The sequence below is a fragment of the Pan troglodytes genome, chromosome 1, assembly GCF_028858775.2.
Source record: "Pan troglodytes isolate AG18354 chromosome 1, NHGRI_mPanTro3-v2.0_pri, whole genome shotgun sequence".
Taxonomy (NCBI): Eukaryota; Metazoa; Chordata; class Mammalia; order Primates; family Hominidae; genus Pan; species Pan troglodytes.
In genome coordinates this window covers 42,351,419-42,421,982 of record NC_072398.2, presented here as the reverse complement: position 1 = coordinate 42,421,982, position 70,564 = coordinate 42,351,419, and the positions used below count along the sequence as shown (strand labels likewise).

The 70,564-nt window shown below is 47.7% G+C and overlaps 1 protein-coding gene and 1 pseudogene across 2 annotated transcripts; one reads left to right on the top strand and one right to left on the bottom strand.

Annotated features, from left to right (window-relative positions):
- The first annotated feature begins 19,596 nt into the window (after positions 1 to 19,596).
- Positions 19,597 to 69,092, top strand: MAPKAPK2 (MAPK activated protein kinase 2). 2 transcript variants are annotated; one of them, XM_001164988.8, is made up of 10 exons: positions 19,597 to 20,200; positions 63,534 to 63,673; positions 63,859 to 63,923; positions 64,220 to 64,299; positions 64,796 to 64,922; positions 65,507 to 65,582; positions 65,957 to 66,081; positions 66,453 to 66,538; positions 66,652 to 66,732; positions 67,390 to 69,092. In XM_001164988.8, the coding sequence occupies exons 1-10, from the start codon at positions 19,922 to 19,924 to the stop codon at positions 67,531 to 67,533; spliced, it is 1,203 nt and encodes a 400-aa protein (XP_001164988.1). In that variant the 5' UTR covers positions 19,597 to 19,921; the 3' UTR covers positions 67,534 to 69,092. The 2 variants fall into 2 exon arrangements, with proteins under 2 accessions (XP_001164988.1, XP_016792982.1); XM_016937493.4 differs by having other exon boundaries at positions 19,626 to 20,200; positions 63,859 to 63,932.
- On the bottom strand, positions 30,528 to 30,997 carry LOC107969958 (small ribosomal subunit protein uS11-like; annotated as a pseudogene).
- Positions 69,093 to 70,564: the final 1,472 nt, after the last annotated feature.

Here is a 70,564-nt window from a genome sequence, read left to right as displayed (position 1 = left end):
AAAATGAAGTGAGTTGTCTGAATGGTCTGAAAGGTCAATTCTTTGGGAGCAATGTTGCACTGTGTGTTTAAAAGTTATTTTCAAGAGTTTTGCTAGGTGTACCTCAATTTTTTTATTGTGGCAAAATACAACACGAAAGTTACTATTTTAATGATTTTTACATGTACAATTCATTGGCATTAAGTACATTAACAATGTTGTGCAACTATCACCATCATCTGTCTCTAGAACTTTTTCATCATCTCCAACAGAAGCTGTACTGGGCTGCCACTATTAAAGAACCATAAAGAAACTATTAGCTTCTTTATGACTTAAGCCACTGCTAATTATCTTTTCAACTGCACGCATTCTCTCCTTCTGGTCTCCCTAGACTGGGCACAAGAGTAGTGGCTACTGTGTTCTGGCTCCTTCTCCAGGAGAATTAATCAGATAATACAGCAGAGAAGGGGGCTGGGGCTTCCTCGGTTTCCTATAGTTGCTGAATTCTTTGGCAAGAGGGGTGCCTCCAGGGGTCCTGAATGTCTCTCCCCAAATCAGAACCAGAGCTGACCCATAGCTTAGCTCTGGGCCTGATGTATAATGGGCACTTAATAAAGATTTGTTTGATAAATGAATCTGGACAGATAGATTTGCCATCCCTGGAAAAAGAAACTTTATGGCTGCTCATAGTCACAATGAATTGACAAGGACATGCACTTTGGGGTCAGAAAGATCTGGGTTCACATGCTGGCCCTATTCCTTACTAACTATGTGGCTCATTTGTTGTTGTTGAGCCACAAAATAGGAATAACAATTCTTACCTTATGGTGTGCAGTTTGAATGAGGCACTGTACATGAGGTACTTTACCTTAGAGTAGTAGAAGCTCCATGATGTTAGTTCTGTCTCCCTTCCATCTACTAGAAAATCTCACAGACGCATCTCCAGAAATGACTTTCTCTTCTCAATGCCAGTTCCTTTTCCTATTGCCTCACTTATTGTCAGTTCCTAAGAGTGAGAATCCTCCCTATTTTCTGAACTCTAACCTTAGCCCTTTCAAGTTAGGATTCTAATGCTGTTAAAATGTGAAAGGGAAATGATACTTTCTTTGTATTTTGAAATTGAGCCTCCTCAATTTCTATTTTATTGGATGGATTTGTGTTTTCTTTTCTCTTTTCTCTCTCTCTCTCTCTCTCTTTTTTTTTTTTTTTGACATGGAGTCTCACTCTGTCACCCAGGCTGGAGTACAGTGGTGCCATCTTGGCTCACTGCAACCTCCGCCTCCTGAGTTCAAGCGATTCTCTCACCTCAGCCTCCCAAGTAGCTGGGATTACAGGTGTGCGCCATTACACCCAGCTCATTTTTTTTTTTTTTTTGGGACAGAGTCTCACTCTGTTGCCCAGGCTGGAGTGTAGTGGTGCAATCTCAGCTCACTGCAACCTCTGCCACAGGTTCAAGCAATTCTCTACCTCAGCCTCCCCAGTAGCTAGGACTACAGGTGTGTGCCACTACACCCAGCTAACTCTTGTATATTTAGTAGATACAGGGATTCACTATGTTGGCCAGTCTGGTCTCGAACTCCTGGCCTCAAGTGATCTGCCTGCCTCAGCCTCCCAAAGTGCTGGGATTACAGGTGTGAGCAACTGTGCCCGGCTATTTTTTTGTATTTTTTAGTAGAGATGGGGTTTCGCCATGTTGACCAGGCTGATCTTGAACTCCTGACCTCAGGTCATCCACCTCGGCCCCCCAAAGTGCTGTGATTACAGGTGTGAGCCACTGCGCCTGGCAGGATTTGTGTTTTCTTATGCACATTATATGTTCCCTTTCTCTCTTCCCGTGCCCTCACCCTCACCGCCCACCCCCGCCTCCAATGCATAATCACTGGCACAAGCTGCTTCTCTCACCCACTAAACTGAAACTATCATATCTTTTACTATTTCCAAATCCAAGAACTTGGCCACATTCCCCTGGGACAGAGGGCACAGTGCTTGTCATAGGCACTCAGGTTTTAATAATAGCCAGGATTATCAATCATTCACAATGCCTCTTTCATCCACCCCTTCCTTCCAATTACTTGGCACATTTGTTTTCACCTCCAAATTCTAAGATAAAGGCATGGAGTAAATTATTTGTGGAAATTAAGTGAGCTGGCTAAGGTCTGTGCCCTGTTGGATATATGACTCTGTCTACCATGTGGAGTAGTTGGAAAAGTTAAAACCCAGAGGAAAGGAATGCACTTCAATTTCAAACCAGTAAATATTCATTGGGTGCTATGAATATTCAAGGCTTTGGGGCAATATGAGCTTATGAAATCTGCAAATCTGATGGCAGAGATTTTAAAATAGTATTTTAGAATAGTCTCTTAACTAATATCCCAGTCACCATTTGTCCGCTCCTCAATCTAATCTACACAACACTTACAGTTTATATAAATAGTGCTCATGACTTAGGGGTCAAGACTGTGAAGAGTCCCATGTACTCTAGGGAGTTCGGCCCATTTCTCTAGGCTCTGCAGAGCTATTCAAATATTTTTAAGCCCCCTGGAATCAAATGATCAGATCTGCATTTTAAAAAATTATTGGGGTGATATTGGGAGAAGGGATTGGAAAGGGGAAGACCAGAAGCAATCAGGGGGCTGGTGCCATAATCCAGATGGAAGCTGGTGATTGCCTGAAGCAGGGCAGTGGCATGGGAATGGAGAGAAGGGAACAGTGGGGAGGTGACATTAGCTGGAATTATAATTGATTATTGGGGGTGAGAGACAGTGAGGAGTCAAGGTTGACTACCAGCATCAGCCTTTGGCAACCAGATGGAGAGTGGTACCTTCTCTGAGTGGCAGGATGAAGGAGGGTGCATGTGTGTGTGTACAGTGTAGATAGAGTCAGTTCTGTAGATATTGAACTTAAGCTGTCTGAAAATAGTAGTGAAAGTCCACTATGGGTATGAGTTTAAGAAAAGCATTTGGGTTGAATTTGTAAATTTGGGGGTCACGGGTGTAGATTAGCTGGTAGTTGAAACCTGGGAAATTGTATAAAATGATTAGTAAAGACAGTCAAGGGAGGAGCCCTGGAAAACCTCAACACTTTAGAGGGAGGTCGGGGAGAAGAGCAATTGAAGGAAACTGAGGAGAAGTGGGCAAGGATGGAGAAGTAGAATTCAGAGTGTGAGGTCCTGATAATCAAGGGATCCTGTGCTGCAAAGAGGCCCAGGACAGAGTTTTGAAGGAAGAAGGAAGGGTTGGGGCAAAGTGTGAAATTCAGCAGAGAGATCTAAACTGAGATGGTGAGCTAAGATAAGGAGATAGGAGTGAGTGGCCGAGGCAAAAGCCGAATTTCAGAAGAGTTGAGTGCTCAGGAGTTGAAGAAGTGGAGACAGGAAGTATAGTTAAATTGCTCCTGTAGTTGAGTTTGCTAGGAAAGGAACAAGAGGAAACCAGGCAGGTGTCAGGAAGAGGCAGGACAGCAGGCAAGAAATACTTAAAGATGTTACAGACAGGGGAAAGTGTCACTTGAGTGGAAATGGAGCAAATGCTGTTCCCTACTCAAAACCATCCCCCTCGCTTGTTGGGCCCCATGATGTGTCTGTAATCTCAGCACTTTGGGAGGTTCAGGCCGAAGGATCCCTTGAGCCCAGGAGTTTGAGTCCAGCGTGGACAACCCAGTTGAAGCTTCTTTCTCTAAAAAACAATACCAGAACCAAAAACCCATCCCCCTTTTCCTTCCTTGTGACAGAACCCATACCTGGTTCAGCAGGTGGGTAGCAAAGTGCCAGGGGAAGGTTTGTTCCTCCCCGACCTGGGGAACATTCTGGTTCTTTTGTGCAGCCATTGGTTTAGGAGTGGGCATGTGACCCACTTCTGGCCAATGGGACATTATGGGAAGCCAACTGAAGTTCTCTGGGAAATATTTTTCCCTTGATAAATACCATAATTTTGGAGGAAATTTTATTTATTTATTTATTTATTTATTTATTTATTTAAGACAGGGTCTCACTCTGTTGCCCAGGCTGGAGTGCAATGGTACGATCGCAGCTCAGCGTAGCCTTGATCTCCTGGGCTCAAGCAATCCTCCCACCTCAGCACCCCCGGAGCAGCTGGGACGAGGCACACACTACCACTCCCAGCTAATTGATTTTTATATTTTATAGAGACGAGGTCTCTGTATGTTGTCCAGGTTGGTCTTGGACTCCTGGCCTCAAGCGATCCTCATGCCTCAGCCTCCCAAGGGGCTGAGATTATAGGAGTGAGCCACTGAGCCCAGCCAAGACTTCAATTTTTTTTTAATTTTACTTTTATTTTTTATTTCACCCTTGCCTCTTTTCTTGCTCTGTTGAATCACGCCATGGGAAGATGTGAGACTTAGAGCTGTTGCAGCCGTCTCGCAACAATGAAATGATACGCTGAGCTGGATGGTGGAGAGGTCCTGTCTGCTGAGCATGGCAAAGCAGAGGACGGTCAGACCTGGATCCTTGATGGAGCTTGAGGACTTTGTTGAGCTGCTGAACAACCCGAGATCACCTCCCTTTAGTCTTGTTAAGAAACTATTAGCATCTTTATGATTTAAGCCATTGCCAGTTGTCTTTTCAGCTGCATGTGTCCTAACTGATATAGGATGGTTCTCATATTCTGGATCCAAGGTAATTTAGGCTGGTTTTTAAATGAGATTAGGGTACCAGTAAGACTTTTTGAAATGTTGAGGTAAACCATCTTTGACTGTGGTTTCTTCCCTAAAGTAGCACTCAAGGCCATCATTCTTTAAAACAATCCTGATTGTTTAAACAGACCAATTACTTTGCTATGGGTAGTGAAGATTATGGAAGTCAGGCCTTTCTGCCTTTTTTGGTTGAAGCCAAGTCAAACTAAGCCTTCCAAGCAAGAGACACCCATTTGTCCTCTCCACAGCTTCTCATAATTATTTCCATGCCTTATTGATACATTGAGAAGTAAACCCTCCTAATTATTGCAATTGGCTACATTTTTATTGTAATATGAGATAAGACTTTGGATATCATGCTTTTCTCTAGAATTTAACACAAAGGAACTCTCTAGACTGAGAGTTCAAAAGGCTGAGCTTTTGTCTAGAATGTGAGCCTAATGGAAAAGGCGAGATATTTGCAAGGGAGTCATTGCACGCGTACTCAGCAAGCACAGACTGCTCCTCTTGGGGCTACTGAGGAGGGCACAGGTGACTGGGAATGGAGTATCTGCCCTTGAGAAATTGACAACTTGGGAGAAAAAAAAGTCCTCAAAAGTGACGAATAAAAGCCCAAGTATAACAAGCATCATAAAGGATGGATTGGAAAAGCACGGGGTTGAAGGCAAGGAATCTAGTTAGTGAGCTAGTGGAATATTCTAGGTGAGAGAAATCTAGGGCAGTGGCAGGGGAGATGGAAAAGAGGGCAGGATACAGGAGGCCTCGCTGAGATAGAGTAGGCAAGAATTGCCAGCTGATTAGATGTGGGATGTGAGGAGAGGGGTGAATAAAAGGACAAACCTCCTGAAACAACAGTGGGAGAGATTTTAACAAATCGTCTGTATTGTCTTCTAGGTATGGGGGGAGGATACGAAGACAAGAAAAACATCTAGATCATGGTTCTCAAACTTTCATTTAGCTGAGGAATATCTTCTTCAACAAAGCCATCTACATACAGCCAATATATTTGGGGTAGAATGTGTTTTTTTCCCTCCCCTTTCCTTGTTTAGGAGTTGGGCATGCACCAGGGTAGGATAACAGAAGACAGCACAATTGTTCTGTGCAATGATTCGGGGAGGTTCTATGCAGGGCCAGCTTCATGGGCATGCAAGCCATGCAGTTGCACAGGGACCTGCATTTATAAGGACCCTGTGTGGGTTTAATACTCACTTGGAATTCTCTTCTTTTTTTTCCGAGACGGAGTCTTGCTCTGTCACCCAGGCTGGAGTTCAGCGGCGCGATCTCCGCTCACAACAAGCTCCGCCTCCCGGGTTCATGGCCGTTCTCCTGCCTCAGCCTCCCAAGTAGCTGGGACTATAGGCGCCCGCCACCATGCCCGGCTAATTTTATTTTTTTTGTATTTTTAGTAGAGACGGGGTTTCACCGTGTTAGCCAGGATGGTCTTTATCTCCTGACCTCGTGATCCGCCCTCCTCGGCCTCCCAAAGTGCTGGGATTACAAGCATGAGCCACCGCGCCCAGCCTGGAATTCTTAATAATTTCTGAACAAGGTGCTATGCATGTTTATTTTGCACTGGGTCCGGCAAAGGAGCTAACTGGCCCTGAACAGAGGTAGGGAACTAAAGAAACTCGTCTTTTACAGGCTCGGAGATGCCAAGACAGCCAGGGTGGAAATGCATATGAATGATAATGTCCTAATAGTAGTAGTCTATTTCACAGGGTTGCTGCAAGTGTTGAATGAGAAAATATGTGGAAAGTGCTTAGAACAGTGTCTGGCACATAGGGAATGCTGTGGAAGTGTTTGATATCATTACTGTTCCCTCCTTGTACTGGTTCAACACCTGACAGCCTGAGGTTGATTATTCAAAGGGTCACAGTGGGCTTTTCTCATTTTGCCATTTCTAACCTGTCGCTCACCATCCAGCCCCAGGCTTATGATTGTCCTTTGGGGGAAAAACTCCAACAACAATAATTATCACAATAAATACATAGGTGAGATCACATCCTCTCTTGATCCTTAGTGTAGCTAGCTGGTGCTTCAGGGTGTGTCTGTGTGCTCTGTGTGTCTTTGTTTGTGTCTGAGAGGGAGGTTTTTTTTTTTTCATTTAATTTTAATTCAATTAATTAGAAGCTCTCTCTGGTGGTTTCATTTTGTTTTTCTTTACCTGCCTTTTTGGTTCATATAGAGAGGACCCTGGAACCACCTGCTTCCTCCCTGCCACCGCTTCTCCTCAGGTCCCCAGGGGAAGCCAGGATCTAAAGGATGACTGTGTCACCATTGTCATCAAGATAATGGCTCCCTCCCCCGCTTCCCTCCACTCCTATCTCATTCTCTTGAGCCTGTGGAGTGTTCAACCTTTGTCCCTCGAGTATAACCCTTTACTGACGATAAAAAATTAAAATACTGGCTCAACACCTCTACTCCACGAAGCTGTTGTCTTGACCAAAGTCTGAAAGCTGCCCCTCCTACCCCTATTCTAATCTTAGACATTCCCAGCACATTCTTAGTAAGAGGGAACTCTCTCTCATTGTCCTAGGATTTTAAGTCTGCAAGAGCTACGCATTTTTTTTTTTCCTTAGCAGAAGCAGTTGTACTTTTTCCTGACAACTTTGCAAGTTCCCCATAAAGTTGGAAATTCCCTTCCTCGTTACAGCTCTTGATAGATGCAGAAGAAGCCTAGTCTGGTCCTGTCTTCTCTCCTGACCTGCTGTGTAACCCTGGGAAGTTAGCTTAAATGTTTTTGGGCCTCAGATCACAGAGATTAACTTGACTGGGGACAGACTGAAGGCTGAAAAGTGTTTGGGAATGATTTATTTTTAGAGGACCTTGGGAGAAGGGTTTTACAAATGTCTCTAAGGTAAGAATAGCCATTTGGGGAGTTACCAAGCCACTTAGATTCCCCCTCTTGAAAAAATGAGTTTAATAATTTCCATTGCTAATTTCTATGTCCCCACCCTTTCCTCCAAGCCTGCCTCCACCCTCAGCTGTTGATTGATGGAGTAGATGTGCTCTACTCCCCCTCCCACTGATGCACACACTTCTGGGAGGCCCTATATAAATAGAAGCCAGAGGCAAGGCTGCAGAATTATTATTATCATTATGATGATGATTATGTTTTCAGCATGAGAAACAGGAAGTGAAACTGACTAAAATGCCCAGTGATATGTGGCTGACCCTGTCTCCTCAGCTGGACCTAAAGGCAAAGGAGAAACTGGCCAAAGAAAACTGTAGCCCTGCCACAAGCTTTAACAACTTCTGGTGGTGTGTGTGTGTGTGTGTGTGTGCGTGGGTGTGTGTGTGTTACAAGGAGTGTCTTTAAATAAGCAGCTTCTAGAACTTGTGATCTTTCAACCTTATTTTTATGCCCAAGCTTCCCTCTTCATGTGATATCCTCAGAGTTCTTCCTTACTACTTCCTTCCCCATTTCCTAGAGAGAGCTTCTCACGGCTGTCAGAAGACGTTAAAGGAGAAGTCCAATGATTAATTACTTCCCACTACACATGCCTTATCTACCCAGGCCAGGTCTGAGCTGTGTGCCTTTCTTGATCACCAGGTCTGTCTCCAGGGCAGACATATTCCCTGGGCCCCCGAGGCCTTTCTTCCCTCTCCCTTCAGGGGGCCATGTTTTCTCTTCTGCCTCACTGCTTGAGGCTCCATCTGCTTGGTTGATTATTCATGTCCTTTGTCTTTTTCAGGAATCGATTATGGATAAATGGTAGTTAGAAAACAGGGCTTCAGGGCCGATGTAATTATCCCACTTTGACATTTCCATTTTCAGCACCATGGCCTCTGGAAACACTGACACAGTGAAAATGACCTGATTTTCATACTACCTTGTTAGTTCAACTTCCTAGGGAGAAAAAAGCAGGCAGCTATGTGGGGAGTAAATGAACCAAGTTGGTGTTTCAGAAACGCCTCCTCATTTGGACAATATTCTGAAAAAAAAAATGCATAGGAAACAGAAGAGAAAAAGGCATCTGCGGGGGATAGCAAAGAAAGAGAAAGAAAGAGCATTTCAGCTGTGCAGGGCATTGGGCTCACATTCTGGTCCCTGGGCCCACACCTTTTTTATGGCTTTCATACCAAGATCTCGAGCTAGATTAATAGATTATTGGAATTTTGGGTTGGGAAAAACATAACTGTCTTATTCTCGCTATAATTTTTTCTGAGCCTAGAATAGGGGGTCCAGCGAAGTCCACCCAGGAGCTGGGATGGAGGATGAGGATCATAACAAGGTACCTGATTGAGGAAGAACAACTCTAGTATGGAGCTTTATGCCCCAAATTGCAGCAGTTATGAGTCTTACTCCCTGCATAGGAGAACATGGTGGCCGAGAAGACAGGTGTTAGTTAGGTCCCGGCTTTCTGCATTCAAATCCCCACTCCAGACCTTACTTTAAGTTGCTTAAATTCAATGGGCCTCAGTTTCCTCATCTGGGCCCCTGGAAGGATATTAGTAACACCTATCTTGCAGCGTTGTTATGGGGCATTGATTGAATCAACACCTGGAATCACAGGCATTGTAGGAACATAATAGGTGCTCACTAAAAGAGAGCTATTACCGTGAACTTTTAAATTTGTCTTTGTCTATGTGCCATTCACCATCCTCCATTTCATCCATCCAGCAAAAATACAAATGCCATATTCTGTGACAGGCGCTGGGCAAGTCACCAGGGATAGACACAAAGCAGAATATAAATCTTGTCAGAGGATTTATCCTCCCCAGGTTTCTCTTATTTCTTAATCCAGAGCAGAACACATAACAAGTTTGAACCCAATTTTCACTGTTCCTTGGTCCTGTTCCTCACCCATTCTCTCCATTTGCTTTTTCTGCTTCCTTGCTCTTTCTTTCCCAACTCTGTAGGAAGATAGGCCCCAGGTGTCTCCGCCAAGGAAGGTCCCTGGAATCCTGCCAGGCTCTTCTAGGACTTGTCTTGGTGAGGGAGCCCTGGGAGGGGCAGGTCCCCAGGGAAGCCTGTTACTCCTCTCACTCAGCAATCCCTCTTGGGCCAGGCTCCCCTTCCCAGGCCCTCAGCTCTCCCACAAGATCTCTGGGGAAGCTGGAAGAGGGCCACTAGGCCCTGTAATAACCACACTTCTTCATGGTAAACAAGAACCAGATTCCTGGGGAGTGCCGCAGGCAGGAGCTCTGTGGCTGAGGCAGCTGTGATTATACCAAGACATGAAGAAACACCTCTTGCTCAGCCTTGGCCTGCTTGGGGAAGGCCCAGGAGAGAAGCTGCCCATGTGTCCCTCTTTGCTACCCTTCTAGTCATTCTTGGCCTGAATTACAGGGGCCTTGGCACCAATTGGCTCTGCAGACACAAGTGGGCAACCATCAGCCCCGATCTCCCAACCAGACTAGGTTCCTCCATCACCTCTCCTTTTCTAGGATTTTCCCCACTCTCTCCCCTACTCATGTGTCTGACTCCCACCCTTGGCTGTCATCCTGCACTCCCTGTGCCTTCCTTCTTGAGGGAGAATCATGCATGTCCCTCACCAATGCCAGTCGAAGCCTTAGGCTCCTGTGCAGAGGCCTTGATCCTGGGCACCCAGGAATGAAGCTGCCCTGAAGGGGCACTGGCCCACAGGCTGTCAAAGCTGGTCCAGGGCCTTCATCTTCACAATGTGACTTCTGAGTGTAGGATCAGGTCTCCTGGATGTTTAGGCCAAGCACAGTTCTTGCTAGTTCCTAGATGGAAGGTTGAACTGGCTTAAATACTTCTAGGATACACAAGAAACTGGGGCGGGGAACTGGGTGGCTGAGGGCTTGGGTGGCTGAGGGCTTAGTTGGCCAGGGAGACATTTTACAAGATGCCGTTTAGGGCTTTTGCATTTTGTAGCATGTGAATGTATTAAAAGTTTTCAAAAAAAAGAATTCTGTGATCTTGTAAACCTCTTGTATGTCAGATATAGAGAATTTCTGGCCCCTGTCCTCATGGTGGAAGGGAGAGTGGGATAGTTGTGTGGAAAAGGCCTCATTTGGGTCAGACTTCAGGCTTAGAAGGGGCTGACAAGGGCAGGTGAGCATCTGAATGACTTAGAATCTTGCACGAGGAGGATAGTGTTGTTGAGTGTGATGGTCCTGGAGGGAGGAGGATGGGCCTGAGCTTCCGTCCAGGCCTAGAAGTACATTTGACTTTCTGTGTCTATGAATTTGACTACTTAGGTACCTCAGATAAGTGGAATCATATAATATTTGTCTTTTTGTGTCTGGCTTATTTTATTAGCGCAATATTTGCAAGGTTAGTCCATGTTATGGCGTGTATCAGAATTTCCTTTTTTTTGAGATGGAGTCTTGCTCTGTCGCCTAGGCTGGAGTGGTATATATATATATATCTGTTCCATTCTTTTTGGTGTATCCCCAGAAGTGTAATTGCTAAATCATATGGTAATTCTATGTTTAATTTTTTGAGGACCTGCCATACTATTTCCACAACAGCTGCACCATTTTGCATTCTCACTGGCAGTGCACGAGAGTTCCAATTTCTCCACATTTTAGCTAACACTTATTTTCTGGGTTTGTTTTTATTTTAGTAATAGCCATTCCAATGGGGATAGCCTTGAGAAGGTTTAAGCATGGTGCCCTGGGGCTCATAAATGGGAGAGATATATGCAGGAAGCCCTCATCTAGATGGTGACATTTGACCTGGGCCTCTAAGCATGGGCAAGAATTCTCCAGGTGGAGGAGGAAAACCACATAGGAGAAAGGCTTAACAAAAAAAGGAACGGAGAGAGACAAGAAACTGCATGGCCTGTTTAGAGGCAGCAGGTGGTTAGCACCAGCAAGAAGATAGGGTTTGTAGGGGAGGGTGTCAAGTTGTATGGCTAGAGGCAGATTTAAGGGCTAGAAATTCCTCTCAGGCTTTGGACTCTGGTCAATAGGGAGCTATTGGTAATGTATGTGAAAGTGTTGTGCAAACTTCAATACAGTTTATAAATATAAGAATTTAGAGTACAAAGGAGAGAAATGTTTTTAAAGAAACAAAGTGTGGCTGGGCATGGTGTCTCATGCCTGTAATCCCAGCACTTTGGGAGGCCAAGGCAGGCAGATCATTTGAGGTCAGGGATTTGAGACCAGCCTGGCCAACGTAGTGAAACCCTGTCTGTACTAAAGATACAAAAATTAGCCTGGTGTGGTTGCATGTGCCTGTAATCCCAGTTACTTGGGAGGCTGAGGCACAAGATAGAGAATCGCTTGAACCCGGGAGGCGGAAGTTGCAGTGAGCTGAGATCATGCCACTGCACTCCAGCCTGGGCAACAGAGCAAGACTCAGTCTCAAAAAAAGAAACAAAAGTACTAAGATCAATGCACAATGCCTGCTGTGTATTACACAATATGGAAGTAGTGTCTGGCATTCATCTAGGAGAATCTTGGGTACCCATGGTGCTGGCACTGCCCCATTCCCTCCCTGTCAGCTCCCAAATACAAGGCTAACCAAATAGCACAGAGGGCCTGCCCCTGTTGACCTCCCTGGGTCAGGAGGGCTCCTGTTGTCCATTAAGTGGGACAATCATGAAGCCATCACAATTCCCTGCAGCCTCAACCTTTTAGGCTCAAGCAATCCTCCCACCTCAGCCACCTGAGTAGCTGGGACTACAGGCTCCTGCCACCATCCCCAGCTATTTTTTTTTTTTTTTGTATAAACAAGGTCTTGCTTTTTTGCCCAGACTGGTCTTGAACTCCTGGTCTCAAGTGATCCTCTTGCCTTGGCCTCCCAAAGTGCTGAGATAATAGGCATGAGCCACTGCACCCAGTGTACACTCTCGTGGTACAATAAATGTACACCAGAAGTTCTGAGAGCCTAGTTTGTCTTTTTCTTTTTTTTTTCTTTGAGATGGAGTCTCACTCTGTCGCCAGGGCTGAAGTGCAATGGTGTGATCTCCACTCACTGCAACCTCCGTCTCCTGGGTTCAAGTGATTTCTCCTGCCTCAGCCTCCCTAGTAGTTGAGACTACAGGCACACACCACCACGCCCAGCTAATTTTTGTATGTTTTGTAGAGACAGTTTTTTTGCCATGTTGGCCACGCTGGCCTCAAACTCCTGATCTCAAGTGGTCCACCTGCCTCAGCCTCCCAAAGTGCTGAGATTACAGGCATGAGCCACTGCACCTGGGTTAAGAGCCTAGTTTTTAAAGTCACACACCTACCTGTCTATATGATGGTGTAGAGGTGGTCTTTGGAGGAAAGGGACAGATTGATCTGTACATGTCCCTTTTGTCTCTACAATGTTGTAGTTTTCACCACTTCATAAGCAATGTGGGAGGAAAAATTAGGTCCTACTTCGATCTGTCATGGAATGAACAAAAACAAAACAAAATATAGTGTGTATATATATATAGTGTATATATATAAGTGTATATATAGTGTATATATATAGTGTGTGTATATATAGTGTGTGTGTATATATGTATATACAATACACGTATGCTACATAAATTATCTCACATATACCTCAAATATTTAGGTACTTCCTCAAAAGTTTACAAATGCTAAGATTCCAAACCCATTAATGCTCAAATGACTCTATTCATTGCCTTTAACTGTCTGTCTTAGTGGTAGGGACAGTCTCTGGAAGTTCTGAGTAAGTTGCAGTTGCAGACTGTCTCCTTCTCCTGAGCCATGCACACAGGCTGGGATGGCTTCCCCAGGTCGGCCTGGCAGGTGTCAGCTAGCTGGACCACTTTCAAGAGCATTTAAGAACATAGGCTTTGACACATGTGGAAACAGATCTTCCCCATCTAGTTGTGTGATGACTGGCTGTTATTTAACCTTTCTGAGCCACGTTTTCACTGATCAAAATACCGGAAATACTACTACTTAGAGCATTGTTGAGAAGATTGAATGAGATGGTTAGTATGAAAGTACCTGCTGCATAGTAACTGCTCACATTTATAGAGGCCAAGTACTATGTGCCAGAAACCATTGAAAATGTTACTCCTGTATTTAATCTAGGGAATATTATTCCATCCTTCATTATACAAACAGTACAATGAAGTGCAGTTAAGTATAGTAGTGAATAATGAGGTGGGATTAGAACCCAGGATTTGATTCCACCATGCTCTGCTGCCTCAAAGTTATGTTCTCATGTGAAGCTATGGATCATTATACCCTTAGGAAATCTCTACCCATTCCACATATACATGTGTATATCTCTCCCCTACCTTTTCTACCCTTCCACTTCCATTTACTTATCTTAAGCAAGGGAGAAAAATCCAGGCATCACCAGGTCACCAGGTAAGAACCTGATGATCCTTTTGGTTGACCCACCTTGATTGTGTTCCTAGATAGTTCCCCCTTTCCTCTCCTCCTTTCCCAATCATTGTCCAGGCTGTTACTCATCTAAGTAGCAACTGATATGCCAGATATAAGCTAGGTTGGAGGGCAATGCTTTTAATACAAGGACAACAGCCTTGGAAGCCTTCTTGAATACAGGTGGATATTTGCCTCTCTTCCCTACATTTCCCATTGTAAACTGTGGATTTAGCATTAGACATCCTGGCCAGGTGTGGTGGCTCACGCCTGTAATCCCAGCACTTTAGGAGACCAAGGCGGGCGGATCACCTGAGGTCAGGAGTTCGAGAACAGCCTGATCAACATGGTGAAACCCCGTCTCTACTAAAAATACAAACATTAGCCAGGTGTAGTGGCAGTTGCCTCTAATCCCAGCTACTCGGGAGGCTGAGCCAGGAGAATTGCTTGAACTCGGGAGACGGAGGTTGCAGTGAGCCAAGATCGCGTCATTGCACTCCAGCCTGGGCAACAAAGCAAGACTCCATCTCAAAAAAAAAAAAAAAAAAAAAAGAATTAGGCATACTGTAGTCCTAATTACTCTCATTTGTAGTCCCTTTGGACCATATTATGTCTGTTGATGTGCAGAGGTGAAGTTTCTGTTCCCCTTTGGGTACTTCCTTCTTTCTCTTTCTATTCGCATTCTTTGCCACTGCCCCAGCTGTTCCCTGCCGTGGCATTAAACTATCAAAGGATGAAGTGCAGATGAGGGCACGGAGGGCACCAAGGGCACCGTGGGTGGGGGAAGGATTTTTCCCCTCTGGGATGTCTTAACTAGGGCATTACCAATGGCACTTGCTATGGGTAGAATTCCTTTCTGTGAGGCAGCCGTTAACACCTTCAGAGAGAGCTAAGATAGAAGGGATGATAGAGGCCATCCTGACCAATATTTTGAGGTCATTTTCTGGGTCAGAAATTTTTGTGACTGAGTCTTATGTATATATATCTGTCACTTTTGCTTTGGGGGAATTTCTCATTTTATCACAGAAATACTAGCCTATGACATGAAGACTATTTCTCTCTGGCTCTAAGGCATTTTTCTTTCCAAGAGTGGGTTTTTAGTGGACAGAGCTTCTTCTGTAAATCATGCTCCTTCTTGCAATATTTTGTTTGCGGTACTAGCAGTGGATACAAAGGCTGCTTTATCTGTGTTCATGCACAGATCCGCCAGCCTGTGGATGATCCTCTCTCATCAAGAGAGTGTTAGCTGAAAATTTCCAAGAGATCCACCTCCATAAATTTCCACCCTCTGTCACTCGTTCATAATGCCACGTCATAGTAAAACAGGAAACTTTTACTCCATGATGGTGTGAAGGCTGTGTGGGGGAATCTTGAAGAGAAAGATTGTCACAATGTATCCTATCATATAACCCAGTCATGCAAATTAACATAGACCTATATTCTGTAACAGATTAGGCCAGGATGGAAGGAAATTGAGGTGTGGAAAATTTATGTTGCTCTAAAATGGAAAGAGTAGCCCATACCTCTTCAGGCAATTCCTGCCCAGAAATAGCAGATATCATATTTCTGACATTAAGAAGGATATGTGAGTGTATGTCTGCTCAGGATCTACAGTAAGGACCATGAGCATGGACTTTGGGTCAGAAAGATTTGGGTCCTGTCTTTCGCTAGTGGAATGACTCTGAGAAAGTTATTTAATTTCTCTGGGACTCAGTTTTCTTGTTTATACAACAGATAAGTGAGGATAACAGTACAGACCTCATAGGGCTGTGTAAGAGTAGGATAAGGTTTGGCTGTGAATGATAGAAAACCTAGACCATCAGTCACTTCAACAAGAAGGCCATTTATTGTTCTTTCATATAAAAGTCTGGGTAGGTGGTCCATTGCTGATATGATGGATCCAGGTTCACCAGTATACAGACTCTTTCTGTCCTTTTGTTCTGTCTTCCTCAACCTGTAACCTCCACTTCACCATCCAAGATGGCTCCAGCTGTGAAATTTTTATTCCAGTCAGCAGGAAAGAAAAAAGAGAAGGAGAAGAAGAAGGACATACTTCTTTCCATAAACCACTTCCATTTACAAGTCATTGGTTATAACTGAATCTTATGAATGTAACCGGCTATAGTGGAGGCTGCTCAAGTGGGAAATGTAATTTTTATTCCAGGCAGTCTTGTGCTTAGCTAAATATGGGGTGCTCTTTACTATCAAAGAGAGGAAAAAAAGGTGTTAGCCCACCCAACTAGTAATCTCAGCCACGGATCGTCATGAGATTTAAATGAGACAATGCAGGTAGAGGGATGAGCACAGTGTTGGGCACTCAGGAAGCACTCAAAAAACATTGTCATCGTCATCATCATCATCATCATCATCATCATCATCATCATCACCATCATCATGAGAAGGTGAGGAATACTTTGAAACTATGACAAGGCATTTTCTTATTTTAACCTGGTCTTGCTGCTAACATCACCCTTGGCCACCTCCCTTTTAAGGTGATTTGAGTTTCATCTTTTATGATACCTTTGAACATGCCTTCATGAAACAAAACTATATAAAAAGGAAAGCAAGGGAAAGGTGAACATAGGACTCAGGATGATGGGGTCTTGGGCCATGAAAATGGAGGGGTTGGGGGAGTGTGTGTGGAGGAATCATCTAGTTAGATGTAAATTATTGTCGAAGTTCTAGTTTTTATTTTGGGTAGTGGATTCACAGGTGCTTACTGCATTATTAAAAATAATTATTAACTAACAATAAAAGTGGAGCTGCATGGATCAATGATCCAATGACGAGAGTGTGTCATGAATCAAGGATTATAATTAATCCATTTCTATGTACCTGAGGTCCTTAAATTGTCTTTGTGTGTACTATATTGCATGGCATATGTGTTTGCATGTTAATAGTAGATAAAAATAGTACTTTCTATTTGCATAGACTTTCAAGTTTTGAAGCGCTTTTACACATCCATAAAAACTGTTTATTAAGTAGTTCATTACAGATGGCTAAGAGCCTGGTGTTACACAAATAGGACTTTGGACTGCTTCCTGTAGGAAAGTTTTTATTTTATCCTTGCACAAGCCCTACAAAGTAGGCAAGGCAGATGTTATTGTCACTATTTTGCAGATGAGAAGGAAGGAACTGAGAGAGCAAGGGGCTCTCATGAGGTTACATAGCGAGTCAGTATCAGAATGGAACTTAAGACTCAGGATCTCTTGGCCAGTGCTTCTGCATTTAGCACATCTCACTCCTCAATTATTCATCCACTAGGCGTTTATTCTGTTACATGGCACACTGTGCTTATGTGTTGTGTTCATATATGTGTGTGTTTTCTGGTGCTGTGTGTGCAGTTCATATAATCTCTATCCACTATGTATGTACCCTCAGAGTCCCTGTGTGCCCCCTAGGCCTATTTGGCTCTTGCAGCTCCGGGAGGACTCTCAGGTGGGAATTCAGTTGTCCTGTTATTCCTAGATCATTGGGCCTCACCATCTCCCTGGAGCTCCAGCTAGGTGGGAAAGCAGCTTTGATATCAGGAATAGATCCGTAGGCCATGAGCACAGAGCAGAGGAGCAAGCCAGCAATGTCTAAATAATGATGATATTTAATATTTCATGATAATGTATAGTTTATGCTTTAGGATGTGTTCTCGTAATTACTATTTCATTGTATTCTCTCTCAGTCCCGAAAGTAGATTTTGTTGTTTTTTTCTTTTCTTTTTCAGATGCTGAGAGATGTTACATGTCTTGCTCAAGGTAACCCAGTTGGAGGACAGTCTTGGCTTCAGCTCATTTGTCTCTAGATCCTGTCATCTTACCACTGTGCCTTGCTGCCTCTGAAAAGGCAGAAGGAAGTTATTCTCTTTCTAGCTTTGTGGAGAAAAGCAGGTGATACCTCAACACCAAGCCATAGGGAGCCTCCAGTGACTCTGCAAAGAAAAAAAAGACCAACTCAGACTCCAGAGCAGCCCCACCAGAGCCTGAGCAGTTGGAGCCTTCCACCTTCCCACCCCTGCGTTCCTCTTGTCCTTGGGCATCTCCTGTGTGTGCTTCCGGAAGGTGATAGCAGTGCTATAGAAGTGGTGGAGTGAAGGTGTTTTCCTATCCCCGTGGCCTTAAATAGTGTCTTTGTCTTTGAAGAGTCAGGGGCATCTGGGGAGCTGTCTAACCGTATCTATCCTGTAGACTCGGGAGGAAGCTGCTGGCTGCTGTAGACAGAAGAGAATCCCTGTGCTTCGGGCTCCTAGGAAGGTGTCTGCCATCCTCTCTGTGCCACTGTTATCTGTCTTCTTCCCCACCAGATAACACCATCCACCGCTGCAGGGCTGAGCACGGCACCTTGTACATGGAGCTAAGCAGATGCTGCTTGAGAAGAGCATATGTTTGTGTCGGGGGAACCATGTCTCTCCTTGGTCCACAGAGCCCTGCCTGCCCCAGGAAAGGACAGCGTTGGGAGGGTAACTCCCACCCCTCACTCCTCCCCCTCATTCCTGCCTCCACAAGCATCTTCTGGGAAAGGTGAATGAGGGAAGAGACATTTGCACTTGTCCCTTACCTACCTAAGTTCTATCCCCAGTGGCCACTTCTGGGGGTGTTGTCTTCTCTCTGGAGTTTTGGGGGACCTATTAGGGGGCATGTGTGGCCATAGGTCAAGCCTCATTCTCTAACTGGCCTTACCAAGACTTAAGCTGAGGTTTTGTGTTCACCTGTCTGGGTCGCTTGCCATTTCTCAAATGTTCTGCCAGTCAGAGGTGGGAGAGGTCGGCAGGGATGTACTTGGTCATCTCGAACCCCATCAGAATGTGTGTGGAGGCCTCCTGGCAGCTTCTATGCAGGGTCCAGCTAGATCCCTGGGCTTTTCCTGAGATACACGGGGCTAACCCACTTCTTACGGATTAATTTTTCCACATCGGAAATCAGAAGCCATTCCCCAGGGCCTCCCCTTCAGTTTCATTATCTCCTTTGACTCTGCCCACAACCTTTGAAAAGGTCTCGCTGTTCTTCCCACGGAGAGAGAGGTGCAAGGCTTGCTCAGCCTCACACAGCCAATCCGTGGCAAAGGATGGCGGGAATTCAGGTGGCCCCAATCTCAACCCATCCTCTTCCCACCCTGTATCCTTTTTAGTTTATTTACATGAAAACATGTTCAAAGGTATAATTACTAAAGTGCTCCTGGTTACACAATAATACGTCTTTACTGAAAAACAATAAATTAATGAGAAAAGAGATGCAAAAAACCTCAGAGGAAAATGTTGAAGTTAGGGAAATATTTAATACGCCCGCCTTTGGCTCACACCTTTTCCTGGGATGAATGACCCCTGTGATTCCAGCTCCCCCCCACCCCCCCGAGGTCTCATCTAGCGGGATACCTACGAGCCATCCCTCTCCTTGGAAATACACCCCTCTCCCAATTCGCTGCCGCTAAGAAGCCCAGACAATTGGAGAGGAGTGGATTTTCCATCTGAATTATGCAGCTCCTTTGACACGCCTCCCCTCTCCCTTTGCATAGCCTTGGTTAAGAACTAGCATTTCTTCGTCCCCTCTCCCTGTCCCCTCTCACTGTCCCCGAGGCAGCAGCCCCTAGCCTACTCCGCGATCCTCCCAGCTCCCGGCACCGCGCGTCCTCCCCTTTAAGGCCCGCCCCTCCCCCCACGCCACGCCTCCCCAGGCCCCGCCCCCCGCCCCTCCCCTTTAAGGACCGGCCCCGGACGCAGACGAGGCTGTGACGCGGCCGCCGGCCCGGGGCTGGGTACATTGTCGCGCGGCCGCTTCCCCCCGGCCGGGCCCCCGCCGCCCCACGGTCCCCAGAGCGCCAGGCCCCCGGGGGGAGGGAGGGAGGGCGCCGGGCCGGTGGGCGCCAGCGGCGCGCGGCGGGACCCACGGAGCCCCGCGACCCGCCGAGCCTGGAGCCGGGCCGGGTCGGGGAAGCCGGCTCCAGCCCGGAGCGAACTTCGCAGCCGGTCGGGGGGCGGCGGGGAGGGGGCCCGGAGCCGGAGGAGGGGGCGGCCGCGGGCACCCCCGCCTGTGCCCCCGCGTCCCCGGGCACCATGCTGTCCAACTCCCAGGGCCAGAGCCCGCCGGTGCCGTTCCCCGCCCCGGCCCCGCCGCCGCAGCCCCCCGCCCCTGCCCTGCCGCACCCCCCGGCGCAGCCGCCGCCGCCGCCCCCGCAGCAGTTCCCGCAGTTCCACGTCAAGTCCGGCCTGCAGATCAAGAAGAACGCCATCATCGATGACTACAAGGTCACCAGCCAGGTCCTGGGGCTGGGCATCAACGGCAAAGTTTTGCAGATCTTCAACAAGAGGACCCAGGAGAAATTCGCCCTCAAAGTAGGTCTGGGGCCCGGGGAGGGGAGGCGGGGCCGGTCCCGGGCCCTGGAGCTCCACGGCGTCGGGTGCCCGCCCCGGCCTGGGTCGCGGCGCGGGGCGGAGGGGTGGCCGCGGCGGGGCGGGGCGGCCGGGCCGGGGGTGCCGAGTGCGGCGCGGGCGGCGGGTCCCAGCGCCCTCGCCTCCCTGACCGCTTCCGGCCGCTCCCGGGCGGGAGCCCTGGGACCCGCTCCCGGGGACTCAGGGGACCCTGCCATTTTGGGGTTTGAGCGGGATCCAGCCGAGTCAGAACGGTTGGCTTCGGGACTTCTGCTAATTTCACTCCATCTCAAGGAAGTGATTTTGGGGGTGGTGGTTCCCCGTCCTCTCCTCCCTCCTTTTTCTCTCTCTGCGGGCACAAAAGGCCCATTACTCATTGAGCCGGTTGGTCGGTTGGTTTGGAGAAGTCGGATCGCAGAGGTTTATTTAGCCTCGCTCCTTATTTGGGAGCCGGAATGTGTGATTTCACTTCCCCGAGCCTCGCGAGGGCAGCCGTGCCGCCTTGGGGCGCGCCGGGCAGGAGGTGTGCGGCGGGAGGGTCCTGGGTGTCCCCCGGCTGCGGGGGCGGGATTGTTTGGATCCCGGAGCTGGCCCCCTCCCACGCCCGCGCGGGGCGGCTGCGGGGAGAGGCCGGCGGTGTCTGCGGCCCGGCTGATCATTGTGAACAGAGTCTGTAACCCGCGGCCGGGCCCGTGCTGATTCCGCCTCCTAGAGAGGGCCACTTGCTGTCCTGGACTCGCGCCGTGATGGGCAGTCTGAGGAAACATTATCCTTGAGCCGGGGGAGCCCATCCCTTTTCTTTCTTTAAGGGGTGTGGTGGTGGGGAGAATAAGGATTCAAGTGAGAATATCGACTTTAGAAGTTAAACACAATGGACTGGGAGGTCTCATGAGATGGGTGGGTCCGCAGGGAAGTGTGAGCCGGTCTTGCAGGGTCACCAACAAGGTTTTCCTCTCACAGGGGTTTCAGGTCAAACCAGTCTCTAAAGGTGACACCTCAGGTCTGTTTCCCCTGGGGTGCCTCAATGATTGGAGGAGGAGAAAAATACTTCCTGTGTTATATTTTTCTCTTCCCCTTCAGCCCCCACAGCGAGCTGTATTTCAGTTATCAAGTACAAAACTCAGAAATGTGGTATGGGTGGAACTATTGGAATATACGATCAGATGTTTTAAAAGAAACACCGGTACTTCGGGGTTGTACGGGGCAAGCATGTTCCATTTCTAGATTTTAAGGCCTCTAGAATTGTTTTCCTGCTGCTCTCATACTCAGCCCTGTCACAGTGCTTTGCTTTCTACTGTAAGTTATTGCTCTGGGATCTCGGTTGTTGTTTAGTATTGACTGTTGGAGAGGGGATAAGTATCTTCAACACTTCAACATTTGTGTCTTAGACTTCTCTTTCCCTACTCATAACTGAAGGGAAAGGAGGAGGAGGAGTTGTTTGGATTGAGCATGGCTCTGACCTTGGGGACTGGAGTTGGGTGAATGCAGTTTGACCACAGTTAACCTGTATCATTGAGGAAGTGACAGACGGTCTTTACAGGAGTGTTTGCTGTCCCCTCTGAGACACCATCTGCCTTCACCCATTAGTAGTTTGGGGACACTGGCTGTTCATTCTCTTGGATATTTGGAATATTATGTAAAGACTTCAGAACAAAAGCTCCCAACTTCTGCTCTGTATTCTGTTTAATAGACACACGCACAAAATCATCCTATAAAATGCTTTTGAGTGGCAATTCAGATTTCTGTTGTAACTAACGAGAGAGAGAGGTTTACATATTTTTCTACTTTGAATAGTTTTGGAAGGAAAAATCCAGCAGCGTGTTAAATAACACTCATAGTTTATCCCTCTCAGGTTAGAAGTGGGCGAAGAGTGAAGTCAGTCTGTTTTGACAGGCAGCCTGCTCCCAGATCTTTTAAGTTGACTCAACTGTTAAATTGTGGATTTCCCACACACGTCTTTGTGTTAAAACTTAATAATGGAGGAAGAAAGGAGAGACAAGGCATTTGGAGACTGACAGCAGTGTTAACAGCACTTCCATATCCAAATATTGGCTGAGACGTAATTACAGCTGTGGGGGGAATCTGGTTCAAAGAACGCTGTTCCAGAGACACACACCAAAGAGATTTCTAGATCTTGAATTTTGATTAACCTCAGGTGCTGAGTAGTGAAATGGTTTTCAAAACCAGGAGTCTAGTGATTATAAAGCAGGAGAGGAAGATGGAGTGGGGCAAGAGGGATTACCCCCTTGGGAAGGTGCCTGAGAAAAGGGGAGGAGACCTCTATTCTACAGTGTGCCGAGGCCAATGCTGAGGGGCTAGGGCAGAGCTGGAGGGCAGGAGCCCAGCCTCTGCTGGGGTTCAGAAGTCTGCTATGTTGCAGCCCCTAGAGTTGATGGGAGCTGGCAGCTGCTTAGATGCTGTCCTCTCTGCCTATAGTCGGTGACCTCTTAGCCCTGTTAAGTGAAATCAGCATTTGAAAAAGAGTCCCAGCTCACCCTGCTGCTTCTCTCCCTCCACCTCAGAGAGCTCCCATTTAAATGCTTTTGGTGGGTGCTTTGACCTCACCTCACCATCTCTCCTGGCTGCTTTTGCTAAGTTCTGAGTCATGCTTCCAGTCAGAGTTGCAAGGGACTTGAGAGGTCATTTTGTCCAGCCCCCTTATTTTGCAGAAGAGAAAACCAAGGCCCAGAGTGAGGGAGTGACTTGTTCAAGGTACCATAGCCATTCACTTGGCAGAGGCAGGATTGGAACCCAGGTTGCCTGACTCCCAGTCTCAGGCTTCTTCCCACTTACTTCCTAACTGAGCCACGGGCTCAGGCACATGGCCACCTGCTGCTCCAGGGTGCCTCCAGCCTGAGGAGCTGTTCTGTCACCTCAGGCCCTGACTGACAAGAGGGGAGGTCAGCGAAGGGGGCTGGATGGGTATTTGCTGCTCCTGAGAACAGTCCCCAAAGTTGGAGGGGAACTTCAACAGTAGCTTCATGCATTTTTTTAACCACTCCCTCCCCCTTTTAAGAGAGTATTTGATAGACACCTTACTTACTATTTTTTGTACAAGAACATGGGAATTCTATTATTTTTATTTTTATTTTTTTTGAGACAGAGTCTTGCTCTGTCGCCCAGGTTAGAGTGCAGTAGCACGATCTTGGCTCACTGCAAGCTCTGCTTCCCAGGTCCACGCCATTCTGCCTCAGCCTCCTGAGTAGCTGGGACTACAGGCGCCCGTCACCATGCCCGGCTAATTTTTTGTATTTTTAGTAGAGATGGGGTTTCACTGTGTTATTCAGGATGGTCTTGATCTCCTGACCTCGTGATCTGCCTGCCTCGGCCTGCCTAAGTGCTGGGATTACAGGCGTGAGCTACCGCGCCCGGCCTGTATTATTTCTTTGATAAGGACACCTAGTCTCAACCCACTTGTGTATTAATTAGTTGTATTCCCCGGGAGGGTTCCTCAGCTGCTTGCCGCTTCACTGTGTCATGGTGACCCTTAGGTGTTAGCTCAACAAATTTAATTAAAGACTGTATCGTTGTTCTCTGCTGTGCAACTCAGATTAGGTGAAGCATGTTACTGCTTTATAAAATATAGAATGTTGTCGTAACTTATCTCTGTGTATCTTTCCATTGCGTGGATTAGAGAAAACAAGGTCCTGTAGTTTCTTTTCCTTTCCTTTCTCCAGCAGTCCTCTCTCCCTAGGTCATGGAAGTGCCACGGCAATGTGGCTTCCTTTGTTCTGGTGAAGGGGAGATGATTGGAGCCTCTCATGATTATTCTGGATGCTGTTGGAGGGAAATGCCAGAGCTCCCACATCCCCACGGTACAGGCACCATCTCCTTTCCAACACACCTCATACTGTGTACCTGTGGAGGGCAAGACAGTTAGTGTGGCTAGGTGAGAGGCAGTGTCCCAAACTGGAGTTTGCTGGAGTTGTCACAAGGTTAGGAAAATTTCATTGACCAAGCCAGCCTCTTTTATATGCAATATGGTTACAGGTAGGTAACAGTTTGCTGAGTATCTATCATAAGCTTAGTTGCATGGAGGATACACATGTAAAAAATGGCCTGTAAAATTTTGAGTCAAGAAACTTATTTAGAGAAGGTGAAATTAACACATGTAGGCTAGGGCTGCACTGTCCAATCTGGTAGCCACTACCCTCACATAGCTAATTAAATTAAAATTAATTAACATGAATGGATTAAACTAAATTAAATTTGAAAAATCAGTTGCTAGCCACACTTCAAGTGTTCAGTAAACATGTGGCTAATGGCTATTGAATTGAACAATGCAGAAGAACATTTTCATCCTTGCAGAACGTTCTCCTAGACTTTGTTGGTCTGGGAGCTAAATCGTGTGGCTGGGAATAGAGGAGCTTTGAAAGAGGGGAATCTGTGGTGACTCCAGGAGCTAAGGGAGGCTCCAGCTGGGGTCAGTGGGACATGGCTGTGCCTCTGAGGAGTGAGCAAGTCTGTGAGAGGTGTGGTGACATTGGCCTGGCTAGAACTGAGGGGAGGAACAGGAGGTCAGAGTGGTCAGGGGTTGGTGGCTCCAAATTGAAGCTAACTCATCTTGTGTCAAAGCAGGCTTTAAAGTGTTTGAGGGGCATGAAGGTGTCAAAAAAGGTTAGGAATCATTGAAGATGGGCTTACAGAATTATGAGGGAAGGGTCAGGTTTGTGGTTTCAGAGATCCTGTCCCTCCTGGCCCTAGCCCTGACCACTGGCTCCTGCAGCAGGGCCCTTGGCATCCACTGAGGCAAGATCGAAGCTGGGTCAGCTCACTGTCCTTTTTTACTTGTGAATTCTGGGCTTTGACTGAGCTTGGAGACAATCTCCAGCTAAGATATGGGATCAGTGGCTGACAGGAGGGGAGAGACAAGCAGTCCCTGGGCCTTAGGGCCAAATATTGGTGGGTGTCTAGGAAACAAAAGAACCCCTTTGTGGGAGGAGGAAGGTATTGGGACCTGTGATGTTTCTGCTACTTGGGACCTGAGAGGTTGGGCCATCCATAATTGATGATTTTTCTTATGAAGCAGGTACAGGGGATTGGGAGGAGGGCCTGGAAGAGCCCAGCCTCAGAACTGCTGGAGGCAAACTTAATCCTTGGGCTAGGGGAGGGGCCAAAGCTCCTGTTACCCAGAGCCCAGGAGTGTGCTGAGTGGGTGCCAGGAGGAATGTCAGCCAAGATGGGGAAGAGCAGGGCACAGTCGTCTGCATCTGAGCCATTGCCCAGTTCCCAAGCAGCCTTGCCATGCTCTGAGCTGGGGTTCTTCCTGGTGGCGTGATGTCTGTGGTGCAGGATTCACTCTATTCTCCTACCTTTCCTCTACTTCAGGCCCTGCCAAGTGTCATGTGAGGTCTCTTTTCCCCCTCTTTTCCTTGCACTGTATCTTTCCAGATGGTTCTGCATCCTGGAGGGAGGTGGATGGGCAGAGAAGAGTTGTTCTTTGCAGGGACTGCAGCTTTTCTTGGTAATGGTTTGAGGCCCAGTGGCAAAGCAACCCACACTTCATAGTAACTTAGAACCCACACTCCCTGGTCATCTTTCTTGACTCCTTGCACATCACTGAGGAAGAAGCTGGCCTAGTGCAGAAAGGTTCAGTGGCATGTCCAAGGTCTTACATGGTGTCAGCATCCGAGCCACATCTTGAGACCTGGTTCCCTGGGACCTGCTCTTGGTCTGGGCCCCTTTGGTTTTTGGTTGCTAGAAGACTGTAGACCTGGTGGAGCAAAACTGAGCTCCACTAACGCATCAGCTAGGATCTTTCCACATGGGTTACCTTGTAAATGGGGGCATTGGTGAAGAGAAGGGGCCATGTCACTGGACAGTGTAATAACGTATGGCAGTTATAGAACCCAAATCAGATTGCTGTGTACCTTTTCTAGTTTTTAGGAAAACACTGGTATTTTGTATTTTAAGATATATATATATATATATATATATATATATATACATACACACACACACACACACGCACACACACACACAGATATAGATATGTAGAGATGAGCTTGTTACCATGGGTTATGTGCTAGATAAGAAAGCAAAAATAAGTGCATACATAAATAGAAAGCTTCCAGTGTTTGTATGCTGCTAACAAGTTACATGACCTTGAATAGGTCAGCTAAACTTTCCAGGCCTCATTGCACAGAGGGTCGGCTCGAGCAGCTCCTGAGCACCGGCAGGGTGAGGCAGTAGAAGGCGGTGAGGCAGTAGAAGGCGGTGCTGCAGGCCAGAGGTGGAGGGCAGGCAGGATAGCTTGCTGACTTGCTCCGGGTCTGACCATCAGCAGTATCTGGGTCAGCACAGATGCCCTTTCGTAAGCTTAGTGCCTGGCTCCAGGGCAGCCTGTGTCCAGTTAATGAATAATCATCACTGACCAGCTGCTCCTTCTCTTGTGTGAAGACTTAGAAAGTGTTCTAGCTGGTGACTCGGCAGAGAGGATAGACTACGTAATTTAGCAGGGTGTGCATCTTCTCTTTCCTTAAAATCAGAAGAATCACAGTGTAGTGGTGGTGCAAAGTAGAGATGAGGAACTCTATTCCCTGTTTGAGATTCCTCTCTCATTTCAAGTTATGGGGCATTTGAGGGCCACTGTGATTTCTGGTGCAGGCTGTGCCCTGTGCACAGGGATCTGGTTGAGGAGCTAAGCGAAGGCTGAAGTCTAGCCACTGTCTCCTTGCTTGGCTTTGTCTTTGTGTGTGGCTGGGTTCTTTCAAAGGAGTGCCTTCTAATTCACCAAAGGTATGGTTATGGATTAGGGGTTGTTCTTAGGTTAGAGTTGGGGACTGATTCACAGAGCTGATGAGGAAATTAGGATTTACATTCAGGTGACCCTCAGCCCCTCAGACCGGGCTGAGTAAGAAGAGATATCAGGAATCCAAGGAAGCAGGAGGAAAAGGGGTTGCCTGGTGATGTCTGTTCTCTTTCCTCCTCTTCCTGCCCATGCAAGGCTAGAGCAGCTGTTTCAGCCCCGGAGGTTTGGACTGTGGGGTCCTGTGTGCTGGGCCATCAGGTTTGGTGGGAGGAGGAAGAAAGCCACAGTAGAAGGAGACATAAAGTTGGGCTGGGCCTCTGGCAGTGAAAGGTTCTTGGGGTCTTTATTCTCTGATCAGTAAACACCTCTGTGTGCCAGAATGAGCTGGGACAAGGCCCCAAGGTCAGCCCATATTTGTATCTGGTGTTCTCCTCTAAGACCAGCCAAGCTGTGTGCTCATTCTGCTGGGAACCTGAGCCCTCCAAAAGGGTCATATGAAAGGGCATCTTATTCTTGAGGGACGTTTCCAAGCATCTCTGTGGCCAGTGTCCATCCAGGACTCATCTTATAGGTGAAGAGTGGTGGCCAGAGGCGGAAGCTAGTGGCCACCCGATGGGAGCCTTTTCTGTTTCAGAGCATATGAGGGAGCTGAGGGAGCTGTACTGTTGATGCCTTCTCTCTGGCTCATCTCCATGAAGATTCTTTTGAACCAGAAGCAAAGGTGAAGTCTCTTTGAGGGGAGGGGCTGAACAGGAGATCTACTGACTGTCCCCCTGCCGACTCCTCCACTTTCGTCCTCCGGCGGGGCTCCTTATCCTCCTGCTTGTCTACAGGGAGAAGATCGAGTTGATCGTTTGCTGCCATTTTAATGATCCACATTGTTAGGAGGCTCTCAGTACACACCGGACCTTAGCAGCCTGGCCTCCTGCCCAGGGCCCAGAACTGTTACTCAGCCCCTCTGCCGAACAGCTAAAAATAAACCTGCCACTGCTGCAGTCTCCCCTCACAGCCAGGCCCTGTTAGCTGTCCCCGTGCTTCCTGCCACACCGCTGACCTGTTTCTCTCACTTTCTGCTGATATTCTCCCTGCTTGCCCCTTTCTCTTCCAGCCTGAGCTTGGTAGGTGATTTGGGGCTAACTCACTCTTCTGAGTGCTGGGAGACGTGCTATGGTTTTTATGTCTTCAGGTGTCTAGATTTGTGTGTATGAAAGCTCTGTGAAGCTGTCCTGCTTATTCCCCAGTAGGGAAAGGGTTAGACAAAAAGGAGAGTGACCAAGCTCATCAGAGTGGATCAGACCTTCTACTGTGCTCACCTCCAGCCCTGGCTTCCTCCAGTTTTACCTCCAAGCAGGCCTCTTTGCCAGAGTTAGCTGGTTATGGTAACAGAGTTACCATAGTTATATGCTAGGACAGCCCCACATGTGCAGTCTGCCCCAGGCCTTCAACCCGACTGCCCTGTCACTGAGCATGCTACCTACCGTGTACTCCTGCCCTGTTGCTACGTTATATTCTCCACCTCCGCAGTGTGAGGCTTTGGGCTACCACATTCAAAAGTGTGACCTCATCTTGTCAGCTTCCAAGAATAACTGGGCCCTGGCTCTCAGGATCTCCTTCCTGAGTCAGGCCATGGCACCTCTGGCCCTTCCAGCTCAGCCACATGCAGAATGTCACCGAGTGCATGGGTTTCTTCTACCTCTTGACTGCAGTATTGATGTGTGTCCATGGAGGTGTGGCCTCTTCCTCTACTCCCCAGGGATCCTGGAGACTTGTGGAGCAAGATGAGGAAAGGGGCTCAGGTAGCTAGAATATTTGCTTAGCTGATAGATACTGGGCAGAGTCTGACATTGGCATTCTGTTCTTCAGCGTGGCGTTAGTATTCTTTCTGATTTTTTCTAATCCCTAGACAGGTGTTGATACTAATCGTGGCCTAGGAGGGCTCTATGTCTGCTTTCAGGAATTATGGTTTATTTGGGGGAAGGGGTGTATGGTGGAGAGTGATGGCAATGACAACCAAGACATAGGACTTGAGGAACCCACTGCCTTCAGCTAGAGTTACATACTCTGACCATGTGTCGATGGCCTCCTTCTCCCACCTCTCCCCTGGGGCCACATTTCCTCTGCAAGGAAAGATTTATCTGCCAGGGCCCATTGGCCTGTGCAGAGGAAGAGTTGGGCATAGTTGCTAAGTGTTTATTTTTAACTCTGACAGAAGGAGCCCCTGTCCTCAGAATAGCCATACCCTCTGTCTTTCCCTATCCCGACTGCCTTCCTTGGCTTCTGTGATTCCTAGAAGAAGGTTAGTAGGATTCTAAAGGCCAGGCTTCACGGGAGCTGGAGAAGGGTAGCTTCTCTAAGTGAGGAATCTGCAGGTTGCTCGTCATGCTTGGCTTCTGCAGAGCTCAAAGGGTCCTGCGGGGAGAGCCCTGGACACTAAAGGCCGTGTGTCTGGAACTTGGAGAATTCTAGGAATGCAGGTGACCTGATGAGGAGGCTGCATGTGCCCTGCAGCTCAGAGCAGCCTGGCTGCACAGCTGAGTTGGACAGCCCAGCAAGGGGTCATCCCATACCTTCTACATCCTTACAGGCACCCAGATCTCTGGCAGATGGGGAGGCCACAGGGAGAAAATGAGCATATGTAGTAACCTGCCCTGGAAACGCTTGCGCTTGCAGACACGCCAAGTGCTGTCATTCCCTCTGACTGCCAGGCTCACGAGCATCATGTTCTTTCCAGCAGAGCCCACCTGGGACTCTTAGTGACTTCATACCCTTTGTGTTCTCTTTCCCTGATGTGCTTTAGTGACCTGTGCTCACAGAGAGGAGGAGGAAGGGTGGCAGTGCCCCCTCTCCTGGGTCTCAAACTCTCCTGACTTTATGCATTTGATTTGGCTACCTGGGCTCGGATACTTTAAAAGAAAATAAAATTAGGTTTGAGGTGTAACCAGAGAGGGAAGGAATAGAGAGTAGTAGGGGGTGGGATGGGTGGTTGAAACATGTGGCTAACTCTGAGAACCCTCAGCTATGGAAGGAAGGTCTTGCCCCCATGATTCTTCGGCGTGCAGTAGGGGGTTAGTTTGCCCAGAGCCCAGCTCTGATCATGTAGCTTCCCAGCTTAAGCCCTTCAGTGGGTCTCTCTGCCTGCAGAATACATGAGATATCCACATCTTTCCCAGATCTGGCCCTGATCTGTTTTTTTTTTTTTTTTGGAACACATGCTTTTTTTTTCTCCCCGGCTTAAGTGGCTTATATATGTTGTTTCTTTAACAGAACTGTGCTTTCCACCCCCACACCTTAGCATCTATCCATCTGCATCTTCTCTGTACCATGCCTGTCCCCCGTCCTGTCCGTATCTACCTGTTCCACCCTGCACAGATACTGCTTTTCCAGAGCCTTTCGCACCAAAAGTGGGTCTTCCCATCCTTCCCCACCAAACTTGCTGATACACTCTTACCTTTTATTTCTCTGTTTAAGTGCATTTCTCCATGTGCAAGGCATCTCTCTCTCTCTCTCTCTCTCTCTTTTTTTAAGCAGGAAGGCAATTTATTAACGGAAAATATTTGAGGAGTCCTGTGCACAGTGACCATGGCAACCCCCCTTCCTGCGGGTGCTGTCAGAGGGGTTGGGAGTGACGTCCTCAATCTGTCCGATCTTCATACCTGAGCGGGCAAGGGCCCTGAGGGCCACCTGGGCCCCAGGTCCAGGGGTCTTGGTTCTACTTCCTCCTATGGTTTGGAGTTCGATGTGTAGGGCAGTGATACCCAGCTCTGGGCCACATCCCGGGCAGCCAACATAGCAGCATGTGGTGAGGATTCATCTCAGCCTGCCTTCACCTTCATCCTACCAGTCACACGGCAGATTATTTCTTTGCCAGAAAGATCAGTGACATGGACAAAAGTGTCATTGAAGGATGCAAAGATATGGCAGACACCAAATACATTCTCTCCTTCAGCCACCTGAGGTCTGAGGCTGATGACCTGTTCTTCCTTCTTTTCCTTCCCCTTTCAAGGTGCCATTTCTGCATGTTGTTTCCAGACTCCGCACAGGAACGCAAGGCACCTCTTTAGATATCGGATTGGACTGTAAATCCCTTGAAAACCTACATCTTTATTATTTTTGTGTCCTCTTATTTTCATGTAGTGACCGTATGTCCTCATTAAAAAACTCAGGCCAGGCATGGTGGCTCACGCCTGTAATCTCAGTGCTTTGGAAGGACAAGTGGGAGGATCTTTTGAACTCAGGAGTTTGATATCAGCCTGGGCAACATAACAAGACCCCATCTCTACAAAAAATTAAAAAGGTTAGCCAGCTGTGGTGGCACATACCCATAGTCTCAGCTACTCAGGAGGCTGAGGTGGGAGGATCACTTGAGCCCAGGAAGTCACGGTTACAGTGAGCTATGATCATGTCAGTGCACTCCAGCCTGGGTGACAGAGCGAGACCCCGTCTCTGAAAAAAGAATCCTAGAGTATTTTGGCACTGTGCATTATATGCATTATACTTAGCTGCTGAATAAAGGTGCGATAACTGAGTAATAGTGGATGCCACCGATATTAAATGTGATGTACTAGAGGTAATCCTCAGAGTCAGGGACTGTGGCAGCCCCGGGAGTGGGATAGTACTGGGCTGTGCTCTCTGAGACTGAGCTGGGGTAGAGTGATGATCTCTCACATTGTCTGTTCTCATTCTTCTGCTGCTGAAAAGCTGCTCTTAGACAGTCTTCTGAGCATTTCTTCCCTCTACCCACTTGGATCTGCTGACTCAAGCAGGCACCTTCTATTTCTGCTTACAGAGTTCTCATTCTTACAAGGACCCTGACCACAGTTTCTCATTGATGCCTCTCCTCCTTCTCCCTGTTCCAGGGCCCCTCCTATTCCTGTTCAGTCATGGAGATGACCCTTTTGCCCTTTGGAGAACTTTAACTGAGGGAGGGACAGATGTGGAGCTTGCCAACTTTCCTACAGCTCCTGGCATTTTCTAGTTAGCTACAGACACGGCACAGACACACAGATGCAGTCCATTGTTTTCTATCTGCTGGTCCTGCTCCTGTGTGTTGCAAGAGGGACCAGTGTTAAACACTGTATTAGTCCATTTTGTGTTGCACTAAAGGAGTATCTGAGACTGGGTAATTTATAGAGAAAAGAGGTTTATTGCTCACAGTTCTGCAGGCTGTACAAGGATCATGGCACCAGCATCTGCTTCTGGTGAGGACCTCAGGAAGCTTTTGCTCATGGGGGAAGTTGAAGGGGGAGCAGGCATGTCACATGTTGAGAAGAGGGAGCATGGGGGTGGGGGAGGCCCTCGACTCTTTTTAACAACCAGATCTTCTGTGAACTCAGAGCGAGAACTCACTGCCACAAGGAGGGCACCAAGCCATTCATGAGGGATCTGCCCCCAAGACCCAAACATCTCCCACCGGGCCCCACCTCCAACACTGGGGATCATACTTCAACATGAGATTTGGAGGGGCCAAATATCCAAACTATATCAAGTACCCAGTTGCTGGGACTGAGGTCAAAGGTTTGAACCTCATGGGGCTGCTTAACTCCATGCCACAACAGATTTACACAAGAAAGAGAACCTGACACTAGACTGGAATCTGGGAGACCTGGCTACTAACTCTACCTATGTGGCCCCAAGCAAGTCCTAGGACCTGTCTGGGCCTCATTCAGTTTCCTCATTGTAAATCAACAGGACTAGACTTGACCTTGAAGGACTCCTGCACCGAAAGCCTTTCATCACTGTTGTTGCATCCGCACTGCTGGGAAAATAACCTGATGCTGGGAAACAAGTGGTCGGCCTGGGTCCCAGGGAGCCTCGGGGACTAAGAGCCATCATCTCTGTCCTCAGTTTCTGCAGGACAGTGTTACTTCACCTTTTTCCTGGCTGCAGTGTTTTTATTCATTCAGCCAATGTTTATAAATGTTTATTGTTCTCCATGCCTGCCTCCTGTCTTCCCTGCTGACTGGCCATCAGGAGGCCCAGATGGCAGGATTAGATTGGAATGGCAGAACAGTCAAGGGTCATCCTCTTGGGTTTAGACCCCTTTAATACCTCTGCTGTATGAGATGAGAAGAATTTAGAACATTGATTCCTTCTAGCAGCTTAGACTAGACCCCTGCCTTTCTAAGCAGGATTTGCCTGTGGGTACCTTCTATACCCTTGAGATCCAAAGCAACTTACTACTCAAGAAAATTAATTAGCAATGCCAAGAGTGACTTGTACAGCTCCCCTAAGGATAGCTCAAAACAGCAGATAGACTTTGATACAATATAACAAATTTCTATTATTCAGATCACTGTAGGAAACTTAGCAACTCTGTGAAGGTTTCCCAGATTAATAACAAGTCTTTATTGAGCAGATACTATGTATCAAGCATTGTGTTAGGTGTTTTACTTACATTCTTGTTAATCCTTAAAATAACCCTTTTACTGCAAAGTGAAAGTCCCCAATTTACAGAAGAAACATGTTCATGTACAGAATAATTCCTTAGCAATTATTTATTGAGCACCTACTAAGTGCTAAGCATTATCTTGGGCTCTGGATATACATCAGTATATAAAACAGACAAAAAAGCTATTTGGGGGGTGGGAAGGGGGACCAGGTAGAGGAATAGCAAGTGCAAAGGCAAAAGCCTGAGGCTTATTAATAAGTGTGTCTAACTCTAAAACCTAGGCTCCCTCCAGCTCACAGTATTGCCTCTCTAATGGTCCTTTGTGACTCCATTATAATTGGGTACTTAGATGACCTAGCAATTTTAAGTTTATCCAATATTTATGGGATACTTATTTTGTGCAAATTGCTACGATGAGATGAATAAGTTGTAGGCCCTGCCTTTGGAAACATACAGTTTAGAGGAACGAACACCCGTGTGTATAAAAATGAATGAAAGACTTCCTCTCAAAATCCAGATCTTACCATTTCTTGCATTTTTGTCATTTGACCCTTGTAGGCCAGATGGTGTGGTTCCTCGTTTTGTATCTGAAGGAAGAGTTTCAGGGAGTGGGTGGGGGGTAAGTGTCTGGGCACCAGGGTGGCCAATAAAGGGTGCAGAGACACATGATGGGCTCTTCAAGGTGGGAGGGAGTAGAGGGTGGGATCACTGCCTGGCATAGGCAGAGGATACTTCATGGACATATACCTGTGACACAGCCAGGGGAGGGTGCAGATGAAAATACGTCCAGTGGGATGGTTTCTAAGGAGAAGTGTGAGGAACTCCACTGGGGGCTCCGTATTTTGTCTGGCTGAGGAGGGAGAGATGCTGCCTCTCCAGGAATCTGGTAATAGGCAATGCTTGAGATTGGTGTGAACCAACGCATCACATAGAGCCAGGAGAAGTCACGAAGGAGGCAAGAAAAAGAAATGGCTGGGCTAAAGCTGTGGCAGAGCCCTTTTTATCCTCCTTTGGGCCCTCATATGGCTTCTCTTTTGGTCTGAAGAATCTCATCCTTCTTGAGTTTAGCCTTCTAGGTGAAGGAGTGGGCAGACTGCATGCAGGAAGACAGGGAGGCCGTGTTTGTGTCCTTCAGCTCAGGAGCTGAGAGAACAGAGGTCAGGGCTTGGGATGGAGCTGACCGTTAGTGCAGATGGGAAAGTGAAGCAATGGGTCGGGTCTGTTTGTTCCTGAGCATGTCCTGTGACAAAGGAAGTTGCAACATGTCTGTCTGTCTTTCTCTCTCTTTTTCTTTTCTCCTTTCTTTTCGTTTCTTTCTCTCTCTCTCTCTTCTTTTTTTCTCTTTTTTTCTTCTTACTTTTTTTTTTTTTTTTTTAAAGAAAGAAAGAAGCAGGTAAAACCATCTTCCAGAAAATGCCAGAAAGAATATCTGGTCTGTGATGGGTGGTTCTTGCCCCTCCCCCTGCAATGCTTTTCCTGTGTAGTTTTTCTTTTGTCCTTCCTTTCCCATCCATACTTTCCTCTCTCCTTTCCTCTGAGAGATTGTGTCTCTGCAGCAGGCCAGCTATGTCTCCAAAGGGAAGTAGTCAGTGCTTGGACTGAGGGAACCTTGAGAGAGAATCCTCTCCTTTGTCCTCCAGGTGAGAGAGCTGTTGAATCCACTCACACCTGGAAGGTTGCTGGTCTCCTCTCGCTGGACACTGAGAGCTGTTTAAATTTGACAGGTGGTTCCTGATTCCCACCTGGCATTTTTTGCTGCTGCACAGGTCTGTGTTGTGTCTCAGAAGGCTGAGGGGATACTTACTTCTCAACTCAGATAACCACCTTGTTGGTAGATTCAGTGTGTGTCTGTGTCAAGGCAGATGCTGGGAAAAAAGGGCCCAGAATGTGTGGGAGGTAGAAATCAAGGCTAGAAGACCACACATGTTAATCTGGAGTACTTGGTCAGGTTTGATTTTGGCCTGTGTGCTATAGCTGGGCAAGAAGCCAGTTGTGTTTGGAAGTGTACAGATGATCTATTTTCCTGATGAAACCTTTTGAGGTCTGGAATAAACATAGCTTGCTTTCTCTCTTTCCCTCTTTTGAGATTCAATTTCTCTCCCTTGGACTTCTATACCCTAGTAGAGCCAAAAGTTCCAGTACAAACCAGTTTTGAGACTCCAGCATTAGTCAACTAAGGGATGTTGTAGGTCATCCCTGAGAACGAGGGCTGCTTGCTCTGGGGAAGCTGGGAAATGGCACCAGGTGTCAGGCCCTGCTGCCCAGGATGGGATGACAGCTGCTGGTGTTAATTACGTTTCTGGGCAGAACAGGGTAAAGTCCTTAGGGGTGAGAATTTTTGTTTAGGCACTGTGTTCCCTGTACCTGTTGCCTCTGGTACAGCTGCTGCAGAGCCCCTCCTTTCCTGCAGTCTTCTTTGAATTTAATCTCCCTGTGATCCAGTGCATCTCTTCAGACTGGAGGTGAGCCCAGAGGAGTGGTGGAGGGAGTGGGGCCAGAATTTACTTGTTTGCCTGGATCCCACTGAGAATACAGAAGCTCTCTTTCACGAGAAGCTGTGCTGGCCTCTGTGGTACCCACTGGCCATATGTGACTATTAAAATTAAAATTAAGTATTAATAAAATTTAAAATTCAGTTCCTCAGTAGTGCCAGCCACATTTTAAGTGCTCAGTGGTTAGCTAGTGGCCACGGTTTTATGTGGCACAGATAGAGAACATTTTATCATCACAGAATAGTCTCTTAGACAATGCAAGATTCTGAGATAATTTTTCTAATCCTGGTAGACACTTAGCTGGAAGGGGATTTGAGGAAGGGTACAGGGAGAGGTTTTGAAGCCCAGGTGAGAGGGCAAGTAGAAGGTATTCATTTAGAAAAGGATCTTAAAAAGTATTTAGTTTGTAGGGCCAGGTGCAGTGGCTCATACCTATAATCCCAGCAGTTCATGAGGCTGAGGCAGGCAAATTGCTTGAGCCCAGGAGTTCGAGACCAGCCTGAGCAACATGAGGAAACACTGTCTCTACAAAAAATACAAAAATTAGCCGGGTGTGGTGGCGTACACACATGGTTCGATCTACTCAGGAGGCTGAGGTGGGAGGATCACTTGAGCCTGGGAGGCCAAGGCTGCAGAGAGCCATTATTGCACTGCACTCCAGCCTGGGCAACAGAATGAGACCCTGTCTCAAAAAAAAAAAAAAAAAAAAAAAAGGAGGAGTTCACCTTGTTGAGGACTACATCCTAAGAGATGGTCACCTGGCCCAGTGGCTCCCAAACCAGGATGATTGTTAGACTCACTTGTGGGTAGCATTTCAAGATACAGATTCCTGGGCACCACTCTTTGTGTCTAGTTGAATCCAAGACTCTTCAGAGGAGGTAACCTGGAATGTGCATTTTTAATGTGCTCCCCAAGTGATAATTATCTGGGTTTGGCAACCACCAACCTATCATACCTGTGCTTAAATTCTTCCAATGGTAAGGAGCTTATCCCTTTTCAAGAAAACCTTACCATTAAGGAAAAATTTGCTGTTGTTAAAGTTCTGTGTTTTTCGAATCTTGAGATTTGGTTCTTTGAGGTCATGAAATCCTTTGGTGCTCATTGCATCTTTAGAGCCTCGCAGAACCATCATCTTCATCCTTGCACTCAGTCTTCAGCAGATATTTGAGGGCAGCTGTGGTGTGGTCCCTGTCACTCCAAGTCATGGCACGCGTCAGAGTGCTTGATCTGCCAAGGGCTCTAGGGAGATGCAGAGATGCAACATCATTCCAGGATCCTTCCAATTGTCAGGCCTTGCTGAGAGCCAGAGGAAAGGTCTGAATCTCAGTGGAGCCCTACAGGGACAGCCCAAGGGCCATCCAGCCGGTGAGGGCCATGTGTGTGTCTGCCTCTTTGCATCCTGCTCCGTAGGGAAGAGTCCCTGCTTCTTTGCATGTTAGCACTTGTTAACACCGACTTGGTTTTCTTCAGAGGCATTGAGAGATTCAGCCATCCATTCCCGGTAATGACAGACGTCATTTCTGTTTAGAGACCTTCAGTAGCCTCCCTTCACTTCCAGTGTAAAATTCAAACTCCTGAACGTGGCATTCAAACAAGCTGGTTTGTCCTGCCTTCCACACTTTGCCTTCCAGGAGAGCACTCCTTCCCGCTCTGCCGTGCATTTATCTGCTTCCACATCTTCTCTTGGATCTTACATTTGCTTATCTTCAGTTTTTTCTGGTAGAACTGTATTTATCCTTCAAGGCTCATAATAGATTTTACCCCCTTACTCCCCTGCCCAATTCCAGGCAGAACTGCCTCCCTCCTCTGCCCTAGTGAGGGTTCATTCTGCCTGCGTGACTGCTATGCACTCGAATTACAGCCCCCTGCCAGGCCCTCCCTGCTAGACCAAGCTCCATGCGGACAAGAACTATGTCTTACTTGCTTGATATCCCCAAGTGCAAGCAAGCACCAGTGCTGGAGCCTCCTTTTCCTGCATTGGCATTCTTACCCTCAGTGGCCCAGAGCTCATCAGCTCCAATGAGAAAAGTGCTACTTAGCAGCTGATAATTAACAGACAGGACGTGAGGTTTGGCTGCCTCAGAGGCAAAACTGGTATTTAAACAATAAGGTTTTTAAAAATCAAGCATTAAAGTGTCAGCTTCAGAAGCAGCTACTTCCAAACATAATCCTGCCCAGTTAGAGAAGACAAATGGAATAATGAGTGGAACCAAAGATTTCTCTCTAGCCTTGAGAAGAGTCCAGGGGAAAGAGGCCTGGGTGGCGTATTGGCAGGAGATTGGAAAAGGGGCCTTCATATTTCTTTTCTCTGGAATGGGGCTGGAGCTGCTTGGAGAGCAGGTGGGAGGTGCTTCCTTAGAAAGGGCTGTCTGTGTTCTCTTCCATTCCCAATTTCTATAGATTGGACTAGTTTTGCCAAGTGAGCAAGCAAGAAAAACTGGGAAACAGAGGGTAGGCATCAACCCTGGCATTTATCCTAAGGTGATGCAGCACACACTTGTATTCAGCGATAGAGACTTTTCCGTAATGCCTGGTAATATCTCATTGTATTTTCTTCTGATGCTCCTGGGGGCAGGAGGGGAGAGCTGACATCAGAGCCTCCTCCCTTCTAGATCACAACCAGAGCATGAGGAATTCCCCAGCCCCTTGAGGTACCCAGACACTAACCACAATCTCCATCTCTGCTGAAGGCGTTCTAAGAAACATGCAGGCCAGGAACAGTCAGTGGCTTCAGAGCAGGGGCAGCCTGCTAAAGAGGCAGAGGCTTCTTGTGAGGGCGGGGAGCTTGAGAGTGCCCTGCACCCCATCCTGGGGGAGGTGAGCATCTGCTTCTGGGTTCAGCTGCCTGCGGAAGTCAGTGGGAGACACCCTTTCAGGGTCTGCTTCATTATGAATGAAGCAAAAAGCCTATCCCAGGAAATCACAGAGGCTGATGGGTATACCCCAGGGTACACAGGCTATATTTTTCCAATCCAAAGTGAGGGTCTATCTGATAGTTTTTCCTGGGGTTGGGGAGGGGTCCTACTTTCAGATCCAAAAGAAAATCTGAGATATGTCATTTGAATATGAATGCACTAGACTTTCTGGGAAATGTTGAAGATTTACGCCTGTCTGAGTGTCTCTCACTCGTTGTTACCTGTCCATTTGTTACCTGGCCCACGGATGGAGGAGGTCGGATGGGGTCTCCCAGGGTCCCCTTGCTGGGCAAGCTTGGCGGGCATCCTGCTTTTCCTTTCAGGTTGCTGGAATTAGTGGTGGTGGTGGCTCAGCTCACCCAGACCATGTGTGATGGTTATGGTGGTGACTTCTCACTGACTGCTGATGTGTACAGTACATTGAAAGCAGTCACCCAACTTCCTTTATAGCCAGATACAAAACAGTGCCTGAGGTCCAGGGTCGGGGAGGACTTGATGAGGGAATAAAACCAGCCGGCTCATCTAGGGGCTGATATCTGTCCGTGGTGACATAAGCACACATGATCTGCAGTCAAGGTTGACTTGAGGGTGTGCATGGGTTCAGTCCCTTTTATGAAGTCTAATGGTCCTTCCAGAAGCTTCATCATCATTTGAACTGAATAAGTGAAGATGAGTGCACCACAAGTGTGTGTGTGCACTTCTTAATCTGTCCATTCATCTGTTCACTGCAGGCTTATTGAGGGAGAAACATTTAAGCAAGGTATTTCTTGTGTACTCCAAGTGGTAGGAGAGCTATGTTCAGGGAACTGGGTGAACTTCGAAGAAGGAGCCGCCCGTTTCTCCAAGTGCAGCGCCAGTCCCGAGACACTCTGTGATCACCTAAACTGGGGAACAGTCTGCAATGCACATTACTGAATTAAAAGCTCTGAGAAGTTCTACAGTGAAAGAATCTGTTTAACTTTGTTTAACCTAGTGCTTCTGCCATCTATATGACCCCTTTTTACTTAGCACTTATTAACATCCTACGGAATACTATTTGAGAAATGGCAACAGCCCCCCTTTTCTGGGAGAACTGTTCAGTGATTCAGAGCAAAAGTCACCTGACTCTGGGTCAGCACAAGTTGGAGAGGTTTGAAAAAGGTGTATGTATGTTTGCATGTGTATGTACGGTGGGTTGGGGGGAGGGGTGTGGCAGAGGAGGGGCCCCGGCAGGTGGCTTCTATTGAAGTCAGCTCTGTCTGCCTCCCTGTTGGCTTTGTGCTTCTGGAGAAGCTTTTGTCCTGGCATGAAAACACTGAATAGCAGCTGCATCTGTCATGCCTGGGAAGCAGCAATGTGCAGCATGGGGGTGCATGAGTAGACACTCCTGCTGGAGAGCCAGGCTGCCGAGAGTGCCTGGGTATTGGACAAGGGAGAGGCTGGTGATTCTGAGGCAGCTGCTTGCTAATCCTGGAAGCAGAGGGGAACAAGATTTAGCTCCCTTATCTCTCTGCCTTCTCCTTTCCGATGGGTGCAATTGTGTTGACTCTTGAGGGACAGCCAGGAAGAAGCAGGTGGGCTGGATGCTTTCTCCTTTCTCCACCAACCCAAGGGCATCTGGAGGGTGGACCAGGGCAGAAAGGCGATTAGCTCTCCGTTACCCAGGGGAGCTGAGACAAAGGCATTTTGGGTTAAATTCAAGGAGGAATTCAGAATTGTGAACTGGATTTATGGAAGTTTGTGGAGTTTGAAAATTCGAGAGTCCTGGCTGGACTTGTGCTTGGAACGTTGGTCGGAGGTGGATATGAATGATGGGTCCTGCAGATGGCCGACTCCTGAGAAATGACTGGGAGGCTTTACTGGATTTTTCGCTTGGAACAAACCCAGGCTTAGGGAATTCCCGGAGCCTGTTGCAGGCCTCAACACCCTTCTGGTGCAGCTTCGCTGTGAGGCAGTGGTTATTTCTCAGGAAACTGGCAACTGGGAGTAAATGGGAGTGTGGGGTGGGAATCAGCTACTCTTCCTGAGGATTATACACTTCCAGTGTAATTAAGGCGGGGTCAGGATTTCCTATCTCTCATTTATTTATTTATTTATTTATTTATTTATTTATTTATTTATTTATTTGCTTAATCTTAAAAGGCTGCTTTTCCCCTCCTGGTCTTCCCACAGGGACAGGAGTTAGTCTGTTCCCAGAAGGAGCTAGGGGAGGTGTCCTTCATCTCCCATTCCTTCTTGCCCTCTCCCTGCCTTTCCCTGGCCACAGCCACAGAGACCCAGAGTCACTCAGATGGGGGAGGAGCAAAGCCAGTCCCTCTGATCATTGCCCCTTTGTTAGTGGAGAAAGGGCAGATGCTGCTCTGCAGTTATCCCGACCACCCTGCAGGACGTCTGGGTGGGCCGGGCTTTGGTTTGGGAATCAGGAGTATTAGCTGCAGCTGCCAACTGGGCTTGTACTTGCAGACTCCCAGGCTCCAGGCTCTCTGGAGGGGACCAGCAGCTCTGACCCCCGTGGGCTTGCTGTGGTCCCCAGGGAGCAAGCCCTTGCCAAGAACCTCTGAGCTCACCGAGGCGGGTATGGGGTAAGGATGGAGAAGGCCTGAGGAGCAGAAGTGTGCAGATGACTCCCTCCTTCCCCTCAGCTGGGTATGCATCACCACTGCTGGGAAGACGTTCAGGCCACTTCTAGACAAATCGGTCATGATGGAAATTTTTTCTTGCCCGTGGGTGGGGCTTTACTTGTTCAGAAGTGGCTTCAGATGTGCTCTTTCTAGGTCCTGGCTTGAGTGCTGAGCATTTACGTGCAGCCCCTCGGGGCTAGAAGGCAGGGCAGTGTCTGAGCCCCTTCCCTATCCCTTGGGGCTAGAAGGCAGGGCAGTGTCTGAGCCCCTTCCCTACCCCTCATTCATTCTCTCCCCTCACCTGTCATTCCATCCATCAGCCCCGAACAGCTTGGCAGCCTTGCGGCTCCAGCTGGAGCTTAGTAGGCATGTAGTTGGAGGAGGGAACGGCACTGCAGCCACGCTCTTCTCTCTCCCACAGGTCTTCTTCTTCTTGGGCCTCCACTTCCTGTCAGGGCCCTGCTTGCAGCTGTGGCACATCTGGACCTAGGCGGGGTATCCTATTGTCCTGCATGATGAGGATCCCAGATTTCCCCTAGGTGATGACCACAGTCATTCCAGGGTGGGAGCAGGACTTCCCCCACCCCCAGGCACTCCAGAGACTTCCTCCAGGCCCCCACTAAGTAGTCTGTCCCCAACTCCATCTCTCCCCCATGGAGAATGGTGGGAAGGAAGTTCTGCCAGAGGTTGTTTTTGGTTTGTGAGGTAATAGACTTTGGTTTGAGAAACATACATCTCTCCCTCTTCTTTAAGATGTGAAGCCAGAAGCACCAGACTCTGGTTTCCTTGGAAACCAGAGCAGCAAAGGTAGAGAAAAAAGGGGCTGGTTGTAGGCACTGAAATTGGGGAGGATTCTCTGGATCCCAGCACTTTTCTGGGGAATCCACATGGTCTGCCCTGGGCCCTGGGTTGTAGCCCTCACTGTGTTAACGGACTGTGTAACCTTGGTAAAATGCCTGCAACTCTCTGCACCTTAGTTTCTGCCAAGATGCCTAAGGTGGGGAACATGTTGGCTCCACTCAGATTCTGTGCCCCAGAGACCTGCTGGGTGTGTGTGGGGGTTTGGGGGTAGGGCATGGGGCTCCTGCTCACTGATTTAGCATTTGCTGTGGCTAAACTACAAAGTGGACAGTCCACATGCAGACAGTTGAGAGCTACTTGCACCCAGGTCCTTTCTTTGAGAATACAGTGATGTAACAGGAGACTTCTTGCATTTTGCCTGTGTGAAACCAGCTGGATTTTGCTGAAGCTGTAATTGTGTCTCTACATTCTTTGATTCCTGTCTAAAAAAAATGGTTTCCACAAATGCTGTGAAGAATAGACTGACAGAGCTGGAAAGCGTTAAGTAGGGATCCTTTAAACAGATCCTTACATTGTACATTGATCCCTTCAACCAAAGCCAGAGAGGGGCAGGGACTTACTTGCTCTGATCACACAGTCAGAACAAGAACTAACAACAGTAAAGGTCTGGGTAGCAGCCTCACATATGCTAAGATTCCCTGTTGGCTAAGTTTGTCTGTTCCCAGGTCACCCTGGCCTTTTGCAATTCTGCCCTCCGCAGGCCCCTGTGTTGGCTGAAACCAGCCCTCTTCTTCCCCTTGCGCTTTCCTCCTGTGACCTCCCAGCCACCTCTTGTTTCCCCTGTGGTGTTCCCCACCTGTTGTTACTTCCTATTCCTCCTCACAACTTTTTATTATGAAACATTTCAGATGTGCAGCAAACTGGAAAGAATTGTACAGTGAACATGATTATACCAAACCACCTAGATTCTACCATTAGCCTCTTACTATGTTAATTTATCATGTCTCTACGTGTTTTCAATCTCTCTATCCATTGACCAGTCCATCTTATTTTGGGGATGCATTTTGTAGTAAATTGCAGACATCAATGTACTTTACCCCTAAACATCTCAGCATACATAGGCATTAATTCGAGTTCAATATTTGTTCATGCATTTTTTTGATGATAATATTTATATTAACAGTGAAAAATGCACAACTCTTAAGGTATCACCTGATAAGCTTTGATAAATGCCTCTATCTGTGCAACCCAAACCTCTGTCAACTATAGAACAAAAAGTTTTATTACCTAGTTAATTCCCTTGTGTTGTTTCCCAATCATCCCAACACATACCCCCTCACAAGTGATCACAGTTCTGATGTTTTCTCACTGTAGATTAGTTTTGCTTTTTCTGGAACCTCATATAAATGGGATAATCAGTATGAACTCTCTCTTTTGTGTGAATTTCATCTGCATGGTGACATGTATCAGTAGTTTGTTATGCTGAGCAGTATTCCATTGTATAGATATGATAAAATTTGCTTCTCCATTCCCCTGTTGATGGACATTTGGGCTGTGTCCAGTTTTGGGCTATGATGAATAAAGCTCCTGTTAACATTCTTGCACAAGTCTTGTTGTGGACGTAATGTTTTCATTTCTCCTGGGTAAATAACGAGGAGTGTGATTGCCGGGTTACAGGAGGCTGTTACTTATTGTTCCTATCTGACTCACTGCCCTGCCCTCTCATTGTACTGTGCACCCAATTATTTTAGGACTGTTATCACATCCAGTCCCTCAGTTGCTCCTTCAGGGTTTCTCTTCTTCTGGCAAATAACCCTAGTTTATTGAACTGTTGCTCTTATGTTATGCTCCTCAGATCTTTTATATCCTGGTTGTCCTCCTCTGGAAGTATAATACTCTTTTACAGATGTGTTGCCCAGAACTGAGTTCTCGCTGCTCGATGTGATCTACATGTGGATTCTAGGTATGGGAGAAATATAGAGTGTGGGTGCATTTGGATCCCTGTCTTGAGCTAGGTACTTGATCTGTGAGCTGAAGGAAATATTAACTTTTTGGCAGCCACTTCATGGCATCAGATCAGATGAGTTAATGTTTGTAAAAAATACCACAAATCTAAGGTCATATTAAGATATCCATTCAGCTTGAAGTCAGTCCGAGCCTCTGATACTAATGGCATTTATTGTGAACTTTCTACTTGCCATTGTGTCATTTAGTTTTTGCCTACCACTTGGTGAGAAAGGTACTATTCAAATTAGCTTAATAAAAACTCCTTGATTTAAAACTAGGGTACTTAGCTTTGGCACTGTTGACCTTTTGGACCAGATAAGCCTTTGTTTGTTGTGGGGGATTGTCCTGTGCTTTGTAGGAGTTAGCAGCATCCCTGGCCTCTACCCACTTGATGCCAGTTGCAACCATCTACCCATGCCCCCAAGTTATGACAACAGAAAATGCCTTCAGACATTGCCAAACATCCCCTGGGGGGCAAATTAACACCAGGTTGAGAACTATTCCCAAGGTGTAGAGCTTAGTCACTGAGAAAAAATTTAAACAATATAGCTCTTCCTGAAAGGTAATCACTGCCAGCTCTTTAGCATATATACTTACAGATTATGCTCTTTCTATGGACAGTCCTCATTTTTCATGGTTCTAATCTGTGTGAATTTCAGTTACTATGGTTTGGTTAAATAACATCAGTCCTCGAAGAATTTGGCTCAAATTTGAGTTGCCAGGATATATGTATTACAAGTAACTGCATGCAGTACAAACTTTGCTGTTAGCTCTTCAGTCCACAGATCACTATGTACATAACAGATGCTCTTCATGGTCACTGACTAACCATGTTTCTTCTTAAAGAGTCTTTTGGTGATTGGTCACTGCCTATCTGTTCACTTCACATGCAGACAGGAAAGTGTGTAGTTGTGTTGCCTCCCTGTCTCCTAGTGAGAAACTCATGTGACATTTTACAAAAATGGACAATTGATGAGGGAATTGGCCAAGAAAGATGAAATTTCAAATGAAATGTGGTAATGCTGGTAGTGAATTTCAAGCCAAACGTAATGGAATTATATAGACTAAATAGCTGACTGTGGGAATGTCAACACTGTCACTGTTCAAGACTACATATACAGCCTGGGAAACTCAGTGAAGGTGGCATGTCAGCATAAATGAGGAAAGTGGTTTGATGAAAAGGATGAAGAGGTCCCAGAGGAGGTGACACTACAGAAGGAAACTTCACATTAAAGGCACCTTGAAGATATTTCACAACATTGAAAGTGCAAAGGATAAAACGTTAGAAGCAGATCCAAACTTAGAAAGGAGTATGACAATTTGCAAAGGCATATGAAAGATACTCATTCCATATTGGATGTTAAACAACAAGAAGGCAAGTGCTGTTCAAATTACTCTGGATAAGGTTTTTACAAAGCAATAAAACACTCATTCTCAGTGACTCTAATGTTTTAGAGTATACACAATAAATAGTTTTACTGTTTTCTCATTTCCTTATTTATAATTTGATAGCAAGAGAGTTTTTAATGTTTTGACCAAAATTTTTAAATGTCGTGGAAAAATCATAATTTTCCTCATTGGTGATTAGGGTTGCTTTGCATGGTCATTTTTATGGTTCCGCATTACTGTGCAAAGCAAGAACTGCCTGTATTTTACAAAAAGTGTGGGTGAATACACATGCACACATGCACACACCATGCTTTTTCTCTTTTTAAAACATTTTACAAAATGGGATCAGACTATATGTATCAAATTACAACTTGCTTTTTTCATGGAAGTTTTTTTTTTTGTTTGTTTGTTTGTTTTTGAGACACCATCTCTCTGTCGCCCAGGCTGGAGCGCAGTGGCGCTATCTCAGCCCACTGCAACCTCCACCTCTCGGAGTTCAAGTGATTCTCATGCCTCAGCCTCCCAAGTAGCTGGTACCACAGGTGCGTACCACCACACCCAGCTAATTTTTGTGTTTTTAATAGAGATGGGGTTTCGCCATGTTGGCTAGGCTGGTCTCGAACTCCTGACCTCAAGTGACCCGCCCACCTCGGCCTCCCAGACTGCTGGGATTACAGGTGTGAGCCACTGTGCCCAGCCAGAAGAATGTATTTTTGAAGAACTTTTGATTTCAGTATGTCTTAATCTACCTCATTCTTTTTTTTTTTTTTTTATGTTTTTGAGACAGGTCTCACTCTGTCCCCCATGCTGGAGTTCAGTGGTGTGATCTCTGCTCAGTGAAACCCCTGCCTCCCAGGCTCAAGTGATCCTCATGTCTCAGCTTCCCAAGTAGCTAGGACTACTGGCCTGTGCCACCACACCCAGCTAGTTTTTTTCTGTATTTTATTCGTAGAGACAGGGTTTTGCCATGTTGCCCAGGTTGGTCTCAAACTCCTGGGCTCAAGTGATCCATCTGCCTCGGCCTCTCAAAGTGCTGGGATTACAGGTGTGAGTCACTGTGCCTGGCCCCGTTGTCTGTTAACAGGTGTTTAGTTTATTTCCTTCTGTCCCCTAATTTGAAATAATGCTAAAGTGAATATTTTTGATGGATACTATCATAAACTCCATTTAATCGATGAGTTCAATGGAGATTTAGAATGTGAAGTAACTGGCTAAGGTCAGGCAGCTACTAAGCTTTAGAGCTGGTGTTTGAACTTGGGGCAGTGTAATTTCAGAGCCCTTGCTTTTAATCACAATGCTTTACACCTTCTCTTCCTTGTTCTTAGAAGCAGCTTTTAACAACGACAACAAATAATAAAAAAAAAGATCTTACTGAGTCAGGTACAATTCTAAGTGCAATTATATTGTTATTATTCACTAAATAACAACCTGCGAGTTAGATAATGTTGTTATCCCTGTATTACAGTGAAGGAAACCGGAGGTATAAGAAGGTTAGGAAAGGTGCTCAGGGCCCACAGCTGTTTAATGGAGGAGCTGGGACTGCCCCCATGCAGCCTGGCTTCAGAACCTTGGCTCTCATTCATGTTATAAAGATGTGACTAGAGAAAAGTCTCTTTCATCCTGTGCTGTTGAAGATGGTTTTTTTTTGTTGTTGTTGTTGTTAGTTTTGGCGTATATTTTCTCCTACTGTAATCTTTTAAAAATCTACTACCTAGCACAGACTGCCTCTCCCATTGTTTTCTTAGGGGGTGTCACTTGGAAGTTTGATAAGCTTACTGCCTACTATGTCTTTAGTCAGCTTCTTGGTAAAATATTAATACTAGGCAAAGCCAGTCTGGTGTGGTGGCTCATGCTTGCTGTAATCCCAGTATTTCGGGAGGCCGAGGTGGGTGAATGACTTGAGGTCAGGAGTTTGAGACCAGCCTGGCCAATGTGGTGAAACCCCATCTGTACTAAAAATATAAAAATTTGCTGAGTGTGGTGGTGGGCGCCTGTAGTCCCAGCTACTCAGGAGGCTGAGGCACGAGAATCTCTTGGACCCGGGAGGTGGAGGTTTCAGTGAGCTGAGATCGTGCCACTGCATTCCAGCCTGGGCGACAGAGTGAGACTCCATCATACACACACACACACACACACACACACACACACACACACACACACACACTAATAGGTTTGCCACTGAAGTTGTTCTTTGGGTTTAGTCAACAAGTAGATACTTATTGAACACCTCCTAAATGCCATGTACCGGGTCTAGGATTTGAAATCAAAAGATGAACAAGACATTGTCCCAGCCTCCAAGAGGTACATGGTCCACAGTGAGAAGAGAAACCGTTTTATAAATCCCACTGGTGAGTGCTGAAGTAGGAGTTTAGCAAGAGTCTGTGGGCACAGAGAGGCAGAGGGGCTGACTCTGCCTGGAAGTGGTCAGAGAGGTTTCACAGAGGAGGTGACATTGCCATGGTTCTTACAGACGTGAAGTCATGACAAGGCCTGGCTTGCCTGAGGTCAGGAAGTGCATTGTAGCTTCAATATAGGGGATGTGTTGGGAGGTTAGGGTAGCGATGATGTGGATAGGAGCTAGGGAAGACTAAGTTAGGGAATTTGGATTTTATCATGTCAGCCAGTGGAGATGTTTAAGGAGGAAAATGTCCTGCTCAGCTTTGCCTTTCAGCATGTGACCCAAGATGTACTGGGATGGAGTAAGTCTCCCTTCTAGAAACCAGTTAGAAAACACAGAAGAGTAGGACATGCACGGTGGCTCATGCCTGTAATCCTAGTACTTTCGGAGGCCGAGGTGGACAGATCACTTGAGGTCAGGAGATTGAGACCAGCCTGGCCAACATGTGAAACCCCGTCTCTACCAAAAAATAAAAAGTTAGCCAGGCGTGGTGGTGCATGTCTGTAGTCCCAGCTAGTCAGGTGCTTGAGGTGGGAGAATTGCTTGAACCCAAGAGGTGGAGTTTGCAGTGAGCTGAAATCATGCCACTGCACTCCAGCCTGGGGGACAGAATGAGACCCTGTCTCAAAAAGAGAAAGCACATGAGAAAAGGGGGCTGCAACCCAGTAAGCGATAGGAGGACTGGAAAAGGAAAGATGGATTTGGGAGATCTTCCCAGAGACAAAATTGGATTGCTTCTGTGGGTGACGGAGGGAGAGAGTCTGAGGATGAGTACTCAAGATTTATATCTGGGAGCCTGGCTAGATAGTGATGTCATTGCCGTTTACCGAGATCCGGGAGCAAATTCAAGGGGGCCGTGAGTTCAGTTTGGTGCATGTTCAGCAGCCTGTCCTAGATCCACCAAACAGCACTTTATTACTGGCCATTTATAACAACTGCAAATATTATCTAAATGCCTTGTCATCTCACTGCCTCCTCCTTTGTCATCCCTAAGGTCTGGGCAGGAGACTGTGTTCATATACTTCATAGAGGTCCAGACCCCTTGCGTCTGGCATTCCTTTGGTCTATAATTCAGTAAACTCTGCTAAAAAGGAAACGAGACTAGCTTGCTGTGGCCTCTTAAGCGACCCAGGGTAGCTTGTGATGGTTCAGATTATGATTTGTTCTAGAGCTTTTCCAGAGGCAGATGTTGAGGAGTTTATCCTATTTGTCCCCTTCCCTTTAAACAAACAAAAGTGCCGGCTGGACGCAGTGGCTCATGCCGGTAATCCCAGCATTTTGAGAGGCTGAGGCAGGCGGATCACCTGAGGTCAGGAGTTCGAAACTAAGCCTGGCCAGCATGGTGAAACCCTGTCTCTACTTAAAAAAAAAAAAATTAGTCGGGTGTGGTGGTGGGAGCCTATAATCCCAGCCACTCGGGAGGCTGAGGTGGGAGAATCGCTTGAATCTGGGAGGTGGAGGTTGCAGTGAGCTGAGATCATACCATTGCACTCCAGCCTGGGTAGCAGAGTGAAACTCCGTCACAAAAAAAAAAAAAAAAAAAAAAGAAGTCCCAACCCCCCAGTTTTTTATATCCTCTTAGTCATCATAGTTTATTAACAGTTTTGTTTACGTATTGCTTCTTTTTCCCTCTTGGCTAGACTGTGAACCTTGAAGCCCTGTGAGATTGGTCTAGTGCCTGGAGCATTGTGGGTACCAGGTTTCGAGAAAATGTGTGCTGCCAGAAAGCAGATCTTTGCCACCTCCTCTCCCCTCAGCTCCTGAACCACTGCCAGCAGTGGTTCTGGAATCAACCTGTACTTTCCTTCTGCATCCTGGGATGTAATTCTGGGTGATTGTAAGTTGGTTTATGGTCTAGCTTAGATTTGAGGCTTCTCTTGAGAGAGAGCATGTGTGTAAATGTTTAGCTTGTTCTAGTCTGTGGAGCATTCTCCTTCATAGAAAAGATGGGAAATACTGGAGATGAAAATTCCCCATTCTCTGTCATTTTGTGTGTTAGAGTCTCTGTCCCCATCCCAGGGCCACTTCCTCCCTGGTTCTTCTTACGGCTTTGGATGTAGCTTGAAGACATGCTCCTAGTAGCTCTTGCATTTTCACAAGCTCTGCTTGTTGTGTTTAGTGAGCGCAGACTACTCCCTTCGGGCCTGTCCTGGCTCATGGGCAGTTGCTCGTGTCTTTGCACACATCCTTTACTGTCTCAGCTCTTCACTTCTCCCTGACATTTGTGGCTGCCTCCTCCTGGTTTCTTCTTTAGGCGATTATTGTGTTTTAGATGATCAGAATTCACTTTTTAGAGACTTGGACCTTGTCTTTCAAAATGCATTCCCTTTTGGGATCTCTGCCCATCATACTCCTTGGTCTCAACATCTAAATATTGTTTTTTTTGTCTTTTTCTTTCTTTCTTTCTTTTTTTTTTTTTGAGATAGGGTCTCACTCTGTTGCCCAGGCTGAAGTGCAGTGGTACGATCATTGGCTCACTGCAACCTTGACCTCCTGGGCTCAGTGATCTTCCTGCCTCAGCCTCCTGAGTAGCTGGGGCCACAGGCTAGTGCCACCATGCCCCGCTAATTTTTTAAATTATTCATAGAGACGGGGGTCTCCCTATGTTGCCCAGGCTGGTCTTGAACTCCTCCTTCTCCTTTTTGTATCCTCTTAGTCATCAAGCCATCCTCCTGCCTCAGCCTCCCAAAGTGCTGGGATTTCAGTGTGATCCACCGCGCCTGACCTGAATATTGGTTTTTTTGAAGTCTAGGCTAAACAACTGTTTTTGTCTCAGTTTTTTGTTTTTTTTTTTTAATTTCCCTCCTTTGAACTCTGAATTGACAAGCTTACTTCCTCCCAATGTGGTGTTCTTGTTATTATTGTTTTTGCTAGCTGAAGTTTTTTTTGTTTTTTTTTTTTAAACAGAATTTACTAGGTTTTTCTTCCTGGTCAGAAGTAAGTTCAGGGTAATAGTTCCCTTCCTTGTATCTTCAGCTGTGTGAAAGGTGATGTAGAGTGAGTATTTATCAGGTGCCCTGCTCGTAGCAGAAGGCATGACCTTGACTTCTCTCTCACAGTGACCTTGTGTTTGTGTTGGTGGCTTGAACTCACTCTTGTGTCTGGGCCATTTCTCTCACTGTGTAGGAAAGAGTGGTTCCTGTCTTCTCCCTGGCCATGTAGTCTGCTGTGTGTCACCACAACAATCATCTATCTTCCGGTTCTTTTTCCTTCTCTCCTCACCCAGTTGTCTCCAGTCTTAGGCGTGTGGAATTGTGTACTGGGTGGGGGATGTGTGTGTGTGGGCTGCCCTCTTGATTTGTAGGATCCTTCTCTTCCTCCACATTCTCTGTCAACTCTCCTCCACCCCCTGTGAGATCTGTGGACTCAGGTATACGTTGCTGTGAGTCTCATTCTGCTCAGCTGGGGTGATGAAGGTGAGATTGCTTTTGTCGCTTCAAAGTAAAATTTTAGATTTGCTTTGGCAGCCGCACAGGGTCATATGCATGGGGGCTGCTTAGGCCAGAGGCACAGTGTTCCTGACCTCCTTCCGTCTTACTTTCTCTTGCTAGTTTGTCCATCTCTGTGGATTTTTTAAAGTAGATACTAGATACCTAGATACTACTAAGAACATGATCTTTCTCTTCTTGCCACTTGGATTTTAGCTTAAAGCCAACTTGGAACATTTAGGGTGTTTCCTTCCTACCACTGTCTGCCTGGTCTCCTAGGGAAAGATGCCTTGTATCTTGTTCTGGTGTACAGTCTGCCCATTTAATTGGCAAGCGTTTATTGTGACTCTTTTCCACTGGGCTCTGGCCCCAGGCCTGATGCGAATAGGGCAGGCCTGTGAACAGAGCAAAGACGAGTCACTTAGGAGGGGACGAGAGAGGCCAGCGGTAAACTAATATTACCAGCTCAGGGTTTATTTGTCAAAGCCTCCTTTGTTGTGAATAAAAGGTTAGATCTGAATTGGGTCTGAGTCCTGGCTTTATTACCTACTAGCCATGTGGCCTTGGGCAAATTATTAATACTTCCTTGGGCCTTGGTTGCCGCACCTGTACGATGGAGTCAGCAATGGATCCTGTTCTGTAGGGCTGCTAGGAAGCTTCAATATAGCAATATTTGCTATATATAAAGTGCACCTGGTACATGATTGATGCGGTTGAAATGAAAATTCCTCTTTCTCTTTCAATGCCATTTGCTGGAAGAAACAGAAATATCTCTGTCCCCATCTTTCAGTTTCCTACCCAAGACTCCTGTGTGGTTGACATCACTGCTGTGTGCAGTGTTCATGTCCATATAAGTCAGAAGTGGTTTGCAGCAGTGGTTTGGGGCTTTGGGGCCTCTGCTCGCTCCTTATCAATTCTTAGGGTTACATCCTCTGGGAAGATGCCAGGCCTGGTCAAGTGTGGCCTCTGACCTAGAGTTATGCAAGGCCTCTCTTCCTCCTGTGGCCAGTGTGAAATTTCTCATCTGTGCTCTCCTGCCTCTAGCAGGAAGGTTGGCCTACATTTGGGGCACATCTCTGTCACTGTCTCAGGCCAGGGGTTCAAATATAAGACCTGAATCATACTGCACCTCAGAACCCAAACCCTTTCACTTAATTTTTTTTTTTAAATTTCATTCAGATGGTAAAGGTTCAAACAATACATAGAGATATAAAACAGAAAGAAAAAAAAATACACGCCTCTCTCTAGTACCTATTCCCCAGTAGTCAACACTGCTACCTTTTTTTTGCGGGGGAGGTAAATTCCTCCAGAAAAAAACTTAAACATCTACAATTTCATATATCCTCTCCCCTCTTCCCTAAAAAACAAAACAATAACAACAAAACTATACAAATGGGATTATGCTATATATTCTGTTCAGTACTTTTTTGTTTTTGAAAATTTAAAAAATATGCAAAAGAAGAAAATGTCATCCATATTACTACCACTTATAATTAACCACTAATTAACTTTTTGGTGTGTTTGCTTCTTGTCTTTATGAATATACTTTAAAAGCTACTTAAGTAAGGTGGAAGCAGTTCTGTTTAAAAAATTAGGATGTTGCCCGGGCGCTGTGGCTTACGCCTGTAATCCCAGCACTTTGGGAGGCCGAGGCGGGCAGATCACGAGGTCAGGAGATCGAGACCATCCTGAATAACATGGTGAAACCCTGTCTCTACTAAAAAATACAAAAAATTAGCCAGGCATGGTGGTGGGCGCCTGTAGTCCCAGCTACTTGGGAGGCTGAGGCAGGAGAATGACGTGAACCCGGGAGGCAGAGCTTGCAGTGAGCCAAGATCATGCCACTGCAGCTCCAGCCTGGGCGACAGAGCAAGACTCCATCTCAAAAAAAAAAAAAAAAAAAAAAAAAATTGGATGTTAAAGATAAAGCCAAAGTATTATATCATTTTGGTCCTTATCTGCTTTCCCATTTAATAGCATCCTGCTCTCCCCGTCGCCGTGGATGGGGAGCTGCCTCTTTCTTCTACGACACCGCACGTTTTCCATTGTATGGATTTGCTGTCATTTCATTTATCTGACCACCCTCTTATTGGTAGGCATTTAGGTTATTACCAGTTTTTTTGCCATTAAAATGCTTTATGAATATAATGTGTAGGATGATTTCTTGCTGGGTAATTACTGGGTCCAAGGTTTGAACATTTACAATTTTGATAGACATGGCCAAATACCTCCCCAAAAATACTAGTTTATTTCTCTACCAACTGAATGTGTAAGAGAGTGCCTTTTCTCCCCAGATCTTTGCATAAACCTGGGAGTTTGATTTTGGTCAAACATTAAAATTTTTTTTTTTGCCAGTCTGGTGAAATTATCATCTTTTTTATAAACATTTCTCTTTGAGCTACACTGAGTGTCTTCCATTCAGCCATCTGTGTTTCTCTTGCTTTGAACTGCCTGTTCTTATCGTTTGGCCATTTTTATATTAGGTTGTTGATCTTCAACAATTGATTTGCCTGAGTTAAGTTAGCCTTTTATCCATCATGTGTTGGAAATATTTTAAAGATTTGTCATCTACAGTGCGATTTTTAGGCCTCTTGACTTTTTGTTGAGCCCTAGGCTTTTGTGACTGCCTGTGACAGCTCTGGAGAGGGGGCCGACAGGCGCAGTGGCCCGCAGTCGAGCCAGGCCCCATCTTCTGGGCAGTGACGCGTGGTTGTTTTAAGGCTTTTGGTACTGGGGTTCCCCGTTGTAAGTTTTAGCTTTGTTTTGGGTAGGGACTTTTCCCCCTCATATTAATGAACATTAATAACAAATAGAGACTTGCTTTTGCCTCCCAACCAAGTATTTGGGAATGTGTGCACCCACATGAAGGGTCTGTGTGGTATCTTTATCTCATCAACCTTCTAAGGCTTTTAAAACCTGTTGTTAGATTTATGTTTAGATCATGGTTCTAGGGGAGAACCATCGTCACTCCTCATTGAGCTTTGCAGAGGCTCTGAAAGGAGGACATACTCTCTTCCCCAATCAATGTAGAGGAACGTCAGTAGTTCAGCCAAGATTGCTCTATCTGCCACCTCTTATGCTTCCAAGCTGGGCTAATTGAGAAGTGTGACATCTTGCTCCAGCCTATAAGCAGCTGTCTGTAATTTTGAGAGATGAGAAGGATTCTCCCTTAAACCATTGCTGCTTTTCTGGCAGCATCTTATTTCTTTCCTTTGCAGCACAAATCACAGTGTATAATTAAAACTATTTTCTTTGAGCTTGTTTTTGGTGTACCTCCTGCACTAAAATGTTAAGTTCTGTGGCGGTCATGGGGCTTATTTGTCATGTTCTCTGTTATACCCTTGGCATCCTCTAAACCAGTGCGTGGCACATGCTAGGCACTCCGGGGTTTCACTGAGTGATCCATTCTGTTAGGATGGGATCAAGTGCTCATGTGTCTCCTCCTGTGTCCCTCTCTGGCTCCAGATCTTCCACCTGGCAGAGTTTCCGGAAGCCCCAGAGATATGCTCCATGGCCATAGGGCCTGAGGCGTGGATGGCTGCCCTCTGACTAAAATTCAGAGAGCTAAGCTTGTCTCTTTAAAAAGTAACATAGACTAATTGTAAATCACCTAGAAAATACAGACATAATAAAGGAAATTAAATCTGTGATTCTGTCTTTCAGAGCTCATTACCATTAACAACTCATTGAGTCTTAATGCCTTTATTGTTTTTGTTTTGTTTTGTTTTGTTTTGTTTTGTTTTGTTTTGTTTTGTTTTTGAGACAGAGTCTCACTCTGTTGCCCATGCTGGAGTGCAGGCTCCCTACAACCTCCGCTTCCTGGGTTCAAGTGATTTTCCCACCTCAGCCTCCCAAGTAGCTGGGATTGCTTACAGGTGCGTGCCACCATGCCTGGCTAATTTTTTTGTATTTTTTGATAGAGACAGGCTTTCAGCATGTTGGCCACGCTGGTCATGAACTTCTGACTTCAAGTAATCTGCCCCCCTTGGCCTCCCAAAGTGCTGGGGTTATAGATGTGAGCCACTATGGCCAGCCCCTATGCCTTTATTTTTTTTATATACAGATCCGATAAATATCCATATAGCACTGAGTTTATGCTCTACATAAGGGTTTGTAACTTTCACTTACCATCAGACATGTTTTGATAATGAAATTTAAAGAAAGTACACATTGGGATTTGGGATGCAGAAGAAAAAATAGGATAGTATTCTAGACAATGACAGTGATGATACCTGAGAATCTAGTAGACACTCAGGAATCCACATTTCCCCATTTAATATTCATCTGAAACACCATTTTAGTGGCTGTAGATTGTGTAGCTAAACTCACTTTTACATAAAACAACCTCTGTTACTTATCTCTGGGCCTTAAGTTTGTGATATAGTTTGGATGTTTGTTTCTTCCAAATCTCATGTTGAAGTGTAATCCCCAGTGTGGGAGGTGGGGCCTGGTGGGAGGTGTTTGGGCCATGGGGGTAGGTCCCTCGTGAATGGCTTGGTGCTGTTCTTAAGATAGTGAGTTCTTAGGAGATCTGGTTGTTTAAAAGTGGGTGGCACCCCGCCCCTGTTGCTCCTGCTCTTGCCATGTGACATCCCTGCTCCCCCTTCACCTTCCACCATGATTGTAAGCTTCCTGAGGCCTCACTAAAAGCAGATACTAGTGCCAAGCTTGTACCAGCTGCAGAACTATAAGCCAGTTATATCTTTTCTTTACAGATTACCCAGTCTCAGGTATTTCTTAATAGCAACGCAAAGTAGACTAATAAGTTTGTTAGCTATTTCTAGTAAAGGTAAATAACTCTTGAGATGTATATTTTCTTAAAGATACGTCTATGATTAATACCTGAGGATGAAATTCTAAAAGTAGAATTTTAACATCAAAGGGTTTGCACTTTAAGGCATTTTCAGCCTCCATTTCTGGCTGTTGCTGTTGTGGACAGTCTTGGGCAGATTTTGAACTCTTTGTCTTACTGTGGGGTGGTGGAAAGGAGGCTTTAGGAGCAGCCAGAGCAGGGTTCAAACTCCAGCCCTGCCAGGGACAACTGGCCAAAAGGTCGTGAACTAATGACTCAGTGAGTTTTCTCATTTATAAAATAGGATGTTTCCTCCCAGGGTGGGGGTGAAGTGGGTGAGATGACCCATTTGAAGCACAGTGGACCCTTGAACAATGCAAGGGTTGGGGCACTGACCCCTGAGCAGTCAATTCACATAAAACTTTTGATCTGAGTTGGGCAGATCACCTGAGATTAGGAGTTCGAGACCAGCGTGACCAACATGGAGAAACCCTGTCTCTACTAAAAATACAAAATTAGCCGGGCATGGTGGCACACGCCTGTAATCCCAGCTACTCGGGAGGCAGAGGCAGGAGAATCACTTGAACCCGGGAGGTGGAGATTGCGGTGAGCCGAGATCGCACCATTGCACTCCAGCCTGGGTAATGAGAGTGAAACTCTATTTCAAAAATAAAATAAAATAAAATAAAAAGGCCAGGCATGGTGGCTCATGCCTGTAATCCCAGCACTTTGGGAGGCCGAGGCGGGCGGATCACGAGGTCAGGAGATCGAGACCATCCTGGCTAACACGGTGAAACCCCGTCCCTACTAAAAATAGAAAAAATTAGCCAGGCGTGGTGGTGGGCACCTGTGGTCCCAGCTACTCGGGAGGCTGAGGCAGGAGAATGGCGTGAACCCGGGAGGCGGAGCTTGCAGTGAGCGGAGATCGTGCCACTGCACTCCAGCCGGGCCAACAGGGCGAGACTCCGTCTCAAAAACAAAAACAAAAACAAACAAAACAAAGAAACAAAAGAAAACTTTTGATTCCCCTAGAACTACTATTAAATAATAGCCTACTGTTGACCCGAAGCCTTACTGATTACATAGTTGATTAACACATATTTTGTCTGTTACATGTATTATATCTTTATTCTTGAATAAAATAAGCTAAAGAAAATAAGCATCGTTAAGAAAATCACTTTGAGTAGGCTGAGGAAGAGGAGGAGGAAGAGGAAGGGTTGGTCTTGCTGCTGCAGGGCTGGCAGAAGTGGAAGAAAATCCCTGTATAAATGGATCCACGCAGTTCAAACCTGGGTTGTTCAAGGGCCAACAGTACTTAGCAGCCATTTAGCACAGAGCACTGCCAGCCCCCCTCGGCCTGCAGCCTGCTCCAGCACCTTGCTAAGAGGTTGCTGAGGCTCACCTGCAGCAGCTGCCCTCCCGAGTCCTCTTTCCTTTACACCCCTCAGAGCACCCAGGCCAGCCACCCTCCATGTGGTGCAGCAGAGGCGCCGGTGGTCCAGGAACCAGAGTGGGAGGCCCTGGCCTGGAGGCACGATGGGTTAGTGTATGACACACGTGGCTTTCCCCCGACCCCCAGCTGCCTCCTGGGAGTGAAGAGGAGGTCTTGTTTGACAACACATACCGCACCACACACCCACAACACACTTGGTGCCAGAATCAGCCTTTTGCATCGCTCTTGGCGCTGAATCAGAGTCTGTCTTGGGTAGGGATGTCTTCCTTGTCTCATTACATGCGCCCAGCTTAGGTGGTGTAGTGAGGGAGTGTACAGGGCTGGGATGCCACAGCCTGCTTTCCTCCCCGTGTCCTGGGGTCCCCCGTCTGTCCAGTGCCCAGAGCTATTAATAACACCTTCATTGAAATGGGTGTAATGGAATCCCAGTTGCCCACCCCAGTGGGACTCCAACACATGGGGAGTGGGGAGCAGAATAATAATAGCAAACACGGATGCAGTACTTATTACGTGCCAAGCGTTATTCTTAGTTATTTACATCATGCACATCTATTAACTCATCTCGTATAGCAAGCCCATGAGGTGGGGACTATTACTGTCCTATTAATGGATAAGGGAACCAAGGCACAAAGGGGTTGGAAACTTTTCCCAGTTCACATAGCTAGTGAGCAGTGGCGCTTGTGAAGGGGGTCCTTCTGAGGGCCTGGGGTCTGCTCCTTCCCAGTCTTGTCTTCATGTCCACCTTGCTGACGAGTGGCACATCAGGCCCTGGGTGCCGGCTGCTTTCCTGTCCTCTGGCTTAGCCAGGCTTCTAATGCTGACCACTCCTGAGTCTTTCCATGTGGCTCCACAATGGCAGACTCGCAGGAGGAGATGAGGGGAACCATGCATACCTTGAATAGGGGGAGGGGTCCTGTCCTTCTTCCCCTCAGGTTCTGGAAGAGACAGAGAGGCATGGGACTGTATTTAGGCAGCTCCCGCAGCTCCCTCACTGCCGCTGTCCTAGAGCTTCCTTCCCAGGCAATGGGCTCTGTGGCTTGGCCCCCTGCCCCTGCCACAGTTGGCCGGGGGCCTTGCCTGTTGCGTTGCAGCTGAGCACACGCAATCATTAACCTTTTCTACGTGTAAGAGAATTTCAGGCACAAACTGTGTGGGGCTGAGGTGAGTCACAGTGTTGGACCGGGGCTTAGTTTGGGCTTAAAATATTTCACAATTCCTCCAGGCATTCCTTGACTAATGATCTGTGGCTTTTTAGTGGGAAGACCCTTCCTTCTTCTAGTCTCCAGTACTCAGAGCGTGGTTCAGGGCCTGTTGGCCTTCACTGCCCATGGCCATGCCCATGGCCATGCCCATGCCCAAGGAGCGGGGGCCTTGGCTTCTGGGTGGACCTGCCGCCTCGCTCTGCTGGTGGCCTCTGGCAGTGCCCTAGGAGTCCTGCTTTCCTTCCCTGTCTCTTCTTTGGCTTGGAGTGCAGGCCACCTCCCCTGCTGTTCTTTACTTAGCCCTGTACTCCAGATTAGCACATTCTTGGTTTCCTCTCTCCAGGCCTTCTGCGCTCCACACTTGTCCACAGAGCCACTTTGGCACTTCAGGGCTGTGCCCCCAGGACGTCAGCCAGCCTGCCTTGCCCATCTGAAGGGCTTTCATTGCTTGGGTTGATTTTCCTATCCAGTCAGGGATTTCTGATAAACATGTGCCTGGATGGATGTCAATGACCAGTCTTTTTTTTTTTTTTGTTAAATTTAATTTAAGTTCTGGAATACAAATGCAGGATGTGCAATGACCAGTTTTCATGGGAAATTCTTGCTAAGTTTCTCTAAGAAATTTAAAATACTACCTTTTCCAATTTATTTCAGGATGGAAAGGACAGCTCACCCTCAGTCACTGGGGGAGAGAGTTTAGTAGGGAGAAGAAGCAACAGAATGAGGGGGTGTTAGCTCAGAAGTTCCTAACCACTAGGTGGGGGAAGGAAGAGGGGAGGGAGTAAACAGAAATCAAATTAGATCTTGCCCATTAGAAACTCAGTTAGGTTGGGCAGATAAGGCATAAATATGCAAAACGGTAAATTTTTTCAAAGTGAAAACTACCCTATATAGAGTTTCTGAAGCACCTTCAAGGATATTATTTCACGAAGTTGAATCTAATTTTACAGATGAGGAAACCCTTTCCAGAAAGATAGGTGGGCTTGCGTGACACAAGCTAGGAAGTGCAAAACTGGGATTCAAAATGCATGCGATTGCAAAGCCTAGGTTCACTGTGCTACATCCGTCTCCTCTAATGGGTAGAGAGTTTGTGCAAGTCTGGAAGTGTGATGTGAACCTAGCCCTTCTTGCACAAACTCTCCTTTGCCTTGTGCCACGCACTCCTAATGTGTTTAGGGCAGAAAGTGCGGAAGTTGCAGTGAGCGCTTGGAATTCAGGGGGTGCTAAGGAGCATGCATTTAGATTTGGATCTTGGTGCATCCTCACTTAGCACAGCTCTGGTTGGCAGATGTCCTGGTGGTCGTCACTGGGCTGAAGACAGAAACCCAGCCTACAATCTTGGTGATAACTTGTGCTGGTTACATCCACATGCTCCAAGCTCAACTCAGTGGTGACGGAGGAACCCCCCTGTACTGTGGCATTAATGGTACTGGTTGACAGTGATGAATGCCTTTCTGATAATAAAGCACTTTTAGAGGTATTATTTCATTAGATGCTCATAATGTTTATATGAGGGGGAGGCTAGGCAGGTATCATCGCTCCTAAATGCATGTGGCACAGGCTCTGAAAGGTAGACCTCTCTGTGAGGCTGTGCAAGAAGAAATTGACAAATTTCAGACTGGGCCAAGTCTTCCCTGATTGTAACTCTACAACCAGGCATTGCTTCTGAGTAAATCTGACAACTTTGATTCTTCTCCTCTGGGCTCCAGTTCCTGTGTGCCTGTAGGGGGCGATCGAGGTTCTTTCTGCTTGGCTGCTCTGGAAACCTTGTTCCTCCTGAACCCTTTGAATTTAGCACTCTTACAGCATGTAATCTCACTGGATTTTAAGGATTTTCTGTGTATCCCCTCATATCTTCTTCTGCTCCCCACTAGCCTAGGCTTTTCCAGATCAGGACTGCTCTATTTGGTTTTGACATTCAGTGCAATGCATGGCCCATAGTAGGAGCTCAGTAAATGCTTGCTGGATTGAATTATATACAAAGGAAATTGGCCAGTGCCTTCTCTTGCTCCCCTTAGAGCATGGGAAAGTAAACTTTTTTCCTGGTACATCCAAATGAATGAAGTTGAAGGCTGGGCATGGTGGCTCACACCTGTAATCCCAGCACATTGGGAGGCCAAGGTGGGGTATCACTTGAGACCAGGAGTTCGAGACCAGCCTGGCCAACATGGCGAAACCCGGTCTCTACTAAAAATACCAAAAAATTAGCCAGACGTGGTGGCTCACACCTGTAATCCCAGCTACTCAGGAGGCTGAAGTGGGAGAATTGTTTGAACCCGGGAGGCGGAGGTTACAGTGAGCCAAGATTGTGCCACTGCACTCCAGCCTGGGCAACAGAGCGAGACCCTGTCTCAGAAACAAACAAACAAACCCTAATGATGTTGAAAGTGGCAGAACTCAAGACCCATGCGGTGTCCTCATATGGCCACAAGGTGGCAGTGTGACCTCCTGGGAACCTTGCCTCCTGCAACTATTGGCTCTGGCCACCTGTTACTCCATGGGAGAGACCAAGTTATCTAGTCATTGATTCCTTCTAGTCACCTGTTTGGGGAATTGCCTCTGCAAAGTCAGTCTGAGAAATCTTGGCTTCCAGCCTCCTCTAAAAGCTGGGTGGTGTGGTGGAAAGACTTGGTCTTTGGAGTCTACCAGGCCTGGATTCCAACCTTGGCTCTGCCTTTTCTCAGAAACTTAGCCTTGGGCATGCTACTTCTCTGAGCCTCAGCTTCCCCATCCTGTAAAATGGCAAATGTACAGTTAGGAAAAACCCAACATATCATGGGCCATAGCATAAATGTATGCCAGCATTCTTGTTGGAAATGCTCGTTTGCCCTTCCCTTCCCTCTGCAAGCTGGCTCCATCATGGCCATCTGATCTTATTTGCAAGCTTCAGACACTTTCCAGCAGGTTCTTAGGCCTCCCTGCTGTATCACCCCAGCTCCACTCCATCTCGGTCAGTCAGCACCTGCTTCCCACGTTTCCCTCTGCCTGCATGCCTTCCCTCTGCCTGTCCATTTCCTTCCCAGCATGTCTCTTGGACACCCCAGCCCTCTGAATGTCCAAAGCAGTTGGAGTGTGGACTGTGTAGGGCTCATCTTGACTTCCCATGAAGATGCTAAATCTGTGAGTGTCCTTGTCTTAATTATTTTGGCACCTGCGCTTGCACTTAGACAATTGGTGATAAAAATGACAGCTATTAGTGAGTGCATGTCAGATACTCTGTGAGGTGCTTTGTGGAAATATTTCATTTAATCCTCACAACAAATCTGTGAAACAGAAGCCATTATCCATCCCCACTTTACAAAGGAAGGGTAGATCAGGATGCTTTCGGCTCCAAGCAATAGACAATTTCATGAAAAGCAGCTTAAACAGTAAGAAGAGTTTATTATCTTGTCAAAAAGAAGTACTGAGGGATCCATGGTGATGGCAGCGAGGATCCAGGTGATTGCCATTTCTCCTGGTTGCCTTCCTTAGTGCATTGGTTTATCCTCTTAGGCCCCCCTTACTGGTAATAATGTGACTGTCATGGTCCCAGGTGCCATATGCAGGAGAGATGATGTAGGTTTCTTGTGCTCCATTTAAGAAACCTCTTAGCAGATTTCTTTTTTTTTTGAGATGGAGTCTTGCTCTGTTGCCCAGGCTGGAGTGCAGTGGCGTGATCTCGGCTCGCTGCAAGCTCCACCTCTCAGGGTTCACGCCATTCTCCTGCCTCAGCCTCCTGAGTAGTTGGGGCTACAGGCGCCTGCCACCACGCCTGGCTAATTTTTTTTGTATTGTTAGTAGGGACGGGGTTTCACCATGTTAGCCAGGATGGTCTTGATCTCCTGACCTCGTGATCTGCCTGCCTCGGCCTCCCAAAGTGCTGGGATTACAGGCACGAGCCACCGTGCCCGGCAGCAGATTTCTTACAAGGCTCTTGGCCAGTTGAGTTGTAGGCTTGTTCCCAAGCCAGTCACTAGCAAAGGGACTGGAATTAATGAGACTGGCTTAGACAGGTCAAGATTGAACCCCTGAGGCTGGTGAGAAGCCAGCCTCCTTTAATACCCCTAGCCAACTGGTCCAGGGAGAAGAAGGGGCGTCAGTGAGGTTCGACGAGTTAAGTAACTTGCTCAAGCTTGGAAATCTAGTAATAACTGGATTCATACTGGCATCCGGCTGACTTCCAAGGCCATCTGTTGCCAGGTTGAAGTCAACTACAGAGGTAGAGAGAATATTGCTCTGGATTTGTTGTGCTGGGTCTGAGTAATTGCTGAGGGGCCTTTTCCTATGGACTCTGGAGTCTCTCTTCTCTCTAGCCCCCTTTCCAATACTGTATTGGTTTTTCTCAGTCTGCCTTTCTCCCCGAAGCCCCTTCACCCCCTGCTTCCCAGTACCTGAGTGCTGCCTGCCTTCCACAGTAGACTTTATGGCCTAAGCTGGAGACAGGTCTAAGCTGGACCGAATGGCCTGAGGGCTGATCTCAGTGTAGCTGTCAAGGCCCCAAGAGAGTCATCGTGAGATTTCATATAGAGCAGATAAGGAACTGCAGAGGCCTCAGGAAATGTGCCAAGGGGGCTGGTAGTGGGGGGCCAGCAGGAGTGGGGGGTTTGTGGTATGTCGGTGGCGATGTCAGGGCATGCGGGCCAGGGGCTTAGAGCAGGCCCATGTGACAGCGCAGTTACTCAGAAAGCTGTTTGGCCTGCAGATGCTTCAGGACTGCCCCAAGGCCCGCAGGGAGGTGGAGCTGCACTGGCGGGCCTCCCAGTGCCCGCACATCGTACGGATCGTGGATGTGTACGAGAATCTGTACGCAGGGAGGAAGTGCCTGCTGATTGTCATGGAATGGTAAGCAGCCACTGTTCTAGTCCCGGCCCAGCCTGTTCCCACTCCTCACTCAGGCACCTTGCCCTCTGAGGACAGCCCGGGGATGGGCCTGAAGCCTGGAATGTAAACACTTGATTTTTTGGGGGGCAGTGGAGAGTGGCGGCGGGCTGTTGTGTTCTCTGGATCTCACTGTGGCTTCATTTCAGTTTGGACGGTGGAGAACTCTTTAGCCGAATCCAGGATCGAGGAGACCAGGCATTCACAGAAAGAGGTAGAAAGGGTCTGTTGTGGGAGCACGTGCAGGCAGGCAGGGCAGTGGGGGTCTGAAGGGGGGCTTTGCAGTGCCTGCTCTTGGGGAAGGGTGCTGAGGCTGCTGCCCCCTCCAGCATGCTGCAAGGGGTGCCTCAGCTGACCAGGGCAGCTCCTGGTGGCTTTGTTTCTGGGGTGGGTGGTGGCTGTGGGGAGCCTCAGGCTGCACAGAGGTGGGACCCGGTGCACTGGGTTTTCAAGCCTAATGATGTGTCTTTGTGACTTTCTTTCCCACTCACTCTTCCCTCCCCTCTACAGAAGCATCCGAAATCATGAAGAGCATTGGTGAGGCCATCCAGTATCTGCATTCAATCAACATTGCCCATCGGGATGTCAAGGTGCCAGCTGTTCATAACCCTGAGCCCGAGTGCTGTGGGGGGCAACAAAGGGGCCATGGCCACCCCAGAGATGGTTGCCAGGCCACCCTGCATCCTTGCTGCCTGGTTCCTGAGCATGCCATTCTCTGCCTTGTAGGGCCTTGCCCTCTCTGCCCATGGGCAAACCCCTAAACCCAGTAGTGAAGCATTCTCTGGCCCCACTCAGCCCTGTGGTTCTCCTCAGGCAGAACCCCCCAGTCACACTCTTGGTTTCTCTGTTCCTGTGGTGTTTACTGCGGGTTCTGTGTGTCAGTCTGTTATCTCCAGGCACTCTGGAAATCCTGCAGAGGCAGGCACCTGCCCATAGAGAGCTGCCACTCCTCGTAGTGGGCAGTGCCCAGGATAGGCAAATGGTTGCTGGATGAGTAGAGGAAGGGAGGAACCAGGATCCTTTTCGTTTCTGATAGCCCCTCCCAGGTCCAGCAGGGTTGCTATTTTTCTGTCTCTCTTTCTGTAGCCTGAGAATCTCTTATACACCTCCAAAAGGCCCAACGCCATCCTGAAACTCACTGACTTTGGCTTTGCCAAGGAAACCACCAGCCACAACTCTTTGACCACTCCTTGTTATACACCATACTATGTGGGTAAGTCCACAGGGGGCCCAGGGACCTAGGTTTTTCCCAGAACTTTTCTCAGCCCCTCCTCTTGGCTATCTGGGGGGCCGCAAATCCTAGGAGGGTTGTGTCTGTATGGCCCCTTCTGGTGCTGGTTCTGCTGGGACCTGCTGAGAAGTAGGGCTTGTCAGAGCGAAGCTACAGTTGAGGAATTGTAGGAAAGGATCTGCTGGGATCTTTCTGAGAAGAGCCATGGTTTCCATCAGATTCTCCGTGGAGTCTGGACTCAGGTCTTGTTCTGGAGCCACAGCTGATTGGCATGGAAGAAGCTTTCAAAGCATGTTCAGAGCATCTGTGAAATTAAATGAACAGCATGGGTCTGAAAGTCTCCTGCAGTTCAGGATTTTTAGAATCTTAAGATCCTAGTTCCAGGTTCCTCATGGAGGAGGATGTTCTGTTCCAGTCCCTGGGCTGGGCTTTGGCTCTTCCTTCTGTGCCCCAACTGCTGCCACCTCATGCTGAAAGGTTGGGATGGGGAGCATCTTTCACAGAAAAACTGAGTGGATCACAGGGTTCTGAGGGCCGGCCCACCCATGTTGACCTTTGATTTGCAGCTCCAGAAGTGCTGGGTCCAGAGAAGTATGACAAGTCCTGTGACATGTGGTCCCTGGGTGTCATCATGTACATCCTGTGAGTGTGCTGGGGAGGGGGCTGGGTGGGGCAGGGAGTCGGGGCGGCCTGTACTTCTCCAGGACAAGAGGAAGAGGCAGACGTTAGCATTCCCCTTTCTACAGGGGAGTCCCCTGCGTGCCCCTTCTCTCAGTTCCGATAGCTAAGTGGCGGGTGTAAACCAGCTCATGGGCTGGAAAGTGTGCGCCTTAGATACTTGCTATGCTGGATTCCCGGGCCCCGGGCTTGACTTTGTATATTGTGCCTGTGTCAATAAGCCCTGATTTCTCTGTGACCTTTACAAGGAGAAGAGCCTGTTTCTCATCCTGTTCCTGGTACAGGGCCACTAAGTAACAGCTGTTCTGTCTCCCACTTCCTTCCTCCTGTTGATGCAGGCTGTGTGGGTATCCCCCCTTCTACTCCAACCACGGCCTTGCCATCTCTCCGGGCATGAAGACTCGCATCCGAATGGGCCAGTATGAATTTCCCAACCCAGAATGGTCAGAAGTATCAGAGGAAGGTAAGAACCCAGGCTTTCAGGACAAGGGGAAGAGCCCGTGTGTGTGTGTGTATGTGTGTACACGCAGACACATGTATGGGCCTCCATCTCATGTGCGTGGTGTAACTGTGGGTTAGCACCTATGCCCACGCCTGCGGGGTGCGTCCTGCTTCATTTTGCCTGTGTGGAGGGCTGGAGGCAGGGCCGAGGCTGTGGGGCTGTGCAGGGCCTATCAAGTGGTACAGCCGTAATGGTCCTTGGGGCCAGTTGCTCCGGCAGCCTGCCTCCATGCACCCCCTCTTTGAACCTGGTTTCCCCATGAAAACTGGGGAAAGGAGCAGGCCAGGGAGAGTGACCCCTGAGCTGTCACTGCCCCCTGTCCCACCCCACAGTGAAGATGCTCATTCGGAATCTGCTGAAAACAGAGCCCACCCAGAGAATGACCATCACCGAGTTTATGAACCACCCTTGGATCATGGTAAGCTCGGCAGGCTGGGGAGCCTTGGGTCTCACGGGACTATTCCACAGGACAGAGTCTTAGCCAGGACCCTACCCCAGGCTCTCACTCGGACCCCTTTTCTCTCTTCTCAGCAATCAACAAAGGTCCCTCAAACCCCACTGCACACCAGCCGGGTCCTGAAGGAGGACAAGGAGCGGTGGGAGGATGTCAAGGTGAGGGGCACCACTGGGTGAGAGGGGCTCCAGGTGGGGTGGGCGGCTTGCGGGGAGTGCCCAGGTGTGAGGCGTCGTGCTGGTGGGGGAGAGCTTGATTCTGCCTCTCTCATCCCAGGGGTGTCTTCATGACAAGAACAGCAACCAGGCCACCTGGCTGACCAGGTTGTGAGCAGAGGATTCTGTGTTCCTGTCCAAACTCAGTGCTGTTTCTTAGAATCCTTTTATTCCCTGGGTCTCTAATGGGACCTTAAAGACCATCTGGTATCATCTTCTCATTTTGCAGAAGAGAAACTGAGGCCCAGAGGCGGGGGGCAGTCTGCTCAAGGTCACGCAGCTGGTGACTGGTTGGGGCAGACCGGACCCAGGTTTCCTGACTCCTGGCCCAAGTCTCTTCCTCCTATCCTGCAGGATCACTGGGGGGCTCTCAGGGAACAGCAGCAGTGCCATAGCCAGGCTCTCTGCTGCCCAGCGCTGGGGTGAGGCTGCCGTTGTCAGCGTGGACCACTAACCAGCCCGTCTTCTCTCTCTGCTCCCACCCCTGCCGCCCTCACCCTGCCCCCTTGTTGTCTCTGTCTCTCACGTCTCTCTTCTGCTGTCTCTCCTACCTGTCTTCTGGCTCTCTCTGTACCCTTCCTGGTGCTGCCGTGCCCCCAGGAGGAGATGACCAGTGCCTTGGCCACAATGCGCGTTGACTACGAGCAGATCAAGATAAAAAAGATTGAAGATGCATCCAACCCTCTGCTGCTGAAGAGGCGGAAGAAAGCTCGGGCCCTGGAGGCTGCGGCTCTGGCCCACTGAGCCACCGCGACCTCCTGCCCACGGGAGGACAAGCAATAACTCTCTACAGGAATATATTTTTAAAACGAAGAGACAGAACTGTCCACATCTGCCTCCTCTCCTCCTCAGCTGCATGGAGCCTGGAACTGCATCAGTGACTGAATTCTGCCTTGGTTCTGGCCACCCCAGAGTGGGAGAGGCTGGGAGGTTGGGAGGCTGTGGAGAGAAGTGAGCAAGGTGCTCTTGAACCTGTGCTCATTTTGCAGTTTTATCAGTAATTTGACTTAGAGTTTTTACGAAACCTCTTTTGTTGTCCTTGCCCCACTCCTCTCCACCAGACGCCTTCCTCTCTGGATACTGCAAAGGCTTGTGGTTTGTTAGAGGGTATTTGTGGAAACTGTCATAGGGATTGTCCCTGTGTTGTCCCATCTGCCCTCCCTGTTTCTCCACAACAGCCTGGGGTTGTCCCCGCTGGCTCAGGCGTTCTGGGAGCTCAAGGCCACCTTGGAGGAGGATGCCACGCACTTCCTCTCTTGGAGCCCTCAGACATCTCCAGTGTGCCAGACAAATAGGAGTGAGTGTATGTGTGTGTGTGTGTGTGTGCGCACACGTGTGTATGAGTGTGCAGATCTGTGCCTGGGATCGTGCATTTGAGGGGCCAGGGGCAGGCAGGGCTGCAGAGGGAGATGGCCCTGCTGGGGCTTAGGAACCTTCTCCCTTCTTGGGTCTGCCCTGCCCATACTGAGCCTGCCAAAGTGCCTGGGAAGCCCACCCAGATTCTGAAACAGGCCCTCTGTGGCCTGTCTCTATTAGCTGGGTTCCGGGAGGCAGAGAGGAGTGACCGGGCACTGGCACAGCGATCAGGAAGACTGGACCCCCAGCCCCCAGGGCCCCCCTCCCCCCACTTAGTGCTGGTCCTAGGTCCTCTGAGGCACTCATCTACTGAATGACCTCTCTACTTCCCCTTCTTGCCATTATTAACCCATTTTTGTTTATTTTCCTTAAATTTTTAGCCATTTCTCCATGGGCCGCCGCCCAGCTCATGTAGGTGAGCCTGGGCAGCTTCTGTTGGCAGAGCTTTTGCATTTCCTGTGTTTGTCCTGGGTTCTGGGGCATCAGCCAGCTACCCCTTGTGGGCAAAGGCAGGGCCACTTTTGAAGTCTTCCCTCAGATTTCCATTGTGTGGCCTGGTGGGTCAGAGGGAGTCTTTGCACCAAAGATGTCCTGACTTTGCCCCCTTGCCCATCAGCCATTTGCCATCACCCCAAACAACTCAGCTTCGGGGCCGGTGAGGGGAGGGGCCTCCCCCAGCACAGATGAGGAGCAGCTGGGGTAGGCTGTCTGTGCCATGGCCCCCCACTCCCCCTTCCCTTGGAGGGAGAGGTGGCAGGAATACTTCACCTTTCCTCTCCCTCAGGGGCAGGTGGTGGAGGGGCGCCCAGGGTCGTCTTTGTGTATGGGGGAAGGTGCTGGGTGCCTGCAGCGCCTCCCTTGTCTCAGATGGTGTGTCCAGCACTCCATTGTTGTAAACTGTTGTTTTGTATGAGCGAAATTGTCTTTACTAAACAGATTTAATAGTTGAGAGTTTTTCTTTCTCTTTCTTCCTGGGGCTCAGGCCCTACCCCCCACCGCCTCTATGTGCAGAGGGGTTTTGTTGGGTGGTGAGGGTGTGGGTTGGGGGTCCTGGGAGAGGAGCGGAGGGCCTCCTGGGCGAGCAGGAGCCAGCACCTCATTGGTGAGGACCTGGGCAGGATGTGTGTAGGGCATCCTTAAAGCAGGACAGGGAGGCTGCAAGGGCTCAAGCCCATCTTCTTTTGCCAAATGCAGAATCAGGAGCCAAGCTCTTTTTGGCATATGATTCTTTGACCTACATAGCCACCACCAGGTGCTGGCACCTTTAGCCTGCGAAAGCCAGCTGGTATAGGGTCCAGGGAAGAGGGGGTGCTGGTGAATTTGGTTGAAATCCTGGTAAAGATACCAGGGGAGCAGGTTAGTGTAGTACCGGCACTCTCCAGGAGGCGGTGATAGGGGTCAGGCAGAAACCAAAGGCTCTACCTCGGAGCTAGAAGAGACTTCATGGTTCCTGTGGCCCATTCTCAGTGCACAGATGAGAAGACTGAAGCCCAGAGCTGGGGCCACATGATGACTTGACCCGCAGCAGAGCCTAAAGTAGAAACTGGGCTACCTGCCCCATTGCAGTCCCTCCGGGTCAGATGGGAAAATAGCACATCCTTCACTGTGTCACCCGCATTTTCTTATGTGACCCTCAGAGCTGCCGCAAGAGACAGTACGGGGCGGCTGCTGATTGCTGTTTTATGTGTGAGGAAAGTGACTGAGAAGGTGGGATGATGTGCCACAGTTGCATGGTGGGATTGGAACTCAGATCCCTCTCCCCGCTGGAGGAGAGACCTGCTTGTCCCCTTTGCTGCCAGAAGGACCATGTCTCCACCCTCAGCTCCTGGGAACAGCGGGCCCTGGACCTCCCCTTCATGACAGTGGGTTGCTGAGGTTGGTTCTCGCCTTGAGACACTACTCATCACTCTAAAATCACAGCTCAAAACAAACCAGCATGGGGGTTTGCTTTCAGAGAAATCCACTTATTTTGTCTGCACTTATGAAGGTGTTAGAAGCAATAACCCGAGAAGGAGGAATAAGGGGTGCTAGGAGGGAGTCAGGGAGAGAAGGAGAGGAAGTTGTCAGAGTTCTGCTATCTTTAGAAGCTGTATTAGTTTCCTGTTAACAAAGCTTCTGCCATATTAATTTTATGGCTTGAAACAACACAAATTTATGATATTCCTGTTCTGTAGGTCAGGAGTATGATAGGGTCTCACTAGGCTGGCTGGAGTCCAGGTCTCAGCAGGGCTGCATTCCTCTTTGGAGGGTGTTTCCTTGCCTTTATCAATTCTAGGGGCTTCCTGCATTCCTTGGGTCATGACCCCCTTTCTCCATCTTCAACCACAACCTTGCATTTTTCTGATCCTTCTGTGGTCACTTCTCTGACCCAGCTGGTGTGATAAGATTGAGCCCACCCAGATAATCCAGGATAATCTCC

Bases quoted from the DNA above. Each gene is read 5' to 3' on its own strand.
- MAPKAPK2 (XM_016937493.4), top strand. From the start codon at position 19,922: ATGCTGTCCAACTCCCAGGGCCAGAGCCCGCCGGTGCCGTTCCCCGCC. The intron at 63,674-63,858 runs GTAAGCAGCCAC...GCTTCATTTCAG, and splicing joins CTGCTGATTGTCATGGAATG to TTTGGACGGTGGAGAACTCT. The intron at 65,583-65,956 runs GTGAGTGTGCTG...CTGTTGATGCAG, and splicing joins GGTGTCATCATGTACATCCT to GCTGTGTGGGTATCCCCCCT.